Source organism: Pteropus vampyrus, unplaced genomic scaffold (genome assembly GCF_000151845.1).
Source record: "Pteropus vampyrus isolate Shadow unplaced genomic scaffold, Pvam_2.0 Scaffold318, whole genome shotgun sequence".
Lineage (NCBI taxonomy): Eukaryota > Metazoa > Chordata > Mammalia > Chiroptera > Pteropodidae > Pteropus > Pteropus vampyrus.
Genome location: NW_011889099.1, coordinates 134,242 through 206,330, shown reverse-complemented (window position 1 = coordinate 206,330; position 72,089 = coordinate 134,242). Strand labels below are relative to the sequence as shown.

Sequence of the window (72,089 nt, the reverse complement as noted above, 5' to 3'; positions counted from 1 at the left end):
ATTTCACAAACGTGTGGAAACCAAAGAACAAAAGAATCAACAACAGCAACGGAAAGAGAAACAAACTCATAGATACAGAGAATATTTTGAGGGCTATTAGATGGGACAGGGATTGGGGTATGTTGAAAAGGGCAAAGGGATTAAGAGGTACAAATGGATAGTTCCAAAATAGACATGAAGATGTAGCGTGTAGCATGGAGAAGATGGTTAATAATGTTGTAATAAATATGTAATGGAGAAGAGGGATACTAGACTTAGTGGGGTGATCACTTTGTGAATTATATAGATCTCTAACCACTATGCTATACCACTGAAACTAATATATTATTATATGCCAACTATAATTGAAAAAGTTCATTGAATTGTACAATGTAAATACGAGCAACTAATAGTCTATTATATTTCAATAAAGCTGAAAAAAGAAAGCGAAGGGGACAATGTGTCTGAAACATAGTGAGCAACGAGGAAAGTGGTAGGAGATCAAGTCAAAACAACAACAGCAACAATAACAAAAACAGGCAGCCACCTAATCATATTGACTATGGTAAGAAGTTGTCTCTTACTCTGAGAGAAGACACTGAAGTTTTGAGCAGTGGAATAAAATGTTACTCCAGAGGTTCTGGTTTCACTTTTTGGACTAGGGTAGTTTTAAAAGTTCCTCAAGTGATTCTAATGCTCATTAATGGGCTGGGAATCATTGCTTAACAGGATGACTATTCCTGCATTTTGGGAACACATTTTTGGCGGAGAAAGCAGAGGTAGAAGCAGAAACACCAGTTAGGAAACTATTGCAGTAGTTGCAGTAGTCCAGGCAAAAGCTAATTATGACTTGTATCAAACATGAAAGAAGCATGAGTGGCTCTGAGCATTCCTGCCAACATTTTGGCTGCTGCAGCAAAGATAGTGAAGTATCTATTGCCCTATCTCTTCAGCCTTTCTCTATAGTTCTACCAACTCTCCCCTTCTTTCTCCCTTGCAGACCCGGAGGATCATTCCCAACCAATAAGAAGGACCTTGGGAGTCTTGGTTAAACATTTCAAAGACCTCAGTTTAAAAATATTTCTCTAATGCAATGACAAAATTCTAGAAACTGAGCTTCTTTTTTCCTATGTCCTTGTCTGCCAACCCACATTAAACTAAAGCTCTGTGATCAAATAATGGTCTGCTTGGTATCTGGTTTCTCAGTTTCCTCAGCTCCAGGCCCATCTTCACATGTCCTTCCTCCAAAGTCTAATTTTAATAATGGGCATGGTTTATTGAACGCTCACTCTGGGCTATGCATTGTTCTAATCACCTTATCTTAACAAATTCAATCCTCACCACATTCCTAAGGGTGACCGCTCTAATTATACCTGTTCAATAGATGCTGTAACAAAGAGAGAGTTAAATAACTTACTCAAAGCCACTCTCTAAGTGTCAAGGCAAAGATTTAAACCTAGATCTTCATTTCCTATTTGGATGCCTTTTATATCTTTCTCTTGCCTGATCGCACTTGCTAGGACCTCCAATGTTATTTTGAATAGCAGTGGCGATAGTGGACAGCCTTGCCTTGTTCCTGATCTTCGAGGGAAGGTTTTTAGTTTTTCACCGTTAAGTATAATGTTGACTGAGGGTTTGTCATATATGGCCTTTATTATGTTAAGGTACTATTCACAGTGGCCAGGACATGGAAGTAACCAAAGTGTCCTATGATAGATGATTGGATAAAGAAACTGGCACATATATACAATGGAATATTACTCAGCCATAAGAGATGAAGTATTGCCATTCACAACAACATGGATGGACCTCGAGATAATCATGCTAAGCGAAATAAGCCAGACTGAAAAAGTAGAAAATCATGTGATATCACTTATATGTGCTATATAAACCTAAAAGCAATAAATGAGCTGGCAAACAAACAGAGACTCATGGATATGAAGTCTAGACTAGTGGTTACCAGAGGGTAGGGGGTGGGGGAGGAGGGGAGAGATAGATGGGGTAAAGGGGGTCAAATATAGAGGGTAGTGGGAGGATGACATGGTTAAAGGGGATCAAATATATGGTAGCTGAAGGAAACTGAACTTTGAGTGGTAATCACACGATAGAATATACAGATGTGAAATGATAATGTAACCTGAAAATTATATAATTGTATTAACCAGTTACCCCAAAAAACTTAATAAAATAAATAAATAAATAAATAAATAAATAAATAAATATAAAGTAAGTAAGTTCTGAAGTAAAAATAAATAAATAAATAGATCTGTAAGACTCCAAAGATTGTACACTTTTAACCATTTAACCATCTTCCATTCTAGAACCCAGCCTTCAGATGAGACCTGGAACCTGCTGACAAACAACTTAATCTTACTACTTCCCTGGATATCTACCTCCTGTATGCCCTTCCACATGGCACTTTTCCTCTGCTTCCATTGCCCCAAAATCCAACCTTGTTTGATGTGCTTAGGCCTTTTGGCTCCAGCTTCAAAGAAGTGGCTGTATCTAGCTTCTGATTTTCTGCTCTTTGGAATGGGGTGAATCTGGCTATGTCTCCAGGAAGTTTGCCTTCTTGCAGAACAATGAAGTTTGAGTGTATATCAGGCGGACATCCTCATTCCTTGTAGTGGCATCTCCTCTTGCTCCTCTGGGGAGTTTAGTTTGCCATTACCTCTGGGAAGCCAGCAGACCTGCTTGAAAGGGACAGTGCCTCTTCCTCTTACTAGTGCTCTAACTTGGACCCTGGAGAATGTGAACTTCTAAAGGCCTTGGTAAAGCCAAATCTCCATCAGCACTTACAATCTTTCAGCATCTCTGATAAATAGAAGCAACGCTTTACCCAAGGTTTACTCATTGCCTTTGCCTTCCACAGTCTGTGCACATACATTTTACATACTAACAGTACATTATATGGTGGCATATCTGTTTGCAGCTGATAAAATGCATTTGAAAAGGAAGCTCCTTGAAGTCTTCCAAGTGTCTGGGTATAAACAATAATCTTGGGTGACTCTAGAAGTGGATAAATATGTGAGCACAGAGAATACTGAAATATGCAAGCTGAGCAGCACCAAATGATGTGTTATAAACCACCCTAGAGACAAATTAAAAATTGTCAATACAAAATACAAGAAAAGTGATTGGAGATTTGGCTTTACCAAGGCCTTTAGAAGTTCACATTCTCTGATGGAATCTCCATCTGCTGTTTTGTGATTTTTGTTAACAAGTAATGGTGAGTTTATTTTCTACATTTTCAGTCAAAAATTCATCTATGTGTTATGGGCCTGATAAAAGCCTTCAAGTGTCAAATGGAGTCTGTCAAAGGAGTGTGGTGACACTGGAGGAGCCAATACTGGCTTCAGGTGGCTCTTACTATAAGAATGTGTGAGAGTAGGTTCAAGGAACGGTGCACATCTGACTTTCCCTTTGCAGTCAAGGAAACTGAATATATTGGTTAAGGTATTTTCCCTCCTTTGCTCTTCCCTGAAAACAATCTCCGAGTGAGCACTCGGAAAGCAAACTTGTGGCTAGGCCAAGTGTAATTATTTTGTCTCTGCCTATTTTCTTTCTCTCTGTTCAAGGTTCTTTTTCATCACATCCCAGTGACACTGGAGATCCTGAAGAAGAATCTACCCTGGCCTGTGAAGCCTCCCTCAGGGTTGCTCTCTTTCTACTTTCCTCCACTCCCCTTTTTCCATATTCAAACCAGCAGCTAATGTGGGTTTAGCAAATACAAATTCACTTCAGTATTGATTGACCTGAACTAGACAAAGCTGAAAAGAGTTAGCTTCTAACTAAAACTACATTTATAGGAGCCATAGAAGGATGATAGTGCATTACTGGCTATGCTTAGAGGTAGATTACCATGATATTTTGACAGGTTTGAGAATCAGGCAGACCTGGGTTCTCATAGGAACTGTACTATTTTTTTTTTATTTTACTGAGAGGAGAAGTGAGGAGAAGAGGAAAGAGTAAAAGAAGTGAGCACCACTCACCAGAGAAAATTTCATGGAAGAAGTAATTGTGAACTTGGAACTTGAAGGATGAAACTATGAGACTATCAGATACTTTGTAGAAGATCGAGGGATAGATGTTATGAATAAAGAGTGAGTAGGATGACTCTAGACTATATCACTATATCATTGTTATATCCCCATAGCATCTGATACATAATAGTTGTATAATCAGTATTTTTGGAATGAATGAAAACAAGTTGTAAGGCTTTGCGAATGAAGGGAAGGCAATTGAAGGATGTGAATCGTTGCTTTTTGGATAGGTACAATGATGAGATAAAGGTATTTCCTTCCTATTTGACTTTGCATTCCAGTGGGTGCATCAACTTCATCTTCTCTGAAATATTCAAGGCCTCAGATCCTCCCCAACCAGGGAATTCCAAGATATAACCACTTCTCATAGACTTTCATTCATTTTGACACTCCTCAGGACCCTGCTTTTTAGAAATATTGCAGCCTGAATAATGGTCATCCATGGCTTAAATATCACCTTTGTTCCTCAAAGGTCCTGGACTTTTCTCTGGTAATATTTTGTAAGGTTCTATCACATGTTCTGAGGGCAAGACTATATCCATATGCTTAAGCATTTTCTGTTTAAGAACAAATAATGAAAAGGAATTCAAATAACCAGGTCTCTTTTCTCTACCAAATGCCAAACCATGTGTGGATGCCAGGTCTGACTGGCCCAAGGTCTGGCTGGTCTAAAGTCTGGCTGTGATCCAGGCCCGTGGCTAAAAATATGACCCTAGACTAAGAAAATATGTAAACATACTTCAGATTATTGTATCACGCATATGTGGCTGAATGCCACTTTTGTACTCTGCTATGTGAGGAGCCATGCAGTCTCCTGGAGAGCAGAAGGGGAGAACAGAAGGGGAGCACAAGAAAGGGGAGCAGGAGAAGTGCGCGAAAGACTGCGTGCCCCGTGCAATAGACTGCATTCCCCAATAGAACTGCCCTTCCCAACAGAAGTGTGCTCCGCACAGTAAAGTTGGTGCCTGCCATTTCATTCTCATCTCAACTCTTCATGCAACTAGGCCTCACACCGCTGAACCTTCTGGGTCATGTCAGCAATATCTGTGATGTGATGAAAAAGAACCTTGAACAGAGATAAAGAAAATAGGCAGAGACAAAATAATTACACTTGACCTAGCCACAGGTTTGCTTTCTTAGTGCTCACTTGCAGATTGTTTTCAGTGGACTCTGACAATTGGCATAGTCCACACGATCGATCCACTCGGCCTTGGTTCTGACATCATGCCACTTGTCTGCTTCTTGTTGGCTGCTTCTGTTGTTAGAATTTCAGGCCTTTGAAATGGCCTAGAGATCATCTAGTATTCAAGCATATATTCTTCATTTTATAAAGAAAGAAACTGAAGCGCAAAGAAGTAAAAAGCTATTTGCTCAAAGTCACATATCAAGTTATGGTAGGACTGGAGCTAGTACCTACATATACCCCTCTTTTTTTTTTTTTTGGTTTCTGTATTCTGTAATTGGAGGTACTAACATTTGTTTCATTCCTCTCATTAATTCATATTCTTCTCCCAACCCAATTCTCACCACCACGGGAACATTAGCAGGGAATTTCATCCACACTAATATGTTAGTGATGCTTTCTGACATGTACTTCTCCAGTCTGTGAATCTTAATAGCCACGAAAGCTTGGCTATGGAGAGTGTGGATGATTATTTAAGAACCCCAACTTGCCAAGAAGGCTTCAGAACATCCTTCCCTAGAGACAATGAGGGTAGTTAACAAATTTCCACATACCTAGGTTGAAGTTTAAACTGTGAAATTTAACCTCTAAATGACTAGGGGAAGTTAATTAAACTTTTCAATGCCTCAGTTTCCTTATCTATAAAATGGGGATGACGAAAATTTATTCACAAGATTGTCTTCAGAATTAAATATAATAATGCATGTAAAGAGCTTAACAAATGGAGAGAAAACCTTATCTATACCTGACATATGTACATAACTTAGATGATGAGATTTAGATCTTTATTTAAATGAGATTTTGTTTTTGAACTGATGAGATTATCATATTTTGATTTAGATAGGGTGACTTTGGACTTTGAGCTGATGCAATAATGGGATGAGACTCCTGTGAACATTGTGAATGTATTTTGCACTTAGAAGAGATGTGTCATCTCTTGGAGGGCAGAGGGCAGAATTTCACTGGAACCAGGAAAATGAATATTTCACAAAAAGAAAGAAGTCAAGAGAAAAGACAGACTTAGAGGCCTACGGGAATGCACTTTGAGACTGAGTTTGAGGACTAGCAAGATATCCATACCCAATAAGTGATCCAAAGTATTGAACTGAAGTTCATCAGTGAAGTATGAGCTGGAATTGAAATGTAGGGTTTCTTAATAAAGAGATGGGGATTAAAACTGTGAGGATGGCTGAAATGATTAAGATATGTGTGTAGGAACAAAAAAAGAAGATTAAAGAAAGAAATGTGGGGTAACTATTGAATTTAAGAGCAAAAAACCCCCGTTTTTCTCCTACTCAACCTTTCAATTATTCTTCCACATACATGCTATTCCTCTCTCTCCTGGCTTTTTATCCTTTGTTGCAAACATGCTCCAATCATCTCCTTTTTTTGAGGTAACTTTCTTGACCTCTCTTCCCATTTCCTTCCTTTTTCGCCTAGACATGTCTCTTCAGCCTCTCCAGGTGTCATTTACTCCTCAGTCTCCTACGTTATGGACTTCTGATCTAAGCAACTTCTAGAAACAAAATCACTGAGATCCTCCAATGATCTCATGTCATCAAATTTGATACTATTTTTCTCAGTTTTATTTTCCTCAACCACCGAATGGTTTGGTGCTGTTGATCCTCTTGTTAAGGTGTGATTCTGGGCAAAAATATGTTAACGGCCAACTTCTGCTTCTGTAATCTGCTTGCTTGTTTGATGTTAACTAGGGTGTGGTTAATCTGTTTGCTTGTTTGATGTTAAACCAGGGTGTGGTTCTAGGCTTTATAAACTGCCTCTTTTGGGAGCTCAAGGCTGATCTCCTCGAACCCTGCGTGGTAGGGAGTCAGTCGCAGGCCAGCTAATAAAGGCTCATAATTCATCTCAATTGGCTCCATAGGTCTTAGAATTGATCACACCACAACATTCTTCCTTGTATCTTGATTTTTTTCTCTGTTGTTTTCAAGACTAATTTAAAGATTGCTTAAATACTGAATTAGAACGAGAGTTGGTAATGAGATATAACCATATGAGGAAATTGCAGATCTAAGATACAATATCAAAATTGGGATAGAATAAAGATACCTATTTATAATGGTAGCCTTGGAAAATATGGCAGTGAACTTTATGCTAATGTGTCAGCCTGATCCTACCTGACCATTTCTTGATCGAATGAGTTAGTTCCTAACTGCACCCCTCACCCACATCCCAGGACTCTGGCTGATGAGACAGTCTGAATACCTACTTAAATGATTAAGCTGGTTTCCTTATAGACTGGCAGCCAAACAATGTTCTCCTTATGTTCTCCTTCCTTATATGGAATATCTATAGCTGTGCAGGAATGTGGAAGTAGAAAATTGCATAAAATTGCCTGCCATGTTACAATCAGGGCTCAGCCTTTGGATAAGAATCCATTGAGCCTATGCTGGCACCAATAAACGCTGCTTCCTGCTTATAGCCTCAGTGTTCCATCTCTCTGTTCAAGAATCCTGCAATACTTGACTGCACCTAGCACATCATTCATGGAACACAACTCATTTCTGTGTTTTACTCTTGATAAACCATAAGCAACTCCTTACCCTTTCTTCTTTTAACCTGACAGGCAGAAAGACTTGAAATCACAGGCAAGAGATAGGAGCAATCTCTTAAGGAAGAGCAGGTTCCCTTAGAAATGCTTACATTGATATGTTAAGAAATTTGTGTCATTTAGTTAGCATGCTATTCTCTTCCATAGCTTATTTTTGTCTGTTTTCTAAGAAGACATGTTAAAGAAAATAGTCATCATCAAGTACCATTTTTCTCATAACCAAAATAAGAAGGGCAAGTTGTTGGTGGGCTGGGCTGTTATTGGGAAGCTAGAGGAATAATCTGTTTCTGAACTCATTCAGATTATTGACAGAATTCCGATCCTTGAGGTTGCACAACTGAAGTCCCCATTTTCCTGTTAGCTGTCAGCCTGGGATCATTTTCACCTTCTAGAGACTGTCTACATTCCTTGGCTCATGGTTCCTTCTATCTTCAAAGCCAGCAAATGCATATCGGGTCTTTCTCATGTTTCAGATCTCTCTGAATTCACTCCTCTGCTACATCGTCCTGACCTCCTCATATGCTTTTAAGAATGCATGTGATCACATTGAGCCCACTAGATAATATAAAATATTTCTTTTATCTTTTATCTCAATTGGCTCCAATGGTCTTAGAATTGATCGCGCCACAACATTCTTCCTTGTATCTTGATTTTTTTCTCTGTTGTTTTCAAGGTCAGCTGATTAGTAATACATCTTAAAAACCCCTTTTGCCACATAATATAACATAACAACAGGTGTGACACCAGAGGGCAAAGTTCATGGGCTCCAGAGCATATACTCTGAACTTTTAAACTCTGATATAAAAAAAAATCAACCCAGATAAAATAAATTATAGTATATCCATGCCGTAGACTATTATTACTTAACAATAATGACTAACTGCTGATAACTAGACATGGATGAATCTTAAAAAAACAAACAAACAAACAAACAAAAAAAGTTAGGTTGAGCAAAAGAAACCAGAGTAAAAGAGCCAGATATACATTATATCATCATATTTATGTGATGTTCTAGAACAGGCCAAAGTAATCTATAGTGCCAGAAAGCAGATCAGTTGTGAGTGGTGGTGATTACATGGGTATATGTACAGTTAAAATAAGTGCATATTACCTATGTTTTCTTCTATGTATTTTATTGTTTCAGGTCTTATATTTAGGTCTTTGATCCATTTTGAGTTAATTTTTGTATATGGTGACAAATAGAAGTCTAGTTTCATTCTTTTGCATGTGGCTTTCCAACTTTCCCAGCACAGTTTATTGAAGCTTTCTTTTCTCCATTGTATGTTTTTGGCTCCTTTGTCAAAAAGTAATTGCCCATATATATGTAGGTTTATTTCCGGACTCTCAATTTTGTTGGTCTGTGTGTTTTTTTCTGACTACCCTTAAGGACCTTGATAATAGAGAGAATTTTATGAATTTTATCTCAAGGTAAGGGAAATAAAAGCCAAAAAATGAATGAATGTGACTGTATCAAACTAAAAAACCTCTGTACAGCAAAAGAAACCATCAACAAAACAAAAAGCAATCAACCGAATGGGAAAAGATATTTGCAAAAAACACCTCCAATAAGGGGTTAATATCCAAAATATATAAGGAAATCATACAACTCAACAACAACAAAAAACAAACAATCTAAATAAAAAATGGGCAGAGGACCTGAACAGACACTTCTTCCAAGAAGACATATGAATAGGCAATAGGTATATGAAAAGATGCTCAATTTCAATAGCTATTAGAGAAATGTAAATCAAAACTGCAATGAGATACTACCTCATATCTGTTAGAATAGCTGTTCTAACAAGAATAGTTGTTCAACAAGTTAAACGATAACAAATGTAGGAGAATTTGTGGAGAAAAAGAAACCCTCATTCACTGCTGGTGGGAATATAAATTGATACAGCTACTATGGAAAATAGTATGGAAGTTCTTCAAAAATTTGAGACTAGAACTACCATATGACCCAGCAATCCTTCTTCTGTGTATTAACTCCCCAAATTAAAAACATTTATCTATAAAGATATATACATCCCTATTTTCATTGCAGCATTATTCATGGTATCAAAGACATGGAAACGACTGAAGTGTCCTTCAATAGATGATTGGATAAAGAAGATGTGGTGCATGTATACAAAGGAATACTACTCAGCCATAAGAAAAGATGAAATATTGCCATTTGTGACATCATGGATGGATCTCTTGCTAAATGAAATAAGTCAGATGAAAAAAGTCAAGAACCATGTTATTTCATTCATATATGGGATATAAAACTGAAAACAACAAAGAAACAAAAAATCATAGACATAAGCAATGATATGGTGGTTACCAGAGGGAAAGAGGAATGGGAGGGTGGAAAAAGGGTCAAATATTTAGTGGTGGCAGGAGATTTAACTTTGAGTGGTAAACACACCACGCAATATACTGATACTGTATTATATAATTGTACGTTTGAAACCTACATAATTATATTAATCAATGTCACCCTACAAATTTAATAAAAATTTTAAGAAGTACATATATAGTATCTAAAAATAGTTTAATAAAGTTGATTTAAAAAAATCATACCAGGTGGTCCAACAATTGACAAGAATTACAGAATAAGAGAACAGAGAAAATGGAAGGACGGACATTGTTCCTTAAAATAATAGATGACAATTTCCCAGAGTGGAAGAACATAAATCTTCAGATAAAAAGAGCCCATCTAGTGCTCAAAAATATAATGGATAATGACTTGTGCTCCCTCTCACACATACATATATTACTGAAAAATTGTAGAATAGAAAAAATAAAGAGAAAATCTTGACTTCAAGAGATAAAAAAATGGGTCGCCTATAAAGGAATAAGACTCCGATTGGCATCAGACTTTCCGTGAACAACATCAGAAACTAGAATACAATGAAGAAATATATACAAAGTTAAAAGGAAATCTAGAATTTTATCTCATTGACACTATTTGTCAAACCTCATGGTAGAATAGACTTTTTCAGACATGTAAAAACTCAGAAAGTGCATGTTCCTAACTCCCTTTCTTAAGGAATTTCCAGCAGATATAATCCAGCAAAATAAGAAACTAAATCATAATAGAAGATATTAGATCCACCCTAGAAGACTATTGAAGGAAATTTTTAGGATATCACTATAGGCCTCAAACATGAGCAGTTTAAAATGTGAGTTTTCAAGAGACCAAAACATAAACAAAAACCGAAACAGAACAAACAAACAAATAAAACAACAGGCTCTATAGATGAAATCATCTAACTGAAAAGTAGAAAGGATTGCTAAAGTAATTAAGCAGTCTAGCCCCCATGGACTCTCAAAAATTGATTGGCCATGGTTTCCTGTGAACCTCACATTGAGAAGTTAATGGTAATGAAATAAAAATTGAGTAGGAAAGAGACCAGAGACAAAGCAAAGTTCCACAACAAAGTAAGGGAGAGGAGAAGTCCAGGGAATCTCAGAAAACTGGCTGCCATATCTGTGAACACTATGCCAAAAAACATGAAATGAATTTATCTTAAAAACAGACAACCAATGCCAGGTTCTGGCGCTGGAGAGATTGACTACAAAGAGTAACAAGGGTACTCATTGGGGTGATAAAAATGTTTAATGCTTAATTACGGTGATGGTTATGAAGAGGAATTTTCCACTCAAATGGCTAACCTTGTAATCAGCTCTTTTTTCTGCTTCTGTTGGCATGCTTGCTGCATAGGCTGAAGGGCAGGGTGGCCTTGAGATCAATTGAAGACTCACCTTCCCCTTTGTTTGTTCTGTCTAGATAACAGATGTATTGCCTAAGTTCCTGTTTGAAAATCTCATGCTCTGTAACTGCCCGTAGCCCATAGCGATTTCTGCGCTCTGTAACCACCTGAGGACAAATCGATCGGCCCATGCCAACTGTAAGAGTGTGGATAAGCCCTATAAAAGAAAGATTATCCTTGAACTTGGGGCCCAGATCTTCAGAGCACTAGCTCTTCTAGGACTGCCAGCGTAATAAACCTGAGTTCTCCAACTCTCCAAGTAGTGCTTGGTTTCTCGTCGGTCTGATTTTTTTTGCAACATTTCCACTGATGTATACATTTGTTAAAACTCATCAAACTATACACATGTGTGCATTTTTATTTTATGTTAACTATTCATCAATAAAGTTCATATTAAAAGAAAAAAATGGACAACCAAAATGTATGAAAGCCAAATTTCATACAAAGTTATTATAAGAAAGAGAACAAGAGGCATAACATTCCACAAATGATGAAAGCATGCCAAAAGATCTGCCTGCAAAACACACAAAAAACAAACTTAGGATTTCAAACATGCTACAAGATATTTAAGAAAATAATATAGTACATGAAAGAACAACACATATCAGAATTTAAAGCATTCAGAAAGAAGGTGACAGTACTGAGGAAGAATTATAAATAAAAAAATCATTTGAAAAATAAAGACTAATTAGAAGAAATAAGAGAGTGAAAAACACAGCAGCATCTTTTAAAATAGAAGGTAAAAATATTTTTAATAACTTGAGAGTGAACACTGCATATCTTAGAATATTGACCTCAAACCAACAACACCAAGGCAATTCTAATAAAACTAATGGACTTTAAAGAAAAAGAAAGACTTTTTGGGCATCTAGAAAAAAAGGGGGGGGGGTTATTTATAAAGGAAAGAAAATTAGGTTGTCATCAGACTTTACACCAAAAGAAAATAGAATAATATATTTAAGACATCTACGAAAGATAAGTGGGAGCCAAGGACTCTGTACACAGGAAAACCAACTTTCAAGTATAAAGGGCCACAAATTGTTATCAACATGTAAGAAATCAGAGGATATTATTCTCTTGAGCCCTTCCTGAGGAATCTGCTAGAGAGAGAATGAACTTTAGACAACTAAAATAGCTAGAGAGATATCAACTAAACTGGTGTGTAAACAAAATAATTAATAAATGTTAAAATTTATTTTTAAAAATAAAAATGAAATTAAAAAGTCAATCTATAGAAAAGGCATGGAAAACTTAACCATTTTACAGAACAAAGCATACATCTTATCAACCTTGACAATAGAAAAAGTAAAGGAACAAGCTGATAAAACTTGAAAGAATTTTTAGATGGTGAGTCAATAAAAAGGGAAAGGTGCAACTAAGTCTCTGAGGTGATCAGTTGACTTCCTACTGTGGAAGCCAAAAGGGTTCATGGAGCCTTCTGCCCAACCCTTATTCCAAATCCAAGAGGCCAGTGGGTGACCTAAATGGAGAAAACTGGACTGCAAATTCCAGCACTTTCAGTCTTAAGCAGAGTGATGCAAGGACAAAATATACATGATTGGGGTTCATCTGTGCAAGCAGCAGCATTCTAAACTCAAATTGTTTCTGCTCTGGTTCCTTTGTTTCCTAGCCTTGTGCTTAGCCTCCCATTGCATCTGCAAGCTTTCCAATACCCTGTCCATAATGCCCTCTGTTGCTGTTGTTTAAGTTACTGCAATATTATGATTTGTAAGAAATAAATACAATTTAGATGACCAAATATATTTCTCATGTATATTTGGTCTTTGTCCATGGTTCCTGGCTAATAGCTCCCAAACCTGTGGAATTTCCTGAGCAAAAGAGCAATAGGAGCCTCTTTTGTCATAGTATTTGGTCTTTTGTCCTCACTTCCTGAAATTGCTTAAGAGCTATAAAGATGAAATGAATGTCTTGTGATTCATAACAAATCCTTTTGCAGTAAGATTAGGTTTATTTAAATAAGGTGACTTTTGGAAAGCACCTAAGAATAGGTGCTGGTCTCCAGAAGAACCAACTGTGAATAGTGGTTTGGAACTTTCAGTCCCACTCCCTGATTTCCAGGGAGAGGAGAGGGGCTGTAGGTTGAATCAATCACCAATAGTCAATGATTTAATCAACCATGTCTATGTAATGAAGCCTCCACCCTAAAAGGCTTGGATTTGGAGATCTTCCAGCGTGGTGAACATGTAGAGTTACGGGGAGAGTGGCATCCCTAGATAGCACTTGGAAACTTCATACCCTTTCCCCATACCTTGTCCTATGTGTCTCTTCCATTAGGCTGTTCTTGAGTTATATCCTTTTGTAATAAATCAGTGACATAGTAAATAAAATGTTTCTATGAGTTCTGTGAGTCACTCCAGCAAATTAATCAAACCCAAGGAAGGGGTCATTGGAACCTTCCATCTATAGCTGATTGGTTATAAGCACAGGTGATAACTTGCGACTGACCTCTGAAGGGTGCAGGGTAGTCTTGTAGGACTGAACCCTTAACTTGTGGAATCTGATGCTATCTGTGAGTAGATAATGTCAGAACTGAGCTAAATTGCAGGACACCCAGCTGGTGTTTGAGAATTGCTTGGCGATATGGGTAATCCTCTTCCCTGCACACATACTTTACAATATGTGGTTATCAAATTCCAATAAAATTTATGAACCAATTTTATGTTAAAATCATGCTTTTATTAGGGAAGATATACAGGTCCAGTGTCCATCTCTCTCTTCTTCCTTAATCCCCACCCTGGAGTTGGGCATAGAACCCCTTTTAATTACCCAGAGTTTTTTAGTGTTGGCTGTAGTGGTGGGGGTGGGAGGTGATGATAAAAATACAAATCCAGTGGATTCTAGAATTTCTCCTTCAGATTACTCAATTAACAGAGAAAATTGAGACAAACAAAGGGAGGAGACTTTCCCAAGTCATACTTTGAATTTGCAATAGAAAGACTAGCATAATAAATGAACCAAATAAGGTCAAATGGGGAAGAGAAAATGACAAGAAGATGTCTGGGGGCTTTTAACATAGAGGGTGCTGAGTATTAAGTCATTTCTATGGTATGAAATGAGAAATGCTGAGAGTTATCCCCGTTTTCTAAGTTATTTCCTTTCAACCTAAGAGGCCTGAACTCCCAAAACATCAAAGCTTTGGAGTGCTGCCAACCCCTGGTCCGGGCCATTCAGCCAACCTGTTAGAACACATTGATGACAAGAGGATGCTAATTAGTGGAAATTTGTTTTCATGTGGAACATGAAACTTTCGCGTTATCAGAGGATTTGCATCAGTTCAATTATATAGATTCTCAATGATGACAGAATGTACTCATTTCATTGGATTGTACAAATACTGCATGGATGCATTACCTCCTGACTGGCAGCAAAACAGAGGCCAGAATAAAGCAGTAAAATTTGAAGAGGGGTCAAGAAGAATTCTTGAATTTCCTGGTTACATGAAAGTGTTGTGACCGAAATAACCAGGCCCAAGCACTCCCAAGATCACGCTCCACAAAGCGAGAAACCACGGGCGGTGGGCTAGGGCAAGTGCCCTAGAGGCCTCCCCAACCGCAAATGGTCCAACGCCCTGGTGCACTGATCAATTTTCCCACAACGAGAAGATCTCGCTGGGGCCTCCAAATGTTGTGACCGAAATAACCAGGCCCAACTCGAGTGCTCTAGTCCAAGAGACAGTTTATTAGCCGGCGGCTGTCCTTGCAAAGGAGCAGCCCCGAGACGCAGGGGCACAAAGGTTTTAAGCCCTCGATCCCATCCCCCACATCCTTAATCTTTACACAAAAGACTATATCTCCTCCATTCATTAACTGATAACTAAGAGGTGGGTAAGCAAGCAGGGGTACAGAAGCAGAATGTTAAAATATTTTGTACCTATAGGCAGTGATCCGGCCAGTAAATCCCTTTAGTTAATAAATTTTTAGCAGATAACTAACTAGAAGTGAGACATGGCGGTTAGCATGTACCATGTCTTATCCTTAACCTATTGTTTCTAAAGGTGAGGTCACTACAAAAGGAATAAAGACATAGAAAGCACCCCAGGCAGAAACATGAGTATAAGCCCTGAGAAGGAGACTACTTTCAGGCTGTCCTTAGGACAAGATGAAGTACATAAAAGATATGGACAGCTATGAATTGAATGCCTACCATGTGTCAGATCACTTGTATATGTGATCTTGATGCAGGACGGAGCAAATTTCCCCCAAGTGACGGGGAGACCAAGCCCTGTACGAAAAGAAGAAGAGGGTCTTTTGGCGGAGAGTGCAGAAAGAATTCAACACACACACCAAAGTTAGAGTCAAAAGGAAAATTTATTAGAAAAGAGGTAACACTCCACAGAGTGTGGTCTCCTCTCAGAAGCAGACAGTGAGAGGGGCAGTGCAAGAGGTACAAAGAGAGAGACAGAGTAAAGGCACTGAGAGGGACACTGAGTGTTCAGGGAATTCAGTTTATGTGTCATTCTGTAGTTTCCTTTTCCTTTGATATGAACATACAGTGAGGAAGGGGAAGAATACGTAGCCTGAAAAGGTAAGAATATCTAGCATGAAAGGCCTGCTGGTAGTTTCTAGCCTTTAATCCATAGGTTCCCCCATGGTTTTAGCCATAGGGAATGACTCTTGGTTTCTGTTTCCTCTTCACAGGTGTGGAGAATCCAGCAGAAATCTTCCTTTGTTCTGCAGGTGTCCTCCTGTCCTGGCTGCAGGGCTGATCAGCACACTGAAGTGTTTGAAATGTGGCTTGATTAACATTTTTAATTCTCTTGCCTCCTCCCTACATTAATCTCAATTGAGTCTCATCATATTGCTATGGGGAGGAGGATAAAGATTATCATTCTTAGTCTCAAAATGAGGAAATTGTGAATTATAGAGCTGAAGTGACTTCCCAAGGTTAACAGCAGGTCAGTGGCATGCCCAACTGCAAAGCCAATGCTATTTCTAATATACTATTTCTGAATATAGTAGATGCTTAATATGGGGTGGGGACATGTCCCAGTATGGATCTTAAACCCCAAGGCTATTTTTCATCCCAGTTCCTGGTCTGCAGAGGAAAGGAAGTGCTGAGTGAGTCTGTGTTTTTTATACTCATGTTAATCTAAAATGTTTGACAGCTATTAGGTGCTATGGAGGATAAAAAGCCATGGCAAGCCCTTTGAAAAATGTATCTGTATTATCTACTTAGTTGGAGCCTCTTTGAACATCAGAACTGCAGTTCATTGAATATAGTAGGGAGAAAAAGCAAGAGAAGACTCTCTCTAAATTGTTCCTGGGCCTTTAATACTCAGAGATTCAGAGTTTGTTCTTAGGTTAGACTAGGGAAGACGGATGGCCATCACTGCTCCCTTTGGCTGCCTTGCTTCCTAGCAGAAGAGATTGCATGTCTGAATATAATGTCTGTCTTATTTTTTCCCCAAAGCATTAGGCTTTGTACAATTTAAAATACAGTAATCTCTCCCCTGTCACAGGGTTATGTTCCCGAGAGAGGGAGCAAATTTAGAATCTACAAAGAGAGATAGTACATTGTTGTAAAAGAGACCATTTCAAGGAGATTGGAGAAATAGTGGAGGGCTACAGGGTTCTCTCCCCACTCTGGTGATTTTGAGAGCAGGTATAATGCCCTAGTGGACTGTGAGCCTCATTGGGGCTGGGAGTTTATAATACATAGATTTACTCACCATTCTATGCCCAGCACTTTGCACGTGAGCCTGGTGCATAGTTTACAGCTGATAAGTATTTGTCCCACAGGTTAAAGAATTCCCTGTCATCTTTTGAGATATACTAGATTATAAGTTCCCTGAAGGCAGAGACAGTGTAAAATTTATCTTTGGATTTCCTATGTCTGGCACAGCACTGGTTCTTAATAAATGCTGGATGAAAAACGTTTTGCCAGAAAATCCGAGGCCAGTCCACAACTCAACTAAATCTATCTTTGTCTACCACTTGATTTTTCTCTCACCGATTCTATTTTCACTTTGCTGTACAGTGTCCCGTGAAAAAATTATTACAGCCCCTTTCCTTTAGTAGTTTCAAGGGGCCAAAATTTACCTAGGACATTCAGCACCTTGACAAGAAATGAGAGTTTTCCAACATTGGAGAAAAATTGAATTTGCTGGAGGTCTGTCTTTGCTATGCAGAGTAGGCTTTCAGATTGGAGAAATGCATATTGGATAAGGAAGTAGCTTTTGTAAACACTGAATTACCCCCAACTTGATGGCTGTGTTTGCATTTGACAGCCTGATTTGCATATCTGTGTGTGCTGCAACCTTGACCTTCAAAAGGTGTTAGAGCTTAAGACTAGATGCAGTTACAGCCTGGGAACACTAGTAACACTGATATCACTGGCAACATTTGTAAGTCACTGGTAACATTTTGTCTGTGCAAAAGGGGAGTTTAAACCGGGATCTTGAATCAGCTTGAGGAAGGGGATATGCATGGATTAACTCTGTAGTTTTAGGCCCGTACTTAGTTTCGCATTGTCTCACTGTTTTGTCTGTTACATGAGCATAATAATATTTAAATCTCACAGAACTTTTTTAAAGAATTAAATGAAATAAAATATGTGACTGAATTAGTCAGATTTCTCCAGAGAAATAGAACCTGTAGATGTGTGTGTGTGTGCGTGTGTGTGTGGCATGTGCCTGTGCGTGTGTGCACATGCACCTGTGTTTAATTACCATATTTCTTTAAGGCTCAGGTCTAGCAGCAAAGCTTTACTAAAATAAAGAACAGCAAATAACAATAGCTGTCGTGGGACTGGTTTTCCAGAGTTGGTAGAGCAAATTCAGTGCAAAACTTCCAGAAAAATGATTTCCTTTTTATCTCCTTATGGGAATATGATGGCAGAAACCCTAGAAACTTTGCATTAGAAGAACTCCTCCTTACTGTCCGTAGCACCCACTGCTTTAGAAGGAAGAAAATGAATAAATATATACTCTTTTCTTTTCCAAACATTTGGTTGACAGAAACTGTGCTGAGTACTTTCTACAGATTGGTCCTTTAATTTCCATGACCCTAAGAGGTAGGTTGTGAAATTGTTCCCATTTTACAAATGAGATTTTTAAAAACATTTTTACAGATAGGGCTCATAGAATTTAGTGACTTGCTCAAAGTCACAAACAACTGATGAGTGGTAGAACCTGGATATGAACTCAGATTTGTCTAACTCCATAGTCTTCCTCTAGGAAAGTTTGCCAGGATTCTCTCCCTGACAGTTCAGACTTGGTTCCCTTGCTTTGTGCTCCTACAACATCCCTACACCTCTTTCAATTACAGCACTTGTTGCTTATTACTATAATGTTCCATCTTTATCTCTGTCTTACTATACTATGAACCCCTTGAGGGCAAGGACATTGCTCTCTTCACCAATGATTCTCCAGAATTCTTTATATATGATTGTGGAATAAATAAATGGACCCAGGCAAATCATAAGCTACAGTTGGATGTTTCCAAACTAGAAGATCCTGGGCTTTTGTTAGGGCTTCTGCACTGTGTATTATTCAGATTCATAGTTCATACTTTCAGTCTCAAATTACATATTAGCTGTAAAGAGCTCTCACTGAATGCTTGCTCATTTCTTGTCTACATTTTACTGTTCTTTGCCATAACAAGTCCCTTTCATATTCCAAGGATCTTTTTTATTAGAGAAAAGTTTCCTTGAAACAAGCTGAGCCCATTTCCCTTTTATCAACCTTGTTTCCTTCTATCTCTCTGTCTTGTAATTTTTATTTGTCTCCTGGAACTCATTTAAATAATTAATCTCCATGCTGGTTGTTAGCCATTTATGTCTAGTATACTGGCTTGATCTGAGTTTGCTCTGAAAAACATTTCATATTGATTTTAAAATGTAGGACTGGTGTTTGCCACATTTATAAACTCTGTCAAATACAAAAATGCTTTTGTCCTGTCAGGGCAGATTAATAACTAGCAAGCTTTCTAACAGGTGTGAAATGGGCCTTAGCTCACTGACAATGCATTGTCTTTTGCCCTTTGTTTTGACTTACTTTTACTCTCAATAAATTAATTATTTGTAATTAAATCTTTACATCCAACCATTGAATGATGGACATACGCATTCTTTGGCATTTTATCTGAGCGGAAACTAGTGCTCTGGGCTCAGGAACTATGTTAATGCTGATTTTTCCTCTGGGAGGGGCAGTAGAGGGAGGAATACACTGTTTATTTCTCAAAAATATCATAAGAGAACTATGTTGAAAATTTGATATTTAAAATTTTATTTATAAGCACCACATCTTATATTTCATGACTTTGGGCAAAATAAACTCAGAAAGATTGCTCTATGTAGAAGAGGGTGTACATCCTAAATTGGTATACTAGCTTATGTTTGGCAATAAACTTCTTCCCTTCTTCCATTCTCTTAAGAGGACTTGAAATCCATGAGACTCCCTAAGGAAACTGTGGCCAACATGTTTTGCATTATTTAGTAGGATGATTACCAATAGTTTGTTGGCCTGAAGATCATCTAGAACACCAGGTAATAAATCTTCAATTTATTGAAGCTTCCCTGGCACACAATTCTCGCATCTTTCATATAATGAATAAAAGCAGTTTGTTTGACACTTTTATCCAGGCTCAAAGGCTACTCTTTTCTCCACCAAACTAGCCAAAGGTGAACTATATGTCTTAGCCTTTTGGCTTTGAACTGATGTAGGCCTTCAACTTTGGGTTGTTGGATGGGAGAGCAAAACACTCCATGAGCCAACAGGAAGAAGCCATCAATTCACTCTGGATGTGTTATACACAGTATGTTTTCTGCAGGCTCCATCCACTGTACTGGGATGGAGGAGACAGCCACTGGAGTTGTTTAAGGAGACAGGCTGCAGAGACAGTGCTTAGACTACATAAGGAAGTTTTGTAGTGGGCAATAATCCAAACACGGAACCTGAGGTTGCAGCCATGTCAAGGCAGCTAGTTAAAAAGGCGGGTGCTGGTGGGCAGCTGTAAAAGGCTCAGGCTGTCTCTTCTTAGTTGTCAGAGAAGTAAACTCTACAGTCTTAAAATTCAGACTGCTCTCTCTGAGACCCTTTTTCCTCACCAGCGTCAATGTCTGAGCTGACTCTCTCTCCCTGCTCACATGCCTCAGCATCTGGCACGGAGCCCACAAAAGGCCTTGAGCTCAGTGTTAGAGTTTCATTGAGGACAGGCCTGCCATCATACAAATGTTGCTGTAGCTCTGAATGGGAGGCAGAAATGATAGTTATATACTCTGTAAGCGCTAGCTGATCAAGTGTGGCTCCACTGTTTAGAACACTAGAACCCTGGTTCTCAAACTTATTGCACTTCAGAATCATTGAGAGGGTATAATACAGATCTTGGAGCCCCCCTCCACCACCACGTTCATAAATTCTGATTTAGCAGGTCCACAGTGGGGTACAGGCAGCTAGATTCTTAACAAACTGCTGCCTAGGTGGTCCTTGGACCATACTCTGGAAAAAGAAGGCCTAGAATGTCAAATTGAAAGAGTTCTTAATAGCCATCTTGGCAAAACTACTATTTTATAGGTGAAGTAACTGAGGTCCAGAGAGGAAGGCTTGTCTGAGGTCACATAATGATGCATTGCCAGAGCTAGAACTAGAACTGAGTTCTCCAATATCACACCAGTCATGCTTTATCCTGAGAAGGAGATAGGTTAAGCCAGAGGTCCCCATACTCTGGGCCACAAACCAGTACTGGTCTGTGGCCTGTTAGGAACCAAGCCTCACAGCAAGAGGTGAGTAGCTGGCAAGCGAGCAAAGCTTCATCTTTATTGGTAACCTCTCCCCAGCACTAGCATCACCACCTCAGCTCCATCTCAGATCAACAGGCATTAGATTCTCATAGGAGCATGAACCCTATTGTGAATTGAGAATGTGAGGGATCTAGGTTGTGCGCTCCTTATAAGAATTCATTGCCTGTTGATCTGAGGTCGAGCTGAGGCAGTAAGGCACTGGGGAGTGACTGCAAATACAGATTAACATTAGCAGAGAGGTTTGATTGCACAGACACCATAATAAATCAATTACGCAGACTCATATCAAAACCCTTTCAGTGAGTGGCAAGTGACAATTAAGCTGTATCTGGTGGCAGGCTTTATAGTGGAAAGTGAGCTGATGTACTTCAATTGTACAGCTGTACCTGGTGGCAGGCTGTAAGTCAGAATCCAATACTTATTTCAGTCTGATCATGGCCCACCCATTATTTTATTTGCTACTTCCATCTGTGCCTCTTTCCTGCACTGTGCACTGTCTCAGTCAGTTTTGGTAAGCCCACTAGCTAACCCTAGCCAAAATGAATGAAAACAAATGTCACTGGAGAGCTTCTTTGAAAAGGGGAAAAGACACGATGATGAGACAGCAGAAGACTCTAAGACTAGCCAACAAAAAGAAAGCTGGCTTTAAAAGTAAATACCAAGAATCCTACTTAAATTATGGGGTTCACTGCAACAGGTGGTTCATGTTCTCCAAGCCCGCTTTGTGTAATATGTGGTGACCGGCTATCCAACGAAGCCATGAAACCTTCAAAACTGCTTTTCCACATGGAGACCAAGCACCCTACATTAAAAGACAAGCCTTTGGAGGGTGGGAGATGGCATAGATGATAGAGGCTTTGTTCATTCCTCTTGTAACCAAATCAAAGTTGTGACAAAAACACAAAGCAAACAGCAAACCGAGTCACCTGAGGTCTAAATGAACAGAAGCACTATAACTAAGGAGAGAAATAAGAAAGTGCCTACAAGGGAATAAAAGACAAACACAGACTAAAAGGAAGGGGTGGAAGAAGGTATGGCCTTGATGGACCTAGAGGGTATTGCATTGAATGAAATAAGTCAGAGAGAAAGGCAAATATCACATGACTTCATGTACATGTGGAATCTAAAGAACAAAATAAACGACAACTACAAAAATGTAAATAAACTCATAGATACAAAGAATATTTTGAGGGCTCTTAGATGAGAAGCATTTGGGGTGATGCCAAAAAAGGACAAAGGCATTAAGAAATACAAATGGATAGTTACAAAATAGACATGGAGATATAAAGTGTAGCATAAGGAAAATAGTTAATAATGTAATAAATATGTAAATGGAAGAGGAGTACTAGATCTAGTGGGGTGATCACTTCGTGAGTTATATAGATTTCTAATCACTATGCTGTGCAACTGAAAATAATATATATTTGTATGCCAACACTAGTTGAAAAAAAAACTCATTGAATTTTACAATGTAAATATGAGCAATTGTCTATTATATTTTGATAAATCCAGGAAAACAAAACAAAACAAAACAAAAAAGACAAGTCTTTGAAGTTTTTCAAAAGAATAAAATGTGAACACGAAGAACAGAAGCAATTATTGAAGGCCACCACTTCATCAAACGTGTCTGCACTGAGAGCATCATTCTTAGTGGCTAACCACATTGCTAAAGCTAAGAAGCTCTTTACTATTGGTGAAGAGTTGATCCTGCCTGCTGCTAAGGACATTTGCTATGAACTTTTAGGAGAGGCTTCGGTTCAAAAGGTGGCACGTGTTCCTCTTTCAGCTAGCACCATAACTAGACGAATTATTGAAATGGCAGAGGATATTGAGGCACAATTGTTAGAGAGGACTAATGAGTCACTGCGGCATGCATACAGGTTGACGAGGCCATAGATGTTGACAACGAGGCAACAATGCTTGTTTTTGTGCGATGTATTTCTCAGGAGGATGTGCATGAGGACATGTTATGTGCACTTTTGCTGCAATGCAACGCCACAGCTACCGAACTATTAAAGTCTTTGAATGAATACATATCAGGAAATCTGAACTGGTCATTTTGTGTCAGTACATGCATGGACGGAGCGGCCGCCATGATGAGACAGCTTTCTGGTTTCACTACTTGGGTCAAAGGGGTGGCCTCTGAATGTGAATCTACACACTGTGTCATCCATAGAAAAATGCTGGCTAGCTGAAAAATGTCACCTGAAATTAGTGACAGGATGTGATTTAAATTATTGACAACATTAAAGTACATGACTTTTAATTCACATCTGTTCGTGCAGCTCTGTGAGGAGATGGACACAGAGCACACACGTCTTCTCTTTTACACAGAAGTGAACGGGCTTTCTAAAGATAGATAACTGACACAATTTTTGAGTTATGAAATATGCTCCGGAGTTTTCTTGTTTTTGTTTTTTAAGAAAAACAGTCACCACTGGCTGCACATTTCATTGACACAGAATGGCTCACAAAACTTGCTTACTTGTGTGACATATTCAACCTGCTTAACCAACTCAATCTGTCACTTCAGGGGAAAATGACAACTGTGTCAATCTGGCAGGTAAAGTGGCTGCATTCAAAGCTAAATTGGAATTATGAGGGTGATGAACAAATCTTAGGATTTTTGACATGTTTCAAACAATAGCAGAGATTTTTGAGAGAGACTGAGCCAGGGCCTTCTTTCTCCCAGCTGGTGCATGATCACCTGTCTCAGCTTTCAAAAGGATCTGAGCATTATTTCCCAAGCACAAAAGACCCCCAAACTGGGAAGGAATGGATCCGCGACCTGTTTATGAATAAGCCAGGTGAATCGATTTTGTCTGTGGTAGAAGAGGATCAACTGCTTGAGATCACAAATGACGGTGGCCTTAAAAGTATGTTTGAGACAACTTCAAAACTCCCTATGTCCTGGATTAAAGTCAAGGCAGAATATCCTGAGATGGCTGCAAAAGCACTGAAAAGCCTGCTTCCACTTCCAACACCCTATCTTTGTGAAACAGGGTTTTCTGCATTGACAGTAACCAAAACGAGATTACAGAGTAGACTGGACATAGGCAACACTCTTTGAGTGTCACCCATCACTCCCAGATGGAACTGTCTAGTTGCAGGAAAACAAACTCAGGGCTCCTACTGATTATGGTGAGTTGTGTAATTATTTCATTATATATTACAATGTAATGATAATAGAAATAAAGTGCACAATAAATGTAATGTGCTTGAATCATCCCCAAACCATCCCCTCCCAGTCCATGGAAAAATTGTCTTCCATAAACTGGTACTTGGTACCAAAAAGGTTGGAGACCGCTGGGTTAAGCCATGACTCTTTATTCTTTTGTATTTTTCTAAGTGGACACAGCCTGGTATAGCCTGTAGTGAGTCTCAATGGAACATGTTGGCATTTTGAAATGTGGGATTATCTAATGCACTGCAGGCCCCTGAGTATCAATGCCAGTATTACCTCTACTGACAATCCGAAATGTCTGCACACATTTCCAAATGACCCTTGGTGGTAGTAGGGAGACAGTGCTGCCTCCAGTTAAGAATCAATGACACAAAAAGAATCTATAATTGATTATTCATCTAAGGAAGTCTGATTTTGAGTTTTAATTTTGCTATTAATTTACTGTGACCAGAGGCATGTCCTTGGCCCAACTACTGAGGCTTTGCACCTCTGTTTCTTCAACTACGCAACCGTGGGGAGAGGGTCAGAAATATCTCTTGGGACCACCTCAGATGACTTTCTAAGTCTGAAAAAATAATTATTTTGTGGCTCATGAGGCACTGGTCGAGTAGAAATATGGACAGGGTGTGAACATTTGTGTTTTGTTTCTTGCACTGCTGCAGTCAGCACAGGCCGTGAATAAGACTGTCAAGAAATGGGTTCATTTCCAAAGTAGATCAACAAGGGGTCATTTCAGGGGCTTAAACCCAACATCGAGCACTTTAAAGTCTTCCACCACACACAGTTGGCTTCACATCTTCCACTTTTTGCCTTTAAGAGAAGATAACTTGGTTGTGTTCATCCTGTCAGCTCTGGGTTGACAGTGACAAATAGATGTAGTGTTCAGAAGTGATGTGGATTCCTATCACAATTCCAGCAGAAGTGATTAGTTCTTACCATCCCCAGCCAACTGCAGAGGTTTTAGCTACCTTGTCTTCTTTCTTTATGAAATTGGAAAGGCTGTGCTTGCTGTTTGAGAAGCAGCCCCAGTTCCCCAATGCATTATGGTGGGTACTCCATTTTATTCAGGGGGAGGGGAAGAGCACTCAGGGTTAGTGTGTGTTCAGTGGGGGCTCCTTTGCCCTCACCTAAATCTTAGTATGGGAGCCTTTGATTACCTTTGTCCCAGTCTGCAACCACATTCTGTGTTAGCAGAGGCCCCCAAACCACCATTCGTGGGCTAAACTAAGGATAATTAGTGTTCTCTCAAAAGAACATACATCTCTTTACTTCTCAGAACTGCAATTTAGTTCCTTAAGCTAGTTTCTTTGGGGAAAGGCATCAGTTTAATTTTTAGGACAAGAACATTATTAATGAAAATAATAAGCTGTTTTAATTATCTTTTCATCTACCAGTTACTGAATTTTCAAAGACCTCTGCAGTGAATCTGTTGACCAGAGTAGTTATGTACTCTCAGTTCATTTCATAGTAGTTCATAGTAGTTACATTTCAGTGGTTTTATTCACAGTTCATTTTTCTAGAGCAGCAGAGCTTAAAGGGACAGAGCTCATTTAGTCCAACTTTTAAATATTATAGCTGAAGAAACTGAGATCTGTTAAAAGTAAGGGATTTGCTAAGGGTCACATAGCTAGGTAACAACAGAGATAAAACTAGAATAGATGTCTTCTGACTCCTAGCCCAGTGCTCCTTCTACACTTGACTCCCTCATGAAGGTTGCCTTTGTACAAAATTCCCCATTTAAATTTTGTTACTAAAATATCTAGACTCGAATATGTCAACAAAGCTCCCCTGCCCCCTCTCCAATACATACCAAGTATTGTGCTATGGCCAAACAGTTTCGACTAACATAATCCCAAACTTATTTTCCTAAAGAAACCATCAAGAAGAAATTCCAGACAGAAGCACTTTTCTCTCTTCTCTGGTAATGTGCTCATTTTTCATCTTGCTACTTGATAAAATGTTTGAGGATGTGGCTCCATTCTGCTTGAACTTAATTGTCATAAAGGTGCTAAAAAAGAGCCTTTAAGGAGTAATAATCTCAAATTTTCAAGGAGTCACAGATGAGGTAGGGCTTTGTAGATGAAAGACAAATCCTATACCCACATTTGTGAGCTGAGATACAGAACTGACATTAGGCGAAATATTACCCAAGTAGATCTCTCTTTTATCCCTTTAAAAATCTCTGGACATTACTCAAGCATTGGAATTCCTGAAGACAGAAGGACTACATACTACTGACTATACATACCTCTGAGGTCACCACGTCAGACCTCAGACCATTCTCAGTTTCTACTTATTCTTCAAAAAGATCCATTTTTTCCCTCAGGATCTGGCACACAAACAGACATCCTGGGGCAGAAAGGAAGCTAGAAAGAAAAAGATCAGCACCATAGTCAGCTCCTTTGGAGCTTCGCAGAAAGTCATGCCTTACTAGGCTCCCAATCCTTATTCAGCAATCCTTATTCACCTCTGGAGCTTCGCAGAAAGTCATGCCTTACTAGGCTCCCAATCCTTATTCAGCAGTCTCTGTACTTGGCTTAAATTCCTGTGTTCTCCCTCTCAGTGAATGGCATCACCATTCACTTAGGTGCCCAAGTCAATGGGCTGATAATTATACCTGATTATTCCTCTGCCCTTACTTCCAATCCATCACCAAATGTGGTCTAGTCTCCCTCCTTAACATCTCTTTGATTTCTCCACTTTGCTCTTTCTCTGAGCCACCATCATCCCTTGTCTGGTTTACAACAAATTCTTGTACCAGGTTATGTACTAAACTAGGGAGACAGCAGTGAATCAAGCAGTCTAGGACACCATCCACAACGAGGCCAGGTGTGTATTATAATTGGCCGTTTATTCATTTGCCTTCTTCAATAGACCATGAACTCACTGAGAGCATGCACCTAGTCTAATTCACCTCTGTATCTCCATAATCTAGCAAAGTACCTGGCACATATTAGGCACTCGGCAAGTAAATGTCAATGAATGAATATTCAATTTTCACAACTGTGTAGTAATCCTAGTATGGTTCTACTTGTCTATTGTCTTTTATGAGCCCAGAAAACTGTGCCTAATTTTTCCTTCGTCCAATCTTTTACCTATTCTTCCTATTCATTCCAGCTCTTTTGGGCACTTCTATGTCTATCTTACTAATTTCTCGCAAATCCTATCTGAAACTCTAGGCTGTGTCCCTTTCTCTGGAGATCCTATTTAAGCTGCTCTCTCCTCTCTCCAGGCAAAATGCTGCCAGTCCTTCCCCTATTAGCCAGCCAACAGATACAGCCAGTTGGGCTCACGGCCTCTGGTGAGGTTACAGGGTTAACCACAGCCCCTGAACAGACAAAGTCTAGAAGATAGGCAACTTTTGCCCCAAACTGGAAACTCCAGCCTCCGATAATCTTTAAGTCAAAAACATCTTCTACATGCATTCTTAAACTCTATGTTCACTACCACAACAAAATCTATTTCTAGATCAGGTCAATATTGTCTTATGACTTTGGTAAAATTTGTACTATACAAAAGGATGGGCTAAACTAGTAATTGGGCAATGATAGTATCAAAGCCCTTCTATTTCTCTGATTCAGGGGATAGATTGTATCTACTCCATGGGATACAAGAGGTGAAAGATCTGAGTCTGTCTTTGTCTATCAGTGCTTAGTTCATAGTGGCATCTCAATAAATATTTTCTGAACAAATGAATGATGAGCATGATAGTGACTGCATTCTTAATTTGTAGAAAGTGAGTGGGAAAAGGAGTTGTTGGGTACATCAAATTAAATATCTTCATTTCACAAATGAGAAGACACATTTGTAAAGAGTGACTGAATAATTTAGCAAATATCACACAGCAGGTTAGTCAAAGTCTGGACTCAAATCAGATTTCCTGATCCCACTACACTCTCTCCTAAATCAAATCTCCCACCTGAGGCTTAAACCCAAATAAAAGTTCCCTATAAGAATTTATGAAAATCTGGCCTCTTACTTCACATTCAGATTCTATATGTTTTGATGCATTTTAAAAAATGCACTGACATTTAGACTCGTCAGTCAGAGTCGCTCCCCTTCACTCCCATCAATGTTTCCCTATACAGCTAATGTTTTTTATTTTTGTTATAAAATCAAATTTTTAAAAAGCTCTGTGTTTAACATATATAAATGAAACCTATCAAAGCCAGATGTAATAGATAACCACAGAGAAATAAATCACTTGCTTTAGTGTCAGAGAATTCTGACTGTTTGATACAGATTTAATAGATTTGGGGGGAAATAAACCAGGAAATTCGACAAGAAGCACCTACTCTTTTCAATAAATCTGCTGGGAAATCATCCCAAATGAAAAGAATTAATTTATATACAAATTACACAACTACCAGCCAGTCTGATGTGGAGGCTTGAAACTTCCCCAGCTTCTCATGCAGCTTTTTGCTCTTTCCTATCCTGGTCCCTCTACATCATGACCGTTCAGTGTTCTATTTCAGTTATAACATTATTATCCATGCAGAAAATTATTCCTCTCATCTTCCTGGCTTCCTTCAGGAAATAGATATGTGATGATTTAACTTTTTACAAAACACTTTCACGTGTCTCTTATGTAGGTCTTTTTAGTTTATTTGCATGACAATCCCATAAAGTAGGTAGGAAAAGAGTTGTCTCACCAGAGAAATGAAATGGTTTGTGAAGGGTCACTGGGCTTGTCAGGGGCAGAGACAGGGACAAAAAGCCAGGGCTTCAGACACAGAGTCTAGTCCTCTTCTATCAATGCCGTTTCATCACTGAAGTAGACACTCTGGAAGGCAGAGTGTCTTTATCACAAAATTTATGAGCTGATATATTCTTGGGGAAGCAATTAAAGGGTCACAGGTTAACATCACTTTAATTCAGTGTTGATAACATAGAGTCCTAAAAGGAATAATGAGATTGATTTACTCATTTCTCTCTTCTGTTTTATCATGGGGATACAAAAGAATGTTGGCCCTGAGATGACATTTCCCAAGAAAGATCTGGACACCACAGCTTTGGAAACAGGAACATTGTATCTATAGGCATCAAAGTTCTAGTCTTTTTATGTGACACACCAGGGGCTAGTAAACAATGGCCTACAGGCCAAATCTGGCCACTGCCTATTTTTTTTTTTATAAAGTTTTATTGGCACTCAGCCACAGATATTCAGTTATGTATGGTCTATGGCTACTTTCGCACAATAGCATGACTGAGTAGTTGCAAAAGAGATGGCCCTCAAAGCCTAAATTATTTACCATCTGGTCCTTTACGGAAAAAATTTACTTCCCCCTGTGTTAAAGAAACCAAACACTAACTCCACTCATGAGGAAAGCTTTTGTCATGACAGGGAAGTTCTGTTCAGAACAGAAATTGCTGGGATTGGAAGGAGACTACATTGCTGAAAATCCCTGAGTAAGCTTTCTAGGATGGCTATTTGGCCCGGGATGGGCATAAAATTTTTCTCGCCATTCCTTATGAAATCAGTCATGATGTTTCATTATTTTTACTGTGAAAAAATTATAATTACTGCAAACCATTTAAAAATTCCTGGCAGGATTCTCTCTTCATTACCAGTAACATAATCTCAACCCAGTGTTAGAGGGTTTAAGGACAATGGAATCAGTATCCTGTAGCAGACACTGCAGGGATTAAGGATGTGTCTTTCTCTTAAGTGTCCTGTTTCCAACTTGTTCCAACAAACAAGGCCAGCAATATATAATGTGTGACAGATCTAGCTTTGTGGGATTTTCTGAATTTTATCTATATACAAATACCTGAGATAGTTCAGGGCAACATTGGCCTTGTAGAGGCCACAGAATCTGTGATGTATCTGCAGATTTCTTTGTAAGGACAATGGTCTCTAAGTGGCTGTCCCATGCACTATGATCCATTTTATGGACCTGGATATCAGCATTAACAAGGAGAATCAGGAAGCTGACTTTCCTCTCTTAGGAAATCACTGGTTCCTTCAGAAAGGCTTGGCAGGGTCTTGAATAAAGGAAGCTATGTCTTCAAGTGCCAGATTGGATTGTGGGTGAAGGTAGAATAAGATAGGATGGAATATCAGCAAGAATGCCCACCAGGAGCTGTAAGGTTTTTACTTCTCTTACTCAGCGCTCCCTTTACCTATTCCTACTGTATTAATTTGCCAGGGTTACCAGAAAGAAATACTACAAACTGAGTGGCTTAAACAACAGAAATGTATTGCTTTACAGTTCTGGAGGATAGGTGCCAGAGATCAAGGTATCAACAGTGTTAGTATCTTCTGAGGGCTGTGAGAGAAGAATCTGTTTCATGCCTCCCCACTAGCTTGTGGAGGTATGCTGGCAATTACTCCAATCTCCACCTTCATCTTCACAAGGCTTTCTCCGTGTGTGTGTGTGTGTGTGTGTGTGTGTGTGTGTGTCTGTCTGTCTGTCTGTCTGTCTGTCTGTCTCCAAATTTTCCCTTTTTATGAAGAGCAGTCATACTGGAGTAGGTTTCACCTTACTCCAGTATGACTTCATCATAAATAAGTATATCTGCAATGACCTTATTTACACATCAGGTCACATTCTGAAATACTGAGGTTAGGACTTCAACATATGAATTTGTTGGAGGCAGGGTACAATTTAGCCCACAACACCTACCGACCAACTCTCTCATCCACCCTTCCTCCACTCCTATATCTTCAGGATTCTACTTTTCTGCCTCAACTTCTGGGCATATCCCAACACCCTTAGAGCTTGTCATAAGACTAAAACCAGAGAGCATGAGGTATGTAGTCAAATCTTATTGGAAGTCAGTCGTATCTTAAGTATGCAAACCTGAACAAGTTACATAACGTCTTTAAGCCTCAGTTGCTACATTGGTAAGCTGGGCAGAATAATATTCTTGATGTCATGTAATAGTTGTGTGGACTATATTATATGTGGCCCATAGCAAGGCACAATAAACAGTAGCTATTACAATTTATCTGCAACCGCTAACTATGGCTTCAGCACTGGGAAAAGCCTTGGCATTAGAACCAAAGAAGAAGCTGAAGAGAGAAAGTCTAGCCAAGGTTCACGCTTTTGTCCAAAACAAAATTTATTGAGCTAGGCACTCTTATGTGGCTTGAGGATTTAGCAGTGAAGACAATAAAGTTCCCGTTATCAAGAAGCTGACGATCCATTGGGAGAGAGGACAAGACGCAAAAGGAGTAAATATTTATGGTCAAGTCAAATAGTAATAAATGTTCCGAATAAAAAAAAGTGTGTGTGTGTGGGGGGGGGGCGGTAAGAGGATAAAGAAGTTTCCAGTCAAGATGGTGGAATAGATAAATGCTGTGCTTGCATCCTCTCACAATCACATCAAAATTACAACTAAACTACAGAACAATCATAATTGAGAATTGCATAAAGTCTAGCTGAACAGAAGTCCTATAACTAAGGATTTACAGAAGAAGCCACTTGGAGACTAGTAAGATTGGTACAGATGTGGCAGGACCTGGTCCCACATCTACATGCGGCAGTTGAAAACCAGGAGAAATATCTCAGCTGTGGCGGTCCCCGTGGAAGAGTGAGGGGTCCCGATCACACACTGGGCTCCCCAGCCCAGGGTTCCAGTGCTGGAAAAAGAAGTACCCACATTTTCTGGCTGTGAAAATCAGCAGAGATTGTGGCTCAGTGAGACAGAGGGTTGAGGGAGTTGTAGACTTTCCACTTAAAGGGCCTGCGCGGACTTACTTGCTGACAGACTCCCTTGCTCTGAGCTCCAGCTCTGGATCAGCAGCCCAAAAGGCACCAAGGATATACGGAGATGAACTGAATTGTCTGGCTTCAAGGCGAGGGTTGTAGGTGCAGCTTTCTCCCAGACAGAAGTGCTGGTAGAGGGCATTGTTTCTTCATCGAGCCCTCCCTTGCCCTGCTTGCAAGTGCTGTCATATCTGTCTCCATCAACCTGGCTAACACTGGTCGCCCTGCCCTGGTGATTCCCTGAGACCCTATCCGCCCTCGACTTGTGGGCCCACCCAAGTCACTTCCAGTGCCTTTTCTGTATGACCTGTCTTGGCTCATGCTTCAGATTTTTCTAAAATCTCTCAAAGTTTCACAAACTCCTAACAAGTAGCATCTGGCCTGAGTATGCCCTGTACCTCTTCCTGCGCAGCCTCAAGCCTGGCATTGGTGACAACAGGCCTCAGTTTGAGGCTTGGCCTCCCTCAGGCACCTCCAAGCCCAGTGTGGGTGGAAGCCGTCTGCAAATCATTTGGCTCATGCCAGGTGGCCCAGGAAGGGCATAGGCAGCAGCTAAACTTGGGTCTGTGGGCAGGGTTCCTCTTAGGAGGAGGCCCTTAGGCAGCACTCTCAGTGGCCAGATTCTGACCACTCCACCAGAACACCACATGACTTACTCTTCTGAAGACACACTCAAAGGGCAAACTTGACAGGCATTTGAGCCCTACTAAAGTGAATCCTGCTTCGTAGGGTCAGCCCCTGCATAATAGCTCCTCCAGTGTAGTAAACAGCCAGTCCTCACAACCAATCAGCCTGCAGCTCAATCCCTTCCATTGGCATCCAAACAACAACCAAGGCTCACTACAACAGGAGGGCACACACAACCCACACAATGGACACTTGGAGCATCTGGCTCAGGTCATCGAGAAGACTATGCCACTGGGCTTTACAGGGCACTTACTACATAAGGCCACTTTACAAAGATTGGGAGACATAGCAGCTCTACCTAATACATAGAAACAAACACTGGAGGCAGCCAAAATGGGGAGACAAAGAACATGTTCCAAATGAAAGAACAGAACAAAGCTCCAGAAAAAGAACTAAGCAAAATGGAGACAAGCAATCTACCAGACACAGAGTTCAAAACACTGGTTATAAGGATGCTCAATGATCTCAGTTAGTGCTGTGGCGTGATCAATTCTAAGACCCACGGAGCCAATTGAGATGAATTATGAGCCTTTATTAGCTGGCCAGCAACTGACTCTCTACCACGCAGGGTTCGAGGAGATCAGCCTCGAGCTCCCAAAAGAGGCAGTTTATAAAGCCTAGCCACACCCTAGTTAACATCAAACAAACAAGCAAATTAACCACACCCTAGTTAATCATCAAACAAGCAAGCAGATTAACCACACTCTAGTTAATCATCAAACAAGCAAGCAGATTACAGAAGCAGAAGTTGGCCATTAGCATATCTTTGCCCAGAACCACGCCCTTAACAGTTAGAACTTCAACAAATTGACATGAAACAGAAATGAAGATAGAAAAGATTAAAAATAAAGTCAGAAATGAAGAATGCCATGACTGAAATAAAGAATACATTTTAAAATGAACAAGTCAGGACAGAAGAATACAATGGTTGAAATTAAAAAAAAATACATTAGAAAGAATCAACAGTAGATTAAATGAAGCAGATGACTGAATCGATGATTTAGAAGATAGGGTAGGAGTAAATATCCAATCAGAACAGCAAAAAGGCAAAAGGAATTCAAGACCATGAAGATCATTTAAGGGGCCTCTGAGACAACATCAAGAGTACCAACACTTGAATCATAGAAATACCAAAAGGGAAAGAGAAAGAACAAGAAAATGAAAACCTATTGGAAGATATAATGACAGAAAACTTCCCTAACCTGGCAAAGGAAATAGACATACAAGCCTAGGAAGCACAGAGAGTCCCAAGCAAGATGAACCAAAGAGGCCCACACCAAGACACATTATAATTTAAATGCCAATGGTTAAAGATGAAGAGAGAATCTTAAAAGCAACAAGAGAAGAGCAATTAGTGATCTATAAGGGAGCTCCCATAAGACTGTCAGCTTATTTCTCAATAGGCACTTTGCAGGCTAGAAGGAATTGACATAAAATATTCAAAAGGATGAAAAACAAGGACATACAACCAAGATTACTCTACCCAGCAAAGCTATCATTTAGACTCAAAGGACAGATAAGAAGCTTCTCAGACAAGAGAAAGCTAAGTTTATCAACAAACCAGATTAACAAGAACTGTTAAAGAGATTAAGAAGAAGAAGGAGGAGAAGGAAGAGGAGGAAAAGAAGGAGTAAAAGAAAAAAGGTGAAAATATGACTAGTAAAATGGCAATAGCTGCATATCTATCAACAATTACTTTAAATGTAAATGTAAATGGATTAAATGTAAATGTAAATGGATTAAATGCTGCAATCAAAAAATAGGATGGCTGAATGAAAACAAGACCCTTACATATGCTGCCTATAAGATACTCACTTCAAATCGAAAACACACAGACATGAAAATGGAAACAAAGCAAAAAAAGCTGGGGTAGCAATATTTATACCAGACAAAATAGGCTTTGATACACAGGCTACAACAAGAGACAAAGAAGGATTCAGTAATTCCACTTCTGAGTATTTATCTAAAGAAACCTAAAACATTAGGTCAAAGGGACATGCGAATCTCTATGTTCATTGCAGCCTTATTTACAATAGCCAAGATATGGAGGCATCCTGAGTGTCTCTCAATGGGTAAATGGATAAAGAAGAGGTGCTACATATATGCAATGGAATATTGCTCAGCCATAAAAATGAATGAAATTTTGCCATCTGCAACAACGTAGATGGACCTGGAGGGTATACAGCAATATCATATAGTTCAACCTGACAGATTGCAAACTGTTAGGTCCTGTTTATTTCTGGACTCCCAGCATCAAGTACAGTGCCTGATACAGAAGTAGCATCCAATAAACATTTTAACAAATTCATCAATGTATAATTGACATATAATAAACAGCCCATATTTCAATTATGCAGTCTGATGAGTTTTGATATATGTATACCTGTGCAACCATAACCACAATCAAGATATACTGAACATATCTATCACTCCTAAATGTTTCCTCATCAATAAATATTTGTTGGAGAAATAAGAGAAAAAACATGGCTGTCATACTGCTCTGGAGACTACAAAACACCAACACCAAGGGATTACTGCTAAGAGCCAAAGAGGAAACACTTAGTCCTCACTCCTTTACCCAGTGCATAGGGCCATAAGAGGGAGAGAAGGCAAAGGAACCCTGAGCCATGATGGGTTTTGAGGTCACAAAGACAATGGTGCTCTTGATGGCAGAATCCACTGCCTGTTTGGAGGAATTAATACACTGATAGGGCTCCAGGTCACATTCCCGGCTTTGGCATAAACTCTGACATAACTTTGGTGGTTTTGTTTGCCTATCTCTATTCATAAAAGCCTTTTTGATCAGGGAAGCATTTCGGAGTTGATTGTATGACTTTAAATCTCATCCTTGTATGAGATTTTCTTTTTACATTGTCTTGAGGAACAAACATGGATCAAGGATCAAGATAGATAGTTAAGAGCAGGGGTCCTCCCTGCCCCCCATCCTGGGGCCGCAGACTAATACCAGCCCCGTAGCTTGTTAGGAAGCTGGCCGCACAGCAGGAGGTGAGCAGCAGGTGAGTGAAGCTTCATCTGTATTTGCAGCTGCTCCCCAGTGCTAGAATCACCACCTCAGCTCCATCTTAGATCTTCAGGCATTAGATTCTCATAGGAGCACCATTCCCTGGTGCCAAAAAAGGTTGGGTATAGAGTGGTAAAATCAAATCAAACTGTGATTTTGAGGGATTCCACAGCCAATATGAGGTGCTTTATTTATATTTATGACAGTATGCAGCATTGGAAACTTCCATAGGGCAGTAGGGTCTGCCTAATTAGCTGAGGAATTGGAGATTGTCCAGGCCTCATCTAAGTGGGGTAAGCCTCAAGTGACTTAGAGAATTGAGAACAGTCCTGATTTCACCCTGAACTTTTGCTTTGCTTTACCCAGTATAACTGAGTTTAAGACATAAACTTACCCAGTCACTTCATGTGTTCATTTCACCATGGCCCTGTCCAAATCAACCTTGCTTTATGTTTAGAAGTAAAAACACCCTAAGTCATGGGAAGCTCAGGAATTTCTATTTCTCTAACAAGAACAAGAAATACTTGGACTATTTCAAACTCTCAATTTATGTGAGAAATTGATGCTCTCTAATAAGAGGGTCCAACATATGCCTACCTTTTAGTATTTTCTTGTAGTGACTGAATATTGTATGGCATATTTAAGACAGACAGGCTCTTTGAGATACTAAACATTTTCAACTATGTTTCTAGTGGCAGAAAGATTTACATGGAAGCTCAATATATACATCATATAAAGGCAAACTAGATTTATCTGAAATTGGGGGTCAAGATATCTACCCTCTCAATAGCTTGAGGGTTCCAAAGGCACCTTCATGGACTCCTAGGGTTCTGGTGAGCACTATTTGAAACCTCTAGTTTCTCTGACCCTCAGCTTCCTCTCCTGTAAAATAGGAAGAATGCTAGTGTTTACCTACTAAGGTAGTTGTGAAGACCAAATAAGATAGTATACTAAAGCATTTGGGTAGTGTCTAATACATGGAAAACTTACTTTAAAGGGGACTTTCTTCTTTTCCCATGCCCCTGGGCCTGTCGTTTTGTAAATAGGAGAACCAGGTCATTGAGAGTTAAGTGATTACCCTTGGTCAGAGAGCTACTGCTAAAGCAGCTTTCTCAACTCCCACGCCAGTGTGTCTTTCAGTATATCACAATTGTTCCCCCTCCCTCTGTTGAAACTATGATAGAATAAAAAAGGTGCCTGGTCCCCATTGCCTCTAGATGTTATCTGAATTATGAGAATAGAATAAAGAAGGGCATCCTCTAAGCAACACACATAAATAAGTAAAGAAAGAGATTGGGTGTTTTTCAAGCACCAAGAATCACAGTTCTGTTAGCTGTAAGTCATCTTAAATCCATAGATTACTAAGGTCATAGAGTATAAATGACAGAGACAGTCTTCCAGAGAGCCTAATGCATCTAGACAGGAAGTAATTTAACAGAAATGCTGCTTATGAAGTCACAAAAAGCATTCTGTCTCACCTTCGCATAGTAGCAAAACTATTAATCAAGGCATTAATGTTGAGCAATTTCCAAAATGGCATAGCCCTGTATATGTGATCTGACTGCATTGGTCCTTGAACATTGCTTTGGATGCATTTCTAACTTAATAATCTTAAGTTATTAAGCATTCATTCAATCCAGGCAAACAAGAATCACAGGAATCTAAAATACGCCCTATTTTAATATCATATATGTTTTATCACTGTAATAGTGTATTTAAAGTAGCCCAAGAAGCTCTTCTGCAGTCTAATATAACTTCAGTCATTTTTTCATAAGAGAGTAATTAATATGTCATCATTACTCAACATGTGAAGTGTTCCCACTCTCCCTTACACAAAGTGTAATGTGATTTAGAATCAAATAAGATTTCAATTTCCACACTTTGACTAAGGTTTGTAATGTGAAATTAGGCAGCTCAAAGGGAGGCTTTGGTTTTCCTCTAAGTCAGGCCTCCCTGCAGTAGCATGATAAAGCCATCTTGTCCATAAATGGAGATGCTTTGCATATTGGTTAGAAACTCCTCAGGCATGTCAGTAAATTGTACCAGTCCTGCCAATAAGCACAAATAATCTATCCCATCACTTTCCTATGAGGCCAGGGCCAACGTTTTCCATGTCTGTACAAAATGTTTGTCGATCCTCATGGATGATAATGACATTCCTTTTTAATTTACAAACACAGAAACCTATGAAATCATGGAACTACAGATAGAATTGAGATGATAGATTTAATCGTATATGCAAAGAATTGGCTTTGTAAGCAAGATTCACATATTGGAAGGTATTGGTTATATTGCTTGAATAATGGATCCCAGATTTCTGGGGGCCGTGGATTTACCATGGTGAGTTATAATAAGAGGTGGAGGTCCTTGTGACTTTGTTGATACCAGCTGTCTTGCAAGTTGTCATATGAACTTATGATTCTCAACTCTAATTGGACAATGATAAAAATTTTGCTAAAATGTTCTATATAATATCATATGTTATTAATTAATTATATAAATTAAAAGGGAATTACTTCTTGGATTTATGAAAGCTCAGATTCAGATATGACTTTTCCTAATAACAAAAATGGGTAAAAATGAATTGCTAAAATGAGACATAATTTAGAAATTTTATAAAATATAGAATATTAGATCTGAGAGGAGCTTTCAAGGTAAAACAGTCTAGTGGCTTTTCAGTCTGAAGTCCTGCAGTTCTTATAGGTTTTCTAAGCCAATAATAGGATATCCAGATCTATTTCTGTTGGAAGCCCTACCTTCTCAAAATAAAGCTGCACAGTCTAAACTGGAACAAGAGTCTTTGTTTGGGTGGGAGTTTCATGAGCTTAGTGTGGTTTAACTGCTTACTTCACATTCATCAGAAGCTCTTATTGAAAAATACCTATATGTTTAATCACTTAAATATAATAAAATAAATTATCACTTAATAAAAAGCCATTTGTATAGTGAGTTTATTTTTCAAATGTTGGAGTCCATGGTGTTGTTGAGGGGTGCAAATAGGGATTTCTTTTTAAAAAGAGTCTTTGGTTGTGAGAAGATTGTAATTTATCGAACTTGTCAAAAACCCTTGTTTAAAAATGATCAAACAGGCACATAACATTCCTGCCCTATATTGGTCATCCTGGATCACTTGTAAGTGCAAGGATAATAGCTTATGTATTAATCAATAATGCCTGTCTCAGCACCTCTGCTATTATATTCATTTTCTCTGTACATAAGCCCTTTATTTAATCACTCACTCTACTGAGAAAAGGAGTTTCAGATTTATGAGTCACATTAGTCTTTAGTTGTTATTCTTAAATTCTCTATTCCAATTTTATTCACTTTTCTTTGACTGTTATCTACACAGTTGAGTGGGTCTACCATCTTAACTGAATTGATTAGTCAATTCAGTTAAAATATCAGAGGGTATTTCATTCATCCCTGTGGAATCACACTAGATGTGGTAAAGTATAAATAGATCAGAAACTCACTCTGTACTGGCAAAATTTCAGCAACTTAAAGGCTGAACGTGGTAGGCCAGGAATATGGTATTTTATCACTAACTCAAAAGAAAAAAGGAACATTTGGCTCCTTAGAGGCCTTCTTCTATTGCTAGCTAGTGATATCTCTACTTTTACCCTCTGTCTTAGGCCAAGTTTCCCAAGAAACAGACTTTGGGATTAAAATCTCTGTGCATGCATTTTCTTGGGTAGTACTGTCAGAAAAGCACTTTAAAAGAATGGAAGAAGCAGGACTGGGCAGAGATAGGTTCTACTGAGATGCAGTTGCAACAAAGGCCTCAGTTGATCCTATGGAGAGTTACATAGCTGGGCCTTTTCAGTCATCCTGAACTAGATAAGTGGGTCCTGGCTTTGTACACACACACTGCAAGACATTGGTTGAGGGATGTTCCTGGAGAGTAAGAGTAACCTTCCCTTTGGCTGATGGTGATTCTCAGAGAGAAACTCAGCTTGTAGCCTTCAGCAGCTAACACTCTATATTTAGGGTAACGAGTGCCTTATTCCCTATGGAGGAATCTGAAGACATACCAAACAAGTTTTACATCTTCCTCCCCTTAAGCTCCCTTGTGTACTCCTTCTGTAGACAATGCCCCCTCTGCTTCATTCTCATAGAAAGAAGAATCTAGAAGGAAGCCTAGACTTTCTTCCCCCTGCCACCCCACAAATCCTCCTTATAACTGGTACAGCATTTTTGATAGTTGGCTAGCTAGGGTTAATGTGATGTTTATAGCTGAAAGACAGAAAAATGAATAGTCTCTGTATGTGTTTGAAGTTCCTTTCATTATTTAAGAAGCTTTCTTTTGCTATTCAGTTACATAAAGATTAGAAGACAAAATGGAGTCAACAAAAGAAATGAATCATTTGAATAGCATGATTGCCATTCTGTAGTGATCTGAAAAATCCAATATAGCCATTTAAATCAGATTCACTTTTATCTAAAGAGACTTGACCTTTTCCAGTGGCCACCTAAGTAGAAGGTCAGACAGACTAAGACCATCTTTCAACCTTCTCTAGGTTTTCTTTTATTCTTTTAGCCTTCCTTTTTTCCACCATTTATTTTGCACCTTTAATGTTTTTTTTTGTACTGAAAATATGTGTCTCAGACCATATCTATATGCAGCCAAAGTATCTGAGACAAAAATTCCATTAGATTATTTAGTTGAAATAGTGTACATTCCCTTCACTGTTGCAAATGTTGGCTGGATTCAAACAGACATGTGTGTAGGGGCACAGCCATTAAAGTTATGGGGAGATTTTAATATACCATATTTTATTAATGTCTTTATGTGAGGTATTACTTTTCAAGCCAGAAGTTATAGCTTACCAAGGTAAAGAAGCAAACTTGGATTGCAATATTCTTGACCTATCTGTGTTTTAGTATGTAGTGTCAAAGATCATTGGACCAAGCAGCCTGGTTCATAAGTTAGGAATTGTTCACTAAAACTTTATAACCCCTCAAAAATCCAAATGATATGTTAATTGTCTGGAAAAGAATGAAGGCAAGAAAGCTGCCATTTTAAAGGTTAATTTCTTTTTAATATGGTTTATATCAAGAAGCTTGCCAAAGGAAAAAGAGCACAATTTAGAACTTCACATTCCTAGGTTCTAATCCTAGCAGGAGCATGTAATTAGCAGTTAGATATTTAGCCTTAACTGAGGCATTTTGTGAATCCTAACTTAACGATATTGAGCCAGAGTTTCTCTATTAAAGAGAAGTGGCTCTTGTTTGAGGAGGAAGAAGAGCATGTTAAAGCAGAAGATTCTTCTTTCCTTTTGTGAAATAAGTTGATGATTTAATTTTCTAAACATTGAATACTTTTGCAAGATATGATCTGTGATGCACCCAAAAATCTTCTGGCTGTGGAAATGTTGACACATCTCTAGGCTTTGACTACATGAATTAGTTGTCTTCAATACCTGTCAACACATCATGTTTCTGCATCTCAGTTTTCATATATTGCAAGAAAATTCTCAACATTTGCTTTGTTACATAGTACATTTGAGGGAGGAATGAGAAGAAAACGCAAAACTGCATTGTTAGAGGTCACAGCAATTTCCTCCTTTGGTTTTAGCTGAAACAGTCACACAATCCTTGAAATTCTTCTCACCTTTATTCTCCAGGACAATGTAAGTTAATTTCCCTCTGATTCCCTTCTTGGTCTCATTTGATGGTTTCTGTTTTTTACTCTCTAATATATCATCTTCTACAATTCAATCATCAACCTCTGCTTTTCTCTATGCATAGTCACTCCTTTGGGGAAGGTGGTTTATCTAAGACCATAGTCGCCAATCCAACTGTGACCTCTTCCTTGCAATCCAGTACTGTACCTTCATCTCACGGTCTTCTGTCTTCTTTGAGCACTCACATCCTGTGACATTTTTCTCTCATGAACGTTCATACTTATTGTCTGTCTATATTTCTCTCATTTATTCAAGAGATTTCTCATCTGTAGAATGAGGATAGGATAAGTATGGCACCTATTGCATATAATTAAGTGCTCAGTAAATGTTTACTATAATAATTATTAAAAGCTCTAGCTCCTAGAGTGCCTAGTGTAGAGTTCCGCATATGGTGAATACTCACAGATAGAGTGTCCTTGAAATAGATCCACACATATTATGATACTAAAGTTCTATCTTCTTCAAATATTACCTAGTCATCAGAGCTTTATCAGTTCTCAATATCTCATACTCCATCTATACATCACTCTTTTCAGTCCCTTCCTCTAGCAAGCCTTTTTCCTCATATTTCCTTGCTCTCTTAATCTGCTTTGCACATGTCATTCTCCCTATTGAGCAAACACTCTATTGTCTCTCATTCCTCACCTTCCTTGGCTCTTAGCTTAGATATCACTTCCTTTAAGAAATCTTTCATTATCTCCCATGTCCAAGTTAGATTACCTTTCTAGGTACTCCCATAAGACCCATAACTGTATAGTGTATTATAATTGCTTATCTGTTTCTATTTCTCACTAGATCGTAGATTCTCTGAGTAAGAAACATTCTCTCTTATTTAGTATTATAATACCCTGTTTTGCCCATTATCTAATACCGCAAACATACACATAGTTTTCCCTTGTGAATTACTCCTGAAATTCATTTAAACCTGATTCTGCTCTAGGAAAGTTTGAAATAGGAGTATATATCAATCTATACTTCCTCAGAAAGGGCATTTACTCATCTAAGGCGGATATAGAAATCAAATCTCTAAAGTCTTTACAGCCTCTTATAGCTCTAATTAGCTGTAGCCGTTACCAACCTCTGCCTATCTCACCCTGCCAAAATACCTGAGTTTCACTAATTCAAGGGAGTGCCAATCTCAAATCATAAAGCCATCCTCAGAGACAACAATCAAAAAGGATTGACAGGGAGAGGACACAAAAGAGTCAAACTAAATCCTTTCATTTGTCATAGGATTTACTGCAGCCGGGATTGGTTAATAGCTTGATACTTTATAGAGCCTTGTATTCCCTGATATCTTGTTGGAGCATGAGTTAAATAATGACTAAGAGAAAGTTCCAGCTACTGAATCACCAAAAGATACAATTATCACCAAACCTGGTGCTTTGGGAGAAGCAGATTCAATTGCACCTGATACTATTGCACTTGCCATCTCCTTTTTCTATAAAAGTAACTTAGTAAATTTTCTGTCCTTCCAGGAACTGGAAAGACCTATCTTGCCAGAGAATTGACATCTTAGAGACAGCTTGACTACAAAACACTTTGGGAAATTGAAGGTGAGTAGCTAACACATTTCCAACTTCTGGAGTTTACTTAATAGAATTAGAAATTACTAGGAAAAGAAGTCAACAACACTCTCAGGTTGACATTTGTTCTTCTAGGGTGAATTTGATTAATTCTCCACAATAGCAAAATTGCATAATCAGATGGTGTTGCTTAAAGCTTTCTTTTGCTTTGTAGTTGGGTAATCTAAATTGTATAACCTCTAGTGAATTTCTACTCTGTCGTGTATCAGAGATCATCCTTGAAGATGGAATGATTTTCCATTGGGTTGAATGTGAATTCAGTGGGAAGAGTAAAAACCGTGGATGAATGGATTTTATAGGATTTAGCACCCTGGTGACAGGAATGTGCTAGAATCAGCAACACTTCAGATATGATGACCATAAAAATGAGAAGGAGGAAGCTCTGTCAAATACAGAAATTTTAATTCTAATCCCGGTTCGACTACTAGCTTGTTGTGTGACCTTAGGAAAATTATTTACTCCCTTTGGGCCTCAGTTTCTGCTACTATACAGTGAAAGAGAGAGTAAATGTCTTCGTTGATGATCTCTAGGTACTTTCTACTCTATGAAGTCCAATAAGTCAATTAGTTCAATGTTTCAGGTGATAGCAGGTAGGGCCTAAATTAATAGGATGGTCATCTCAATTCTGCATTTAACTTTGTGTTTGGCTGCCTTACAGCAAATATCTGAATGGATGTCTTTTTTTTTTTTTTCACTTTTCTTCCAGATGTATGAGTGCCAGGTAGATGTTGGATTTGTGGATTTAAGCCACACTGGTTAATATTAGTTGAAAGAAGTGCTATTTGTTTACATAATATACATTTCCTAGAGTAACTTGTACCATTTTTTTTAAAATTAAAACCTGGTTTATGTTTGATATTTGGCAGCAAGTTGGCACTGATAAGTACCTCTATATACTTATATTCTGTCACCCTCAAATTGGCATAACTAGATTGACTTTTGTTATTATAACAGTGTCATCTTGACTGGGATTCTATCAGACCCCAAAGAGAATACATTTAAAATGAGGTTGTTTTCCTCTGAATATTCTTTTATTATTTCCTTTTCTTCACCCAACATAGAAATATAGCTTAAACTATGTGTCATTTGGGCTCTCTCTGGGAGGTAGACACTGAAACAGAGTTAGGAGTACAAAAATTTATTGGGAATATTGCCTGTGAAAGATAACCAGAAGAATGAGAAGAAATTGATAAAGATTTCAGACTAATACTTACGCGATACCTGTGAAAGGAAAAGGGACAAAAAGTAGAGTTAGACAGAGAGAGTCAGACTAAGATTCAGATCTTGCAAAGCCTCATCCAATCCATGATGGAGGGAGATGGCAAAGCATTAATACTCCCACCATGCTCAGTTATTGGCTGGAGGATGGCCATCAATAATGGGTGAAGCAAGACCTGAAGGTGCTAATAAGTGGAGGCTGTCAGATGAATGCATTCCTTACAGCTGAACGGCAGGTTCTTTCTTGAAGGAAGATCCAGGCAGAATACTACCATAACTTCCCCAAATGCCATTTTTCATTATATTCCACATTGAGCCTATGATAACCTGCTGCTATTTATCATATTAAGTCTAAACTGCTGTCTAATTTCAAATAGAATAAAATACTTAGGAATAAGTTTTACGAGAGAATTACAAAGTTAAATGGTGAACACACAATGCAATATACATATGATGTATTGTTGAATTGTACTCTTTAAACCTATATGATTTTATTAACCAATGTCTCCAATAAATTAATAAAAAATAAAGAAATAAAGAAATACAAAACTTACATTTTAAAAACTAAAAAATATTGTCGAAAGAAATTACGGTAGTTCTCCCTTATCTATGGGGGATGCATTCCAAGACTCCCCAATGGATGCCTGAAACCACAGATAGTATTGCACCCTATATATACCGTTTTTTTTTCTTATACATCCATAATAATAAAGTTTAATTTATAAGTTAGGCTCAGTAAGATTAACAACAATAATAAAATAGAACAGTTATGACAATATATTGCAATAAAAGTTGTATGAATATGATGTCTCTATTTCTCTCTCTTTCTCTTTCAGCAAACTAACACATTTATTTTTCTTCTTCCAAATTCATGCATAGAAGATTTGTTCTTACCATAGATCTTAGTAACCTCAGCATGCATTTTTTTTTCTTTCTTTAGTAACTGGAGTATGTTTACCTTTTCACTTATAAGTAGCACTTTATGGCATCTAGTTGGCATATATGAATTTCTGGCATCACTACTATTGCACTTTGGGGCCATTATTAAATAAAATAAGTGTTAGTTGAACACAAGCACTGTGAAACCATGACAGCTGACCTGATAAACTGAGACAGCTACTAACTGTCTAATGGACAGGTAACATATACAGTGTGGTTACACTGATGAAGAGATGATTCATGTCCTGGATGGCAAGAGATTTTATCATGCTACTTAGAACAGCAAGCAATTTAAAACTGATGAATTGTTTATTGCTGGAATTTTCCATTTGATATTTTCAGACCATGGATGACCACAGCTAACTGAAAACATGGAAAGTAAAACTGAAGATAAGGGGACTACTGTAAAAGACCTAAATAAATGGAAACCTATCCAATGTTCATGGTTCGGAGGACTTAGTATTGTTAATATCGCAGTACTCCACAAATTGACCTATAGATTCAATGCAATATCTTTCAAAATTCTAACTAATGTAGGGAGGAGACAAGAGAATTAAAATGTTAATCAAGTTATATTCAGAGACCATGATATGCTGATCAGCCCTGCATCCAGGCCAGGAGGACACCTTTAGAACAAAGAAAAATTTCTACTGGGATTGCTGACAACCCATTCCCCACACCTGTGGAAGAGGAAATAGGAACAACAGAATCTTTAAGTGGCTGCACTACACCAATACAATTGTTCATTCCCTATGGCTAAAGCAATGGGGGAAACTATGGAATAAAAGCTAGGAACTGCCAGCAGGCTTTTCAAGCTACATACTCTTCCCATTTCCTTTCCTCACTGCATGTCCATATCAAAGGAAATGGGAACTAAAGAACGATATATAAACTGAATTCAGGGTCCTTCTCACTCTCTGACTCCGAGAAAAGACCATGCTCAATCTGTGGTGTTAATCTCTTTTCTAATAAACTTTCCTTTTGACTCTAACTTTGGTGTTTGTGTTGAATTCTTTCTACACTCTCCTCCAAAAGACCCTATTCTTCTCTTGATGCAGGGCTTGGTCTACCCCCAACTCAGGAAAATTTGCCCTGCCCTGCATCATCACTTTTTTTTTCAGAAGTAGATAAGCTGGTTCCCATGGAAACTCAAGGGGATCTGAATAACCATAACAATCTTTAAAAAGAAAGGTAAAGTTAATGGATTCATATTTCCTGATTTTAAAATTACTGCAAACCTATAATAATCAAAACAGTCTGGTAGTAGCATAAGGATAGACATATAAGTTGATGGACTGGAACTTAGAGTCCAGAAGTAAAGCCATTCTCCTATGGTCAACTGATTAATGACAAGAGTACCAAGACCATTGAATGGTGGAAACAATAGCCTTTTCAACAAATAACACTGGGAAAACTGGATATTCACATACAAAAAAATAAATTTGGATCCATACCTTATACCATATATATAATTAGCTAAAAATGCATGAAATACCTAAATGTAAGAGCTAAAACTGTATAGCTCTTAGAATAAAATATATGAATTAACATTTTGACCTCAAATTTGGCAATAGTTTTTTAGATATGACACCAAAAAGGCAAGCGACAAAAGGAAAAAAAATAGATGAATTGGATTTTGTCAAATTTTTAAAAACATGCTTCAAAGAACACTATCCACAAAGTCAAAAGTCAGCCCACAGAATGGGAGAAAATATTTGCAATATATCTGACAAAGGTCTAGTATCCAGTATATATAAAGAACTCTTATGACTAAACAATAAAAGGACAACCTTATTAAAAGTGTACAAAAGATTTGAAAAGACCTTTTTAAAAGATATACAAATGGCTAACAGGCACATGAATAGGTGCTCAATATCATAAGTTAACAAGTAAATATGAATTAAAACCACAAAGAGATCTATCATTCACACCCACTAGGATGGTTATAAAAATAGTTTTAAAAAAATGAAAAATAGGCTCCAGTAAAGATGGAAGAGCAGGTAAACTCTGTGCTTGTCCCCTCCCATGACCACATTAAAATTGCAACTGAATTATAGAACAATCGACCTGGAGAACAATCTGAAGACTAGCTGAACAGAAGTCCTATAACTAAGGATATAAATAAGAAGCCTCATCCAGACTAGTAGGAGGAGCAGAGGTGCAAAATGAGTTGGCCCCACATTCACGTGTGGCAGTTGAGAATTGGGAGAGATATCTTGGCTGCAGAGGTCCTCCCCCCATCCCTGAAGAACCAGAGGTCCCAGCTCTACACAGGGCTCCCCAGTCCAGAGCAACAGTCCTGGGAAGAAGAGTCCCCAGAACATCTGGCTGTGAAAATCAGCAGGAATACTTTCTGTTCAGGTGAGACAGAAGGCTGCTTGAAGCCCAGGCTTTCTCTTAAATTGCATGCACACAGACTTTCTCACTTGCAGGTACCCTGGGCTCCAGTAGATAAACAGCGGCTGGATAGGCACCGGAGACATACAGAGAGAAATTGAATTCTATGGCTTCAAAGCAAGGGCTGTAGGGACAGTTGTCATTGTCCTTGTATTCAGCCCACCTCCCATGCAGCTGGCAGGCAGGCACCATCTTTCTTGGTTGAGCCCTCCCTGCACATGTCTAAATCTGAATCTGCATTGGCCTGGTGGTCTTTACTTGCTCCACCCTGGTGACCCTGGGACTCTGCCCCAACCAACCATCACACCGTCTGAGGCTCCTTCGGCAATAGGCAGCTGGCGTTGGCCCATGCTGCAGTCTTTCTTGGACAACTCTCAGGGATCTGTAGGCCCCAGGTGGGTGGAAGCTGGTTTCAGTGTGATCTGAGCCTTTTTGCCAAGTGCCTCAAGCTTGGCACTGGCACCAAATCTGAATCTGTATTAACCTGGTGAACACCGCTCCTCCTACTTTGGATACTCCCTGAGACCCCACTCAACTAACTCTCATACCGCCAGAGGATCTTTCAGCAGCTTAGCCTTATGGGCAGCTGGCAAGTGGTATCAGGCCTTAGGATTCCCTGGGCCTCTTACTGTGCTACCCCAGGCCCAGCACTGGTGACAGCCTACCTCAGTTCATAGTACGGCCTCTCCCATGTCCCTCCAGTTGCAACACAGGCAGCAACCAACAGCAGATTGCTTTGTAGCACCTACCAGGGAGCTCCAGGCCAGTCGCAGTCAGCAGCTGACCTTTGCCTGCATGAGAGCCCCACCCAAGAGGCCCCAGAAACAACACACTTGGTGGCTGGCTTCACACCATTACAGAACACCACAAATTAGCCCCTTGAGAGGCACACCCAAAGGGTAGTCTCAACAGGCACACAAGTCTGCTGGGGTGAATCCTGTTCCTTGGGGTCAACCTCTACACAGCAGCTAATATGCTGTGGTCATGGCCAATCCTCAGTCAGTCAGCCTGAAGGCCTATTCCACCCACTGACATGTCAACAGCAATCAAAGCTTAACTGTAACAAAAGGGCACACACGACCCATGCTAGGGATACTTCTGGCGCTCCTGGTTCAGATGATCAGAAAGACTACACCACTGGGCCACTCAGGACATATACTATATAAGGCCACCCTGCCAAGAGAGGGAGATGTAGTAGATCTACCTAATACATAGAAATAAACATAGAGAGGTAGCCAAAATGAGGAGACAAAGAAACATGTCCCAAGTGAAAGAACAGGAGAAAACTTCAGAAAAAGAACTAAACAAAATGGAGGCAAGCAATCTACCAAATACAGATTTCAAAATACTGGTTATAAGAATGTTCAAGAAACTTAGTGAGAACATCAACAAAGAGATAGTAAGCATAAAAAAGGGCATAGAAATCATAAGAAAAAAACCAGTCAGAAATGAAGGAATCAACAGCAGGTTAGATAAAGCAGAAGATCGAGCCAGCATAGGGAATACAGTCAATATTACTGTAATAACTATGTTTACTGACAGGTGGGTACTGGGCTGATCAGGGGATCAATTTGTAAATTATTTGCATGTCTTTCCACTGTGCTGCACATCTGAAATTAATATAAAATAATGTTGAATGTCAACTGTAATTGAAAAAACAAGTGTCAGTGATAATGTGGAGAAATTGGAACATTTGTACATCACTGATAGGAATGTTAAATGGTGCAGCGACTGTGTGAAAGAGTTTGGCAGTTCCTTAGAAAGGTCAATATAGACTTATTATATGACCCAGCAATTCCACTCTTAGTACTATACCCAAGAGAACTGTAAACATGTGTTTACACAAGAACTTGTAGATGAGTGTTCATAACAATCTTATTCTTAATAGGTCTTAAGTGGAAACAATCAAACTTTTTATCATCTAATAAATGGATAAAAATAAAGTGTCTTCTCCATACAATGGAATATTGTTTGTTTGGTCATAAAAAGGTATGTTTTTATTACACTGTAACATGAAAAATCCTTGAAAACATTATGCTAAGTGAAAAAAGACAGACATATTGTATGATTCTATGTGCATGAAAGTTCAGTATAGGCAAATCCTTAGACACAAAGCAATTGCCAAAGGATGGAGTTAGAGGGGAAATGAAAATGATTGCTATTGGTATTGGGTTTCTTTTTGGCATGATGAAAATATTCTAAAATTAAGAAATATACTAGTAAATATACAAATTAGTAATGTACTAAAACCCACTGAATCATACATGTTAAAAGTGAACTTTATGGTCTATGGTATATGACTATTATCTCAATAATATAGGTAAAGAAAAACAAACAAACAAAAAGTACACAGAAGAAAAGCTGGCCATAAGGACAAGCTAAGATTTTTAATGACAGAGAACTTACCCCAGACAAATTATATTCAATAAGAAATATAGAACAATGCAGGCAACAAAACAGTGGACTTCATTCATCCATTCAGAATTAACTTATTGAGTACCAATTCTGCTCCAAGTCTATTTTAGGATCTAGGACTATGGACAAGGCAAAAATATGGTCTCTCCCTTCAAGGATATCACTGTTTAGAAATAGACAAGGAAACAGGCGATCTCAATATAACATGATAAGTGCTATGAGAATCAAATACTGAGAACATGGGAATTCAGAGAAGCAGCACCTGCCCTAGTGACAGCCAACAGAAGCTTTCTGGATGATATTTAATATGAGCTCAATTTTGAAAAATAAACAGGGTTTAGCTAAATTTAGGTGGTAGCAGTAGTGGGTAAGGGGCAATGGTAGAAATGGGCATTACGACAAAACAGAATAAGCTCAAGACTGTGAGAGAGGAGGGACTGGGCAAAATGGCATAGATAATAGAGGCTTTGTTCATTTCTTTTGCGACCACATCAAAGTTGTGACAGAAACATGGAGCAAACAGCAAGCACAGTTGCCTGGGGTCTAGATGAACAGAAACCCTACAACTATGTAGAGAAATAAGAAATCACCCTGCAACGGTAGAAGGTAGGTTAGGGAGCAGATGTGAGGCTGCCTAGTCCCGAGTGGCTGAGTAGGACAGAGGCTATAGCAGCAGTGGCAGCTGGCAGCTGCAGACGTTTATCTTAAGGGGGCCATGTACAAGAGTAGACTTTCACAATGATGCATTCGCTCACTCTGAGCACCAGCATCATGTTGGCTGCTCAGGGGGCACCAGGGACTTACAGGGAGACACTGAGTTGTTGGAGGGCTGGAGGTGAGTTTTCTCCTGGGCAGAAGTACTGGCAGTATCCATTGTTCCTCTGTTGAGCCCTCAGCCCTCCCAGTGTACAGATGCAGTGCCGCCATAGCTAGGACGTCTTGAAACTGGATAACAGAGGTTACTCTACCCGGAAGATGCCCTGAAACTCTGCCTCCCCCAACTCCTGGCCCTACCCAAGTCACATCCAATTGTGTCATCTATGTACCCTGGGCCCCTTGCTGAGCAGGTTCAAGACCCATACTGGTGGCAGCTGGCCTCAGTTTCTGGCATAGCCTCTTGAGGTAACTATAAAATCAACATTTGTGGATTGCTTGCTGAATCTTAACAGGTTGCCCTGGAGTGGCATAGGCTGTGGCTAAACTTGGCCTGCAGATGAACCCCTTTCAGGACTGTGCCCCTGGATACCTACTACACAAAACCATGCTAATAAGACCAGGAGATTTAGAAGCTTTGCTTAGTATTTAGGAACAGACACAGAAAGCAGCCAAAATGGGAAGACAAAGAAGAAGAAATGATGTGAGAGAACAGAAGAGAGATCCAGGAAATATGGAGTCAAGCAATCTACCAGATGCAGAGTTCAAAACACTGGTCATAAAGATGCTCAATGAACTTAGAGAAAGTGTAGATGAATTCAGTGAGAACCTTAACAGAGAGATAAAAAATAAGTGGAAATGGAAATTATAAAAGAGAACCAATCAGAAATGAAGTATACATTATCTGAGATGAAGAGTATATTAGAGAGAATGAAGAGTATATTAGAGGGAATCAGGTGAATGGATGAAAAAGAGGATCAAGCCACCTATATAGATGGAGAAGCCAAGGACACTCAATCAGAATGGCAAATAGAAGAAGCCAAGAATATGATAATAATTTAAGAAGCCTATGGGCCAAAATTATATGTAGCAATATTTTTGTCATAGAGTTACCTAAAGAAGAGGAAGAACGAGAAATCGAAAACCTATTTGAATAAATAATGATGGAAAACTTCCTTCATCTGGTGAAGGAAATAGACAAACAACCCCAGGAAACTCAGAAAGTCCCCCAAAATGATGAACCCAAAAAGGCCCACACCAAAACACGTCATAACTAAAATGCCAAAGTTTAATACATAGAGAGAATCTTAAAAGCAACAAGAGAAAAGCAGTTACCTACAAGGGAGCACCCATAAGATTAGCAGCTTATTTCTCAAAAGAAACTTCACAGGACAAAAGGGCTTGGCACAAAATATTCAAAGTGATGAAAACCTAGAATCTACAACCAAGAATACTTTATCCAGCAAAGCTATAATTTGAAATCGAAGGTCAGATAAAGCACTTCCTAGACAAAAATAAGCCAAAGGAGTTTATTAACACCAAGCCAGTATGACAGGAAATGTTGGAGAAACTTAAGAAGAAAAACATGTATCAAAAACAGAAGTAAAGAATGTCAATAACTACATATATATCAACGAATACCTCAAATGGAGAAGAATTAAGTGTTCTAACCAAAGGATACAGTGGCTGAATGGATAAGAAAACAAATGCTGCCTACAAGAGACTCACTTCATACTAAAAGACACACACAGACTAAAAGGAAGGGCATAGAAAAAGATATTGCCTTGATGGACCTAGAGGGTATTGCTTTAAATGAAAAAAGTCTGACAGAGAAAGACAAATATCACATGATTTCATGTTCATGTGGAATCTAAAGAACAAAATAAGTAACAACAGCAAAAATGGAGACAAACTCATAGATACAGAGAATAGTTTGAAGACTACTAGATGGGAGGGGAGTTGAAAGGATGGTGAAAAAGGGAAAATAGATTAAGAAGCACAAATGGATAGTTTACAAAATAGTCATGGAGATGAAAAGTGTAGCATAAGGAAAATATTCAACACTGTTATAATAAATATGTAAGGGGAAGAGAGATACTAAATTTAGTGGGGTGATCATTTGTGAGTTATATAGATCTCTAATCACTATGCTGTACAACTGAAATTAATATATTATTGTATGACAACTATAATTTTAAAAACTCATGGAATTGTAGAATGTAACTATGAGCAAGTAATTGTCTATTATATTTCAATAAAGCTGAAAAAAAGAGTATGAGAGAGAAAGAATAATATATTCATGGAACTGCAAGGGATTCAAGGTGACTGGAGTAAAGGGTGCATACGAAGACATGGTGAGTAATGGAACTGGAGAAGTTGGGGGTGCCAGCTCATGAAGAACCCTGCGCGCTAAGCTAAAAAGTATGAGCCAAAAGCATGCCTCACAAGACATGATTCCCCAATGGGAAAAGCCCCAAAGACTTTAAAAATTGTTATATATCCTCCTCTTCAGGAATATAACTTTTTCAAATATCTATTTTCTCTAGCTTATGTCCTTTGGGCACTAGATATCTTGATTTTCTCAGTGACTCCATTTATTATGGAGACAAAGGCAAATGTCAATTTATGGAGCCTCGTGGCAATAGTAAAGACACTGGAGACTGGAATTCTCAAGAGTACCACAGCTCTTGACTTTTGCCAGGAGTATCTGTTCTGATGCCAGGAAAAGGACAGGTCTGTCTTAGTTTTTGTGTCTCTTCATGCACTTTATGGAATCACTTATGTCTGAGAATAATGCTGCTTTCTTGTTAGGCATTTTGCTAATGCCTGCTGTGGTCTCCTATCCCCTTTTCTCATTTATTCAAGAGATTGAGGCCTCAACTATTTCAGCACTTAGGTTTTGAAATAAGGCTTTGTGTGTCATTTTATGGTAACAGAAAAATAGAAGGAAGCTGATGAGATGGAGCCAGTCTTATGGAAATAAACAGCATTGTGCATTTTCTAATTAAGAACACTACCTTGTCAATGGGGATCAAGTGTGAAAACAATTAGAAGGCTTAAAAAACAGCATTATAGGTTGAGTGTACAATACAGTCTCTAAAGCATTAAAACTGGCAATTCTTTTAAAAAGTAGAGTGATAATTTGGGGCTCGACACCCTATACATTTTTCCCACTTAAGAGGCACAATAGGTCTTGTCTTCTGCTTTCAGTTTTCCTGCTTACTACCTGCTTGACCAGTAACCGAATCTGACTACTATTACCCACTCTCTCAACTTTTGGAACACTTTTCCATTTAACTTCCAGGGAGTGTCCACTCTCCTGGATTTCCTCATATCCCCTTGCCCACTCCTTTTTAGTCTGGTTTGCTGTTTCCCCTCTGTTCAACCCCTAAATATTGAGGGCCTCAGGTTTTGGCACTAGTTCTCCTCTTTTCTATATGACACATTCTCCCTAGGTGAGCTTATCCAATCGTATGGCTTTGATATTGTCTATTACCTAATGACTCTCAAATTATACCTTTATATTTTTTTCTCTAAGCTAGCAAAGTATTCAGTTTATTTAGAGCTTGTACTTAAACATATTAAAAGTTACAAAGCCTAAGATAAGCAACCAAGAAGTAAATAAAATCACAACTTAGTATTCTAACATTTTCACTTGCTATCATTGACTATGAAATGCAAAAACAAACAAACAAAAACCAAAACTATAAATGTTTAAGTGGGATGATCTCCGAAAATTACACTAGTGTGACCAAACAAATGATCACATACTATGGAATACTACAGAACATGAGTAAGTTGTTGCTCTCCAGGACATAAGAACTAATAACTAATTTACCCATCATATTGGTGGCGACGGGGGTAGAGGGTGGAGTATGGATTAGGAGGCTCTACATGTAGATTAAAAAAATTCCAATTAAAATATCTTAAACTATTTTAAACATTTATTTAACATTGGAAAGGTAGTCAACTATCATAAAGTATTTCTCTTTATCAAAAGTTCCACATATTAAGGATTTATGCAATCCAGGGGGAAAAAAACTAGAAATATGTTGTTGCCTGAGCAAGTGATCTTCTAAAAAGTCTCTCCAAAATCTTGACTAGAGGTGTCATATTCTGCGATGAAATGCTTCAATTCTTCAACACACCACTGACCTATTTCATATAAATTCTGTTTCAGTGCAAACTGTATAGGCTTTTCTAATGAAGGATCTTCTAAAAAGGAAGTAATCTTCTAAAAAGTCTCTCCAAAATCTTGACTAGAGGTGTCATACTCTGCAATGAAATGCTTCAATTCTTCAACACACCGCTGACCTATTTCATATAAATTCTGTCTCAGTGCAAACTGTATACGCTTTTCTAGTGAAGGATCTTTTTCAACCAACATTTTTACAACCATCCCGAAAGTTTCACAGTCCTGTTGGTAAACTTGTTCGATCATTTTGGTTTTTGCTGCTATTGCTTTATAGCGACTGCTTAGCCGACCGTCTTCAAATAATTCTATGCCATCTGTTGTTTTTGACTCAGGTCTTTCTGGCTGGTCAATGAACAGTGGTGCCGTGGATCCCGCCTTGTTATACTCATAAATTTCAGGTACGTTACTTTTACCTGCCTTCTCTAGCTTTTCAGCAGCCCACTTGCTTGCAGCATCAGTAAGTGACTTTTCGGTTACCCTACTGGGTTTGTCTAACACCTTTGATGAAGGTACCGCTGAAGAATTTGACGATGCGCGTCTTGATGTTTTCGAAGAATGAACAGGTCTCTCTTTATTTCTATCCTGAGACCGATGGAAAAAGGAAGTTTTGCTTCTTCCTGACGAGTAGCTCCTACTATTGACACTGGAGCGAGATCTGGGGTCCTTTCGACCAACGGGAGAGCCTCTGAAAAAAGGCTCCTTTCGACCAACGGGAGAGCCTCTGAAGAAAGGCTCTTTTCGACCAACGGGAGAGCCTCTGTAAAAAGGCTCCTTTCGACCAACGGGAGAGCCTCTGAAAAAAGGCTCCTTTCGACCAACGGGAGAGCCTCTGAAAAAAGGCTCCTTTCGACCAACGGGAGAGCCTCTGTAAAAAGGCTCCTTTCGACCAACGGGAGAGCCTCTGATAAAAGGCTCCTTTCGACCAACGGGAGAGCCTCTGATAAAAGGCTCCTTTCGACCAACCGGAGAGCCTCTGATAAAAGGCTCCTTTCGACCAACCGGAGAGCCTCTGAAAAAAGGAATTTCTCTTTTATGAGGAGATCGGCCTCTCACATACCATGAACCGTAGAAACTTTTTCTTTTAAAGCCGCCTCTCATGCCCCTGTATCCAGGCTGACGACTTGAAGAGTGATCATCTCTTGACCAATTATAGCCAGATTTATCTCCTCTGTGAGGTGGACCACTTCTTCGATCACGAGAAAAACGGCGGCCGTCGCCATACTCTCGGTAATCAACATGGCGGTAATATCTACCGTAGAACCCTTCGCCGGGTCTGTCTAGCAGTGGTTTCTTTGGCACAATATTAATTAGATTGCGGTAGCCTTCACTGGGGTGACTTTGAGGAGGTACTCGTTTTCGGGGAAGTCTTTCATACTCACATCGTCCCTCAGACCACATTTCATCACTTCCGTAAGCCGATCTTGGGCGGTAACCATGGATAACCGGGATCTGAAACATGGTAGTTTCGGCAGGCCACAAATTTGCCAAGAGAATTAGTCCCAGCTGTCCCTTGTGGACGCAGAAATTCAGCTGTGCCCTGGTTGGTTAGAGTCCTGGTCTGTGTGCGAAAATCCAGACTACAGGAAGACGCAGTAAATGTGGCGGTCAGCTCGTCGCGGCTCTGGAGACAGGCAGTTGGGCGCGCGCAAGGACGTCAGAAAAAGCGCCGCCCTCCGAGGTCAGAGGCTAACGAGAGCCGGGAAGAGTCATTCCTGTTGCTACCTTCACGCAGCGGCGCCTGACCCCTCCCGGTACCCGTGATGCCAAGACTACTGTGAGGGACTGTGAGGGACGGTGAGGGGCGGCGAGGGGCGGCGAGGGGCGGCAAGGGGCGGCAAGGGGCGGCAAGGGGCGGCGAGGGGCAGAAGAATCGGGGTTGAGCCCCAATTGACGAAATCCTATCTTTAGAGGTAACCTGTGCTCCCCGTTGCAGTCTTGTACATCCAATTACCCCTTTGCATGTCTGTTAGGAAGCTAGAACTTTATGTCCAAAACAAAACTTTTGATTTCTATCTTGACCCAAATCCTGCTTCTCTCCTAATCTCTCTCAACTCAGCTAATAACATCACTGCTTATCCAGTTGCTCAAGCTAAAAATCCTATATTCCCCTCTTTTTCTTTCTTATCCATCAGCAATTTCTGTTGATTCTGCCTCCAAAGCACATGCTGAATCCTTCCATTGCTATTCATCTCCAGTGTTATTACTCTAATCAAAGCTGCCACTATCTCTCATTTTGAACTAGCTATTAACTAGTCTCCCGCTTCTACTCGTCCTCTCTACGGTCCACTCATCACAGCAGTTTTTTAAATAATTATTTTTCATTTTTCACTTATAGTTGGGATACAATATTATATTAGTTTCAAGTGTACAACATAGTAATTAGAGATCTATATAACTCAAAGTGATCGCCCCACTAAATCTAGTACCTAGCTGACACCAGACATATTTATTACAATATTTTTGACTATATTCTTTATGCTATACTTTATATATCCATGACTATTTTGTAATTACCCATTTGTACATCTTAATCCCGTTCCCCCTTTTCACCAATGTCCCGTGACCCTCTCCCATCTGGTAACCCTCAAAATGTTCACTGTATCTATGAGTTTGTTTCTGTTTTATTTGTTTATTTTGTCCTTTAGATTCTACATGTATGTGAAATCATATGGCATTTGTCTTTATCTGACTTCACTCAGCACAATACCCTCTAGGTCCATCATGCAATATCTTTTCCCATCCCTTTACTTTTAGTCTCTGTGTGTCTTTTAATTTGAAATGAGTTTCTTGTAGGCAGCATATGTAAGAGTCTTGTTTTCTTATCCATTCAGCCACCCCATCTTTTGATTGGAGCATTTATTCTTTTTCATTTAAATTATTTGTTGATAGATATGTAGTTATTGCCATTCTTTATTTAGGTTTATCTTTATTTGGGTTTATCTTTTTAAGGGCTCTCTGAGCTTCCTGCGGTTGTAAGTCTATTTCCTTCACCAGGTTAAGGAAGTTTTCCATCATTATTTTTTCAAATAGATTTTCAACGTCTTGCTCTCTCTTTTCTCCTTCTGGAACCCCTATGATGCAAATGTTGTTACACTTGATGTTGTCCCATAGTCTCCTTAAATTATCTTCATTTTTTTGGATTATTTTTTCTTGTTGCTGTTCTGATTGGATGTCCTCTGCTACCCCATCCTCTATATCTGTGAGTCAATCCTTCTCGTCATCCACTCTGTTGATTCCCTCTAATGTGCTCTTCATGTCAGATAGTATATTCTTCATTTCTGACTGGTTCCCTTTTATAATTTCTATTTCCATTTTTATATTTTTAAAAATCTTTTTGTTAAAGTTCTCACCGAGTTCATCTATTCTTCCCATAAGTTCATCGAGCATCCTGATAACAAGTGTTTTGAATTCCGCTTATGGTAGATTGCTTGACTCCACTTCATTTAGATATTTTTCTGGTGCTCTGTTCTCTGCTCTCATGTGGGGCATGCTTCTTTGTCTCCTCCTTTTGGCTGCCTTTCTGTGTCTGTTTCTATGCATTATGTAAAGCTCCTAAGTCTCTCGGTCTTAGTAGTGTGGCTTTGTGCAGTTCAGTGGCACAGTCCTGAGAGGGGTCCAGCTGCAGGCCAAGTATAGTTGTAGCCTGTGCCCCTCTGGGGACACCTGGTAACAGTCAGCAAGCAATCCACAGATAGCTCCCACACATGCCATGCTTATAGTTACCTCAAGAGGCTAAACCAGAAACCAATGCTGGTTGCTCCCAGTGTGTGTCTTGGAGTACTGGTCACACCAAGGACAGCACTGGATGTAGCTTGGGTAAGGCCACAAGTTTGGAGGGGCAGAGTTTCAGGGAGTCCTCTGGATGGAGTGACCTCTGTAATCTGGTTTGATGGTGGCTCAGCTATGGCAGCACCTGCATCTGCATGCTGGGAGGGCTCAATCAAGGATCAGTGGGTACCCCTCGCACTTCTTCCCAAGAGAGAGCCTCCCCTCCAGCCCTCACCACGAAGCCCTACAACTCAGTGTCCCCCCATATGTACCTGGTGGCCCCCTGAGCAGCTGCCCCTAGCACTGGAGCTCAGGGCGAGCGAGTCCGTCACCATGAAAGTCCAGTCGTGGTTGCAGTCTCTTTGAGAGGAACATCTGCACCTGCCAGTTGCATCTGCTGTAGCCTGTCTCGCTCAGCACACATGGGACTAGGCGGTCTCGTGTCTCTGCCCCCTTCTATCATTCCAAGGTGATTTTTTAATTCTCTCCCTAGTTGTAGGGCTTCTGTTTATCCAGACCCCAGGTGACTTTTCTTGCTCTTTGCTCCATACTTTTGTCACAATTTTGGTGTGGTCGCAAGAGGAGATGTACAAAGCCTCTACCCTCTATGCTATCTTGACTGGGACCTCCAGGAGTTTATGTTTTAAAGTGCACACCAGGTTATGTTAGTCATCTGCTTAAAATCTTCCAGTAGTATCACTCCATATTTAGAATAAAATTCAAACTCCCTACCATGGTTTATAAGGCTCTATGTGATCTGACCACTGATTCCATCTTTCACTTAAGCTTTTATCACTCTTGCCTTGCTATTATATAACAGCCATACTGGACTATTTTTTCTCTATAAAACACCACACTCATACCTGATTTAGGATTTTTGATTTTGCTATTCCCTTTGCCTAGAAGACTCTTCCCCTTCATGGGTTTGTTTTTGTAAATAAAGTTTTATTATAACACAGCCATGTTCATCTGTTTACTACTGACAATAGCTGCTTCTGTGCTACAGAAGGTAGAGTTCAGTAGTTGAGACATATCAAATGATCCACAAGCACTTTAAGCAAGTTTGCCAAACCTGGCTGAATCTTTGCATGGCTGTCTCCTTATTTAGGTTCTTGTGCTAATATCACTCCCTCATAGAGACATGCCCTCTCTCCCACCTCAGTCACTCTTTTGCATCATCCTCTTCATTTCATCATAGCACATCTCTAAAATTATCTTATTTGTTTGATTGAATATTGTTTGTTCACTTCACTAGACTGTAAGTTTCTCTGTCATATTCCCTGCTGGATCCCTAGGTCCTGGCACTGTATCAGTCATACAATAGGTCCTCAATAAATATATGGTGTATAAATTAATATATGAATGTAGATAGGACATCAAGTTGTTTACAAAACAATGGTTCACGTTAGTACTTCATATACATATAGCCATAGAGTTTATTTAGATCTAGTTTATAAGCAAATGTATGCCCAAGGAAGAAAAAAACTCTCAAAATAAAGATACATGAACATTAAAAGATAAATGAAGAATCAATATGTGGTAAAACCAACTTCAAACTAATTTATAATTAATTAATTGGTTCCTGTAAGAGCAAATATTTAAAGCTATATATATATATATATATTTTAAAAGCAATGGTTAAAGGAATCAAGTAGGAAATTTCCAAAATCACTTAGCTACTCTTTCCATTCATCTGGAAAAAGATGCTAATATTACCTTGTTGAATTCTCTTTAATCAGCAGATGGAAGGAAGTGGGAGGGGTAAATACGGGTGTTGAAAAATGACCCTTTTAATAGATCCCCTAACTTGTCTTCATTTGTCATCTCTGCACTTTTTTGGTAATTATTTTTGCTGTTATCTTTCTTGCAAGTGATGTACATTCTTGAGCATTGCCCCCCATCCCCTCCTCTCCCCCGGCCTGCAAAAGTCCTCATTCTTTTGCTCGGTGCTGCAGTTTCTTATTTTGTCTTTGAGCTCCCTCTGCTGGTACCAAGAAGGCTACAGAGTTGGTTTCTTCTAGAGTCAATAACAGAGTATACAGGATGGAAATAACCACATTAAAAACGGCAACCCTTTCTCTTTTTCAGTTAGAGAAAATTGAATAGTGTCTTGATTCATACATTTTATTGAAATCAATAATCATGGAATTTATCGGGCACAGTCTGAATGACTGATTCAATCAAAATCCATGTCAACAAAGGAGCAATGTGGTTACTTAACTCTTTCATCCTAAATATTGGATCTCTGCAAAAGTTCATGTTGCCTTTGCACATTCTCTTGATTTCTGATTTGGACATGATAAGATATGTAGATGTGTGTTTTCAAAGCAACAAAACAATAGATGATGCATGTCAGTGCATCTATTCCTTTCACTTTTTCTTTTAGATTCTTTTAAAAGTACATTTGAAGGTGATAATATTTATTTTCAACACAACTTAAGTCATGATTTTTTTTTCTAATTATTGGATGTTCACTAGAAATTTTTGATTAAGGATTGATTCTCCAGATAAATTTATATAGCACCAATTTGAAGGGGAGGGTAAGACTTACAGGTTCCCCCACATATAACTTTAACATCCAAAGGCACTCTCTTGTTTGTCCTGAACTGCAACTGAACTGGCTGTACGACCTTGAGAAAGGAGCTTAACTTTTATGGATTTATTTCATTGAATACAGAATAAAGAAATTATATGAGGCCATCACTAATGATTTGATGATTTGGTGTTAATTGATGTATTATCCACATAAAGGCTTTCCCAACAAAAGTTTTCTAGTAAAGATTTATCTGAACATTTAAACTTCTTTATTTTACATTTTATAATTTGGATGTTTTATGTTTTGGCATTTGAAAGAAACAAACAATGTATTTTATGGAAAATTGCCCATCATTAGCAGTAAACACTTTTTAAATATACACTTGATTGTTTTATGAATAGTCTCTAGGAGGCTGAAAATAGCTAAGGTGATGTGTAACCAAAGTGGAGATGTAATAATTACAAGGGTAAAACAGAAGAAGGTCTGAAAGGAATCTTTTCTTCTTGAAATTTGCCTGTGAGTGGAAGTAGCTGGCTATTGGAAATCTTCCCCAAAGTTACCTATCCAGCAGAGTGACATATTACTAATAAGATTAAAGTATCTTCTTAGGAAGTAGCCAAACTTAAATACGATCAGTGTAAAATAAGTTATCAACTTGGAAGTTATAACAAGTTCTACAAATCTATTAAAATGGGAAGGATCGTATAATGACAAGTACCAATTATAGGGCAATCATGTCAAAGTCCAGATAAAGGATAACTAGTGTGAGCCCTTGTCAGTGTCTCCAGCTATGTCTGGGAAGATAGTGCCGTAACCACTTAACACCTGGTTTGGAAGCACTTGGAGTGGAGGGAGCACTTGCCATCAAAGCTTATGACCTTTCTGCATCCACTTTCAATCAGGACATCATTCTCATCAAGCTGTATTTAGATCTTGTGATTTCTCTTCTGGGCTTATTTGGCTAACGGGGGCATTTCAGATTCTTTGTAACTTTTATTTATCATTCTAAGTTAATAGATTCAATGTGTGATTTATCAAGTCTAATGAGAATGTAGGTAACATGAGCTGAATCATTCCTTTATGAGATGATCATCATCATTCCAGAAAAATAGGGCTCAAAAGTAAAAGGTCAGACCTTCCACAAAAGGGATAGCATGTCTTAATGTCTATCCAATTTCCAATTCTTAACTCCCTCATTCTCAAAGACTCCTATATCATCAATATTGTGTGTGTAAGACCACTCCTGGACTTTATAACTAAGAAATGTTCCAGCTCTTAAATCTCAAATGTTAATACCATTCTCAGAGTTACCTTTTATATAGCTCTCACTCTCTTTACTAGTGCTCGTCACCCTTACTGGAAGACTCTGTTTCCTTGACTCCTTCATTTGCCCCCAGTTTAGAAGTCCCTCAGAGTGCTACTTTCTTACCAATGCTGCCTGGAGCCCATGGTCAATAATATGAATTTCTGTTTCATCAGCCCTCTCAACTCCCATCCCTGTTTTAGTTTTCTTTTGTGTTTAGCTAATATTTATTGAAGGCTTACTAAGCATCAGGCAATTTACATTGATTCTTCCATTTGATTTTACCAATCCTATTAGGGTTGTGTCTCCATTTTATACATGAGGAACTTAAGTTTTTGAGAGGATAAGGAGGTTGTCCAAGCTCAGACAATATAGCAGAGCTAGGACTCAAATTATGTCTGTGACTAAAATTTTCACCCTTAACCACAATGCAATACTGCCCCCTGCTGCTGTACCTGCCTTACAAATTCTTAGCAAACTGTTTTCCTCATTTTTAGGGAGAGCTGGCAAAGAAAATCTCATAAAATTGTGCAGATGAATGCCTCCATAAACCCTTGATTTTTTTTACCTCAATTGAGTCCTTCAGAGTGTATATCCATCCCTTTACTTATTATTAATTCATCCCTATTTCTCAAAATAAGATTTCCAAACCTTTGCCCTTTTACTCAAGTTTTCTACCCAATTCCCAATTCCCAATACCCTCACTCTCAAAGACTCCTATATCGTGAATTTTGAGTCCACTGGGATGAGATTCTTCATCTTTCCAGTATTCTAACTACAGATTTTTTCTCTATATCCATTTGTTCTTTTTCCCAATATTATGAGTGTGTCTTTCTTCCTACTGAATGTTAGCCTCTTCACTTGTGCCCTCTGTTGTTTCTTTCTAAAACTTACCCCTTCATATGTTTTCTCTCAATACTTGATTTTTAATTTTTATCTCTATTATTTCCTCACCTTCAGCATATAAATATGTTTAAAAGCTTCCTAATCCTAAAGAAAAGTCACCCAATTGATGCTGCATCCAATCCCACTGCCTAAGTTACTGTATCCCTTCCATTTCCAGCAAACCTTCTTTAAAGAGTAAACAACTTCGGATATTTACACATATATCTCCCATTCCTTCCTAAATTAAACCTCTAACACTCTACTTAACCCTTCTCCATTTGTCTTCATAATGTCATACACGCCAATACCATCTATTTTTGTTTTGCCTGACCAGTTCTATGTCATTTGGTCTCTATCTCTTTTTAAAACTTGTATCTCCCTTAGTTTACATGACACTAGATTCTCCTGGTTAATTTTTCTTATCTCTGTTCATATATTTTTCATCTCTTTTCATGGCCTCCTCTTGGTCTATCTTCCCCTTAAATCAGCAGTCGCCAACATTTTGGGCACCAGGGACTGGTGCTCCTATGAGAATCTAATGTCAAATGATCTGAGGTAGAGCTGAGGTGGTGATGCTAGCACTGGGGAGAGGCTGCAAATACAGATGAAGCTTTGCTCGCCCACCCATTGCTCACCTCCTAACAGGCCACAGACCAATACTGGTCCATGGCCTGGGGGTTGGGTGTCCCAATATTGGCTCTCTTCCTGTCACTTCTCTTCACTTAGGAAGGTACATAAATTGAGAGAGACCATCAACTTCCATTATTTTAAATTTTATCTGTTTTCAGTTGATGGCATTACCTTCTTCTTTAATAAAAAAAATAGGAACTACCAGGTGCAAAATTATCTTCCCACTGCAAAATCTGAAACCACTACTTCTCCAAGCCAAATAGAGAACAAGACATTTCCATATAAACGTGCTACAGGTCTTCAAATTCAACATGTCCTGAACTCAATTTAGTCTTTCTACCAAATCCATTTTTCCTACTCTTAATTTCATTCAACATTTATTCCATTCCCATCCGTTCACTGAGGACTGCAATAAAAAAAGGCAAACTCTTGTTTATATTGTCCATATACCCATTGCATAGAATTAACACATGTTAACATTATGCCATATTTGTTTTATGTATACATTTTTTATTGAAGTATTTTAACCCATTTTCTATTTAGAAAAAAAAAGTGCAGCTCGCTGACAGCATTAATTTATTTTACATAAACACACTCTTTAAAGCTGAAGCAAATCTGACTGGTTTTCAATGTGAAAATAAAAAATAAAAACTGTTCTTGAAGTTATTTCTAAACAGAACTTGTCTCTAATCATAATGTAACAGAAATGTATATGATGATTAGTGCTTAATAATTTTTTTTGGTGTGGTAAATTTCAAAGCACAGAACAACACAAAGCAGAACATCACATTCTGTACAAAAATATCACGTTTCTTTCCAGATCTTGCCATCCTTGTCATTGTGTGAGCAGCGAACTTTGCAGTAACCAGTTGGAATCTGTTTTTCTGATGGTGGTGGTATGCTCTTGGGGAAATATCTTCTAGACAGGTGAAGAGGTGTGACATCATCATAGCATGGATGACTTCAATAATGTTGCTGCTCTGGCTTATGATGCTTTTCCAGCATTCTTTCAATCAACGTTAGTCTGAAGTTTGCATGGCTGATTGTGTATTGAGGATGGTCCTTCTTGAACAGAATGTTAGAGTTCAGCACTGTAATGTTTAGAAGGCAGTGAAAGAATTTCTTATACCAAAACTTGTGCCTTTGCGCTTAGTTGGATAAGAAGTGAGTACCTGATCAGCCAAGTCCACCGCTTCCATATTCTCGTTATAATTCACAATGATACATGGCGTCTTAGTTTTCTTTCCATTTCTGTTGTCTACCTCAATCACAGTATCATTGTGGAATGTTGACAACACTGTCACTTCCTTTTGTCACACCATTTCAGTGCTATAAGTTCACCACAGAATCTGGCTACAGTGTCTCCTTTGGAATCCTTTTACCAGGTCATTTGGCATCTGTGTTCTGTTCAAATGAGCTGTCCCAACTGCATCAGTCCTGGTAATTCTCTGAAAAGCATGGGAAATATATAAAAATTATCGAGGAAGACACAATATATTTGGCCAAGAAGGTCATTGGTCAAGATGAGACCAATGTGTAATGATTTCAGATCATCAGCTGAATCTTTCAAATTCATAACGGGCCCTGTGTGAACAAGCAGAATGTGCTTGTTCACACAGGGCCCGTTATGAATTTGAAACCAGATTGGCTTTCAAAAAGTACATATAGCTTGAGACCAAATTGTGCTTGTTTCATAGGGATGTAATGCTTCATAGCTAACCTCCCTTTAAACAGCTTCAGTGATTTATTGACTGCAGTGTTTCTGTTTGGAGTATATACAGTTGAAAACTTATTTACAAGAAAGTCAAGCACAGGTTTAATCTTCTGCAATGATATCTGGGCCTTTGATTGACCAGCAGATATGGAAGAATTGTTAACAAAATGCAGGCACCGAAGCAAAAGTAAAAATCTTTCAGCAGTCATAATTTGCCTGAATTAAGATGCATCCAAAAGAAATTTTGTCAACCAAAACATCTCCAGCTCAGGTTTCTGCTCAATACTTTGCAGGAACACTACTGCAGAAATGACTTTTATTTCGTCATTGTCAGGGTCTTTCCATTCTTTTGGACCAGGTAGCTTTGAAGCCAAAAAAGCAGCTTGGGTATCCATTTCACCAGTAATTTTTGAAACTAATGCCTCAGTAAAGAGCAGTTCAAAATACTGCAGTGGGTCAGTGGTATCACTGACATCAAATTTTCTGCCAGGTGTGACAGTAAAGTCATATATTTGATGTGGAATCGTGACATTTCAGAGTACGACTCAAGTCATTTGATGTAGGGGTATTCCATCAGATTCCAAATTGGATGGAGGCCTGACCATATAGTTTGCCAAAGCACTATCCAAAAAATCATCGGAATTGTCTATTTCAGAAAAATCAGATCCATCAAATGAATCTTCGGCTAACGAATGTTTGAAAACAATGTTAATATCACTCATAGGAATGCTCCATTTTCTAGGATTTGACGTTTTCAGCGATTGAGAATTACTATATGTTGTAAATGGAAATACTCTTACTAAAACCAGAATGCTATAAACAGAATGATGTCATTTGTTTCCAAAGTCTATCAATATACTAGAGCGATGTGAATATAATAATAAAGCGAGATATTTCATGGCAAACTTTGGCGGTAATTTTAAGACTGTAATCTGCGAGTTATCTCACAATCAATGCTGTAGCCACAAGTGCTGCTGGTGAGTGTTCTCAGGGTATTTTATCCCCTAATACTTCAGCATACATTCCTTTAGAAAAACAAAACATTTTCCTGCATAATCACTATATACAGTATCAGAGCTACCAAAACTAAGAATTTTAATCCCCAGTTGATAATCATATTTCCTAATTTTCCCCAAAATTTCCTTTATAGTGGTTTTGTTTAAAACAGAATTAAATCAAGAACCATCCATTGCATTTGATTGTTAGCCTTCTTACATAACTTTTAATGTAGAACAGCTCTACAACCCCCATCCTTTTTTCCTGTGGCATTAACTTATTGAAGAGCCTGAGCCAGTTATCTTGAAGATCTTTGATCGTTTTTCTATGTGATTTAATTTATTCCTCCATCTCCTGTATTTTACACTGGAAATTAGAAACAATGGCTTGATTAGGTTGACTTGCATTTAAGTGAATCCCTCTGAATTATTTGTTGGAGAATATGCTGTGGAGTCCGAGTAAGGACAAGAAAACTAGTCAGGAAGTTATTGTAATAGTCCAAGTGAGAGATGATGATGGCTTGGAATAGGATAGAAGCAGTAGAGTTGGTGAAAATGGGCATATTCTGTATGCGTCTTAAAGGTAGAACCAAGAAAATTTACTGCCAGATGGGTTATGGCAAATGAGAGGAGAGAAGTCAAGAATGATTTTATGGTTTGAAATCAAGTAACTGGAAAGTTGGAGTTGTCATTTATAGAGACAGGGTGGACTGAGGGATTTGGAAGTAAGATACAGAGCTGATATTTAGACATGGTAGTACTTACTGGATTACCTCGATACCTTGACATTTCTCTTTCCCTCACCACCCGCTATATTCAATCATCAATATTTTCTGATTTTACCTACTAAGCACATCAAATCCATCCTTTCTTGTTCACCTTCATAGCTACTGTCCTAGCCCAAGTCATCATCTCTCCACTGGATTATTGCTGTTATCTCCAAACTTGGGCTCCCTCCATTCCCTCATCCACAGGTCACCTGAGAGGTTTTTCTACAAAAGAAAAATTAGCTTATATCACTCCATCTTAAAACCCCATAGTGCTCATTTGCCTTCAGATCTCTGTGTCTCAGCAAAACCCATAAGTCTCTCCATGATCTGGCCCTAGACTCATCTTCTGTTACTTCTTCACTCTCTCCATCCCCTTTTACTCTATGATCTGCCCATAATGAACTCTTGTATTTCCTCAGACAAAGCATGCTGCTTCATATTTCTGGGCCTCTGTGCCCGCTATTCTTTTTATTGAGAATGTCCTTCCTCTCTTAAAGGGATGGGCAATGTCTTATTCAAATTTGAATCTTCAGAATTTACTACATGTGACAACTGACTAGGAAATAGTCAGTTACTGTTGACTGTTGAACTGATGTACTTCTGACAAACACACAAGTTACTTTTAACCTTCATACCACAATTCACAAAGCTACACATTACTTTTTCTCATCCAGCATCACCCCAAATGTCCCATAAAAATTCTGGATCCTGATAAATGTCATCCATTGTAGGGAGCTAAAGCTCCCAAAATTCAAAAGAGTGCATAGATTATCTCAGGAGGCCTGCTTGCATAAAAAAGGGAAAAGGCTGGTTCTGTGGAATTCCAGGAAGAAGAAGATTAAGTATAGAAAAAGGGAGTGTCAAAGGAAGTGTCAATTGTACCTTGATCTTCAGGATGTTACTTTAATTATGTTATCTTGGGATACACAAAGGAACAGATTATGTATACAAAGGAGCATAAGAAATAACCTCGGAGAGACAGTTGTGAGATCTGTTCTCCCTCCTGCACCCTGTCTGTCTTCTCTTTTTTCTCAGTCCCCGCTCCCCCATTCAGGTACCTGGTTTGACTTGGTCGGCTGGTTTCCCACAATCCATACTGATTTAAACATAATCACTGTAAGCTAGAGCTTTATTATCTATTGGGATTTTCTTTGAATTGTCATTTTGCACTAATTTTTAAAAGACATACTTTTCCCCTTTGAACTTAGAGAAATTAAAATTATAAGGAGTACACAAGAAAGTACTATATAAAGTGAAATTATAAGGTGTCATTATTATTATATTACTAATTGCCTTCAAATGAAAAGGTCTATCAAAAGCAGAGTATAAATTAATGATTGATTTTTATTTGTCATCGAGGCCAATTTGCCATAAACAGAATACAGCTTTATGATTCATGTCTCTGATTCATGTGGGCTCTCAGCTTGTGTATCCTATCTTTAATTTAGCACTAAATGTGTTACATTTCATTTTCTCTTGGCCAGGACTCACTTGGCCTTGGATTGCTAAATGAGCTCTGATTCATCTTCCAGGAAGCCAGTTATCCAGAGAAAGAACACTTACTTGATGCTCACCAGAGTGAGTTATTTTATTTCTCTTCATTGATGGAAAACTTTGATTGGAAAATTGAAGAACTCATTCCCCTGGCACCTAGAAGAGCACCGAGACTGCTTCTGGTTCTTAAGTAATCCAAAGGAATGTCTAGAAATTTAGGATTGGATTTTCCTTGTGAACACTATGGCTGAAGAGACTGAAGACAGGAGATTTCTCAAGTGTTTATATTTTCCCTCTTGACAAATTCCCAATGTCATAACTCAAAGGGAAAAAAAAAGATTTTTCTTATGAAGATTGAGATTGTTCCCTTTTCGTCTTCTCTGACATTTTCCCCATTCCAATAACTTCCTGACCTAGCACATACTAAGCCAGTCATTCTAAAAGTAAAAACAACTACTATTTGAGGAGTTCTTAAAGAATAACTACTATATAGACACGATAAATTATAGATACCTGGTTTTATTTCTGCAACAAACCCTAAAAGCTCAGCACACTGGTCGAATTTACCTGGATTTTATCACTGTGGGTGCTATGCTTTGGGTAAAAGAGTAATGGACTATGGATCAGAAATTCAGGTTCTAGTCCAACTTTCCTATTAACTAACTTGCTGGATTATCTCATATAAGTCTTTTTCTCTCCTCGGATCTCAACTTTCCTAACTGTGAAATGAAATTAGGAAAATGAAATTTAAATTCCCTTCCATGACCTAAAGTTTCATACTTTTTTTCTAGCATAGATATATCCTAGGCCCTCTCTGATGCTCAACTTCAAGATTCAGTCCAATGAATTCTTTCTAGTAAGATATATGAAAAATATCTATTAGAATAATTACCTGTGGACTCTTAATCTTTTCTTCTCAGAAAGAAATTAGGACTTGTTAAAAGGAAAAATTACTTCAAAAGTTAATTACATTCCTTTTCTCTATTAAATAGAATGGTGATATCTCCATTATCTATTTGAAAAACATAAGAATGAATACAAATCCAGATACTTCACTTAACTGATCATTGTTAAGCACCAATAAAAAAAATTAACCTCTCCATTATGTAGCACCTACCAGAGAGCTAATGTCAAAAGTAGGTCCTAAATCAGTGTTTGTTACGTCATCTGGAGAAATATCCTTATTTCCACATATTTACATCATTATTTCAACAGGAAAATTATACTTTCATAATAAGTAAAGCCAAATGTAATGAAGGGTTTGACCTACAAAGTTCCCATTGAGATAGATTTATGAATTGCATACATTTTCCAGAAATCATCAGAAATTTTAAGACTCTGATTTTATACCATGTAATCTGGTTTTAAAAAAGCTTATGCCTGTTATTTGGAATGTAAGAGAACAATCTAAAGAATTAGAAGGGAAGTAGGATATTTCGATACCAACCAGTTGACCTTGAGTCAGGGTGTTTGTAATTTTATTTATTTGTTTGTTTATTTGTTTTTTATTAAGTTTATTGGGGTAACATTAGTTAATGCAATTAGATAATTTTCAGGTGTACATTATAATTTGACATCTGTATATTGTATTGTGTGTTTACTACCCAAAGTCCAGTTTCCTTCAGCTACCATATATTTGATTCCCTTTACCCACTTCACCATTCCCCTATACCCTATATTTGACACCCTTTAACCATTTACCTCCCCCCTCCTCCCTAACCCCCTACCCTCTGGTAACCACTAGTCTATACTTCATATCCATGAGTCTCTGTTTGTTTTCCCAGCTCATTTATTGCTTTTAGGTTTATATTCCACATATAAGTGATATCATGAGGTTTTCAACTTTTTCTGTCTGGCTTATTTCGCTTAGCATGATTATCTCGAGGTCCATCCATGTTGTAGCAAGTGGCAGTATTTCATCTCTTCATATGACTGAGTAACATTCAATTGTATATATGAACCACAACTTCTTTAGCCAATCATCTATCGTAGGACACTTTGGTTGCTTCCATCCTGGCCACTGCAAATAATGCTGCTATGAACATCAATGTGCAAATATCTTTTCGGATAAGGGTTTTCAAGTCTTTGGGGTAAATGCCTACTAGAGGGATTGCTGGATCATATAGTAGATCAATTCTTAGTTTTTTGAGGAACCTCTATACTGTTTTCCATAGCGGCTTTACCAATGTGCAGTCCCACCAGCAGTGTATGAGGGTTCTTTTTTCTCCACATCCTCTCCAACATATATTATTACTTCTCCTGTTGATTGTAGCCATTCTAACAGGTGTGAGATGGTATCTCATTGTGGTTTTGATTTGCATTTCCCTAATAGCTAGCGATGTTGAGCATCTTTTCAGATATTTGTTGGCCATTTGTATGTCCTCTAGGGAGAAGTTTCTGTTCAGATCCTCAGCCCATTTTTTTGTTTGGATCATTTGTTTTTTGTTGTTATTGGGTTGCATGAGTTCTTTGTATATTTTGGATATTAGGCCCTTATCGGAAGCATTGCTTTCAAATATATTTTCCCATTCGGATGGTTGTCTCTTTACCTTGTTGATGATTTCTTTTGCTGAGCAGAAGCTTTTGATGTAGTTCGATGTAGTCTCATTCATTTATTTTTGTTCTTACTTCCCTTGCCTTTGAGGTCAAATTCATAAAATCCTCTTTAAGCACAAAATACTTGAGTTCAGTTTCTATGTTTTCTCCTATGCATTTTATTGTTTCAAGTCTTATATTTAGGTCCTTAATCCATTTTGAGTTAATTTTGGTGTGTGGTGATAGACAACAGTCTAGTTTCATTCTTTTGCAGGTGGCTTTCCAGTTTTCCCAGCACCATTTATTGAAGAGGCTTTCCTTACTCCACTGTATGTTTTTGCCTTTTTTTGTTGGAAATTATTTACCCATATAAATATGAGTTTACTTCTGGACTCTCGATTCTGTTCCACTGGTCCGTATGTCTGTTTTGCTGCCAATACTATGCCGTTTTGATTACTGTCTCTTTGCAGCATAGTTT

At 38.7% G+C, this 72,089-nt stretch overlaps 1 protein-coding gene across 2 annotated transcripts; it reads right to left on the bottom strand.

Moving 5' to 3' along the window:
- Positions 1-55,020: 55,020 nt before the first annotated feature.
- LOC105303808 (periphilin-1-like) lies at positions 55,021-56,439 on the bottom strand. 2 transcript variants are annotated; one of them, XM_023521810.1, is made up of 3 exons: positions 56,310-56,379; positions 55,945-56,147; positions 55,021-55,644 (listed from the first exon to the last, which is right to left on the bottom strand). In XM_023521810.1, exons 1-3 carry the CDS (start codon positions 56,377-56,379, stop codon positions 55,021-55,023), a joined length of 897 nt encoding a protein of 298 aa, XP_023377578.1. The 2 variants fall into 2 exon arrangements, with proteins under 2 accessions (XP_023377578.1, XP_023377577.1); XM_023521809.1 differs by having other exon boundaries at positions 55,945-56,439.
- Between the last annotated feature and the right edge of the window lie 15,650 nt (positions 56,440-72,089).

What these genes read in the sequence shown, in the direction of transcription:
- LOC105303808 (XM_023521809.1), bottom strand. Translation starts at nt 56,439, where the DNA reads ATGTTTCAGATCCCGGTTATCCATGGTTACCGCCCAAGATCGGCTTAC. An exon ending in CTTTTATCAGAGGCTCTCCG is followed by an intron (nt 55,645 to 55,944) that starts GTTGGTCGAAAG and finishes GTTGGTCGAAAG; the next exon opens with GACCCCAGATCTCGCTCCAG.